General features: G+C 33.3%; 3 protein-coding genes across 4 annotated transcripts; all 3 read right to left on the bottom strand.

The window, feature by feature from the left end:
- Positions 1-19,745: 19,745 nt before the first annotated feature.
- Positions 19,746-20,219, bottom strand: LOC145006669 (uncharacterized). The gene has a single exon (XM_078965743.1). It carries the CDS (start codon positions 20,217-20,219, stop codon positions 19,746-19,748), a length of 474 nt encoding a protein of 157 aa, XP_078821869.1.
- A 338-nt stretch (positions 20,220-20,557) lies between these two features.
- LOC145006668 (uncharacterized) lies at positions 20,558-22,237 on the bottom strand. Its single transcript, XM_078965742.1, has one exon. The coding sequence runs from the start codon at positions 22,235-22,237 to the stop codon at positions 20,558-20,560; it is 1,680 nt and encodes a 559-aa protein (XP_078821868.1).
- Positions 22,238-32,960: 10,723 nt separating this feature from the next.
- RAP74 (transcription initiation factor IIF subunit alpha RAP74) lies at positions 32,961-38,292 on the bottom strand. Of its 2 annotated transcripts, none has more exons than XM_078963467.1 (10): positions 38,163-38,292; positions 37,849-38,034; positions 36,658-36,813; positions 36,417-36,562; positions 35,322-35,701; positions 35,061-35,179; positions 34,826-34,969; positions 34,322-34,546; positions 33,413-33,640; positions 32,961-33,299 (listed from the first exon to the last, which is right to left on the bottom strand). In XM_078963467.1, exons 2-10 carry the CDS (start codon positions 38,017-38,019, stop codon positions 33,210-33,212), a joined length of 1,659 nt encoding a protein of 552 aa, XP_078819593.1. In that variant the 5' UTR covers positions 38,020-38,034; positions 38,163-38,292; the 3' UTR covers positions 32,961-33,209. The 2 variants fall into 2 exon arrangements, with proteins under 2 accessions (XP_078819593.1, XP_078819594.1); XM_078963468.1 differs by having other exon boundaries at positions 37,849-38,062; positions 38,163-38,216.
- Positions 38,293-63,402: the final 25,110 nt, after the last annotated feature.

The raw sequence follows: 63,402 nt of genomic DNA, 5'->3' as shown, positions 1-63,402 counted from the left end.
AGGTGTAAGCTTCGTTCCGAATGCTATAGGACCCTTGACCTTTGAATCTCTCACCATTCTGAATTTCGTGAGCAAGGACTTTGTGTAGGCCTACTGGTTGATGATTATACCCTATTGACTTTGTCTAATATTTAAACCAAAGAAAATTTTAATTAGACCCATTGTGCTCATCTCAAATTTGGTTTCCATCGATTTTCGAAATTCAACAGTTAATCTAGGAGGCAGTGGCAGTCAAGGGTGATGGCTAGTGGCTAACTGTAACGCCTGCGTTTCCATGCTAGGCATTATCATTGATGTAATAGTCTAGGTTAACCCTTGTAACTCTTTTTGAAGTATTAATGATGAAATATTTGAGTATTATGTGAATTATGTGTTTATTTTCTTAATTATTATAATTTAATGAATTAAGAATAAAATAAGCGTCAAATTTAAAGTATGAGATAAGCCCAATATCTTTGCATAAAGATGTAGTGGTCGAAACAAGGATTCCGAAGATATAAAGAATGCTGAAATCCGAGTTATAACGAAGAAGTTATGACCTGTCGAAGTTTCGCGACAAAACCGGCAGCGCTGAATGACGTAAAAAGTGAAATTTACGTTAGAGAAATGTTTAGCCTTAGTGATCTAAATGAAACATGTAGAGTTCGTTAAACCGAGAGCGTGCATAAAAAGAACGCCCAAATCTGACTTCGTATGAGGAAGTTATGATTTTTCGAAGTTTCGACTTAGCAGTATGCAGCCCGAATACTTAATTTAAGATCGAGCGGTTTTTAGCCGAAACAATCTAAACGAGAATCAAAGATCTCGTTAATAGTAGTGAAACGATAAAAAATATAGGCAAAAACGGACATCGGATGAAGAAGTTATGATTTTATAACGGAGTTTTCCTATCCCGGCCTACTAAAAATAAATAATAAAAATAAAGTTAAAATTAGCCGACGGAGTCCAAACGAAAGTTGTAGAGCGTAGTCTCACCTACGCAGGGATATAAAGAACATCGAAGATGGAGTTCGTATAAGGAAGATATGAATTTTTGAAGTTTATTTAATAATTTCATTATTTAATTTAAATTAAAAATATCCGATATTATCCAAAATGGTGGAGTCAGCGATCCTATCCAGGTTACGCCCAGTGTAAATCAAGGATCCATACCCTATAAAAGGGAGTTGAGTGCAGCCAATTCTTTTGTTCATTTTCTCTTTTCTCTCCCCCGTTTTGCCTCGTTTTTTGTGCAAGAATTATCCCGAAGCCCCGGTATCATTCCCGAGACCCGAAGCAAGTCCCGAAGCCCCGAAGATCCCGAGAAGTGAGATTCCCGAGCCGAAGATCTGCCCACGAGGAGCTCGGTTTTTGTGAAGATCTTCCAGATCTACCGAAGAATATTATTTCTACAAGCCGTAGTTTTGTCCGATCATCTTCTGATCAAGTGAGTGCGTAGTTACTTTCTTCTAACGCATAATTATGAAGTATTTTATACGAAATACGTGTTATGTATATATATTTTTGTTATATGTGTGGATGTATATTCACTTTCTTTTAACTCATAGATATGATTTGTTCTCTATGAAATACGTGTTATGTGTATGTGTTTCATCTGTTGTTTGGAATATGTATTGAATGAGAATGCTATACAAGTTTTAAATTATGTGTGTGTATATATATATATATATATATATATATATATATATATATATATATATATATATATATATTATCTCCTAATATGTTGGGTAGAACATGGGTAGATAGTTGATGTGTGATAAACAGATGAGAGGCCTCGATGTTGTTTTTCATTCAGTCATCTAGCGGAGTTTACATGACGACCACAGACTTTTCTAGACAGTCATGTGGAACGCTAGCAGGTTCGCCACCTGTAGGTGTTAATGAACATGGTTGTTCATTCGTTGTACTTCATCCCCCTCATGGTTGACTTAATTTTTAGTGGTTCATTTTAACCATTAACTATATATATATATATATATATATATATATATATATATATATATATATATATATATATATATATATATATATAGAGAGAGAGAGTTAGGTTCAAATGTTTTTGATAACTATTGTGTGCCTGTGTGCACCAATAAGAATTCGGGAAATAATTAATTATTAAATAAATCATTTAAGGGTATTATAGTAATCTTGACATATTTAAATATGGTAGATAATTAATATGTTCTTTATTATTCCTTTAAATATGGGATGTAGTCAAAATCTATTGAAAAAAACCCTAGCCGATCACGTCTACAACGATTTATCCTTCCTCTCGTTTTCCCAGCATTGGTCCCTGCCGTCTCCTCCATCTCCATCGGCCACTGTGTGCTTTTTTAACTCCACACACATTGTCGGACCACCATCATCAGCAGCTGGATTCCACCATCATCCATTCCACTCTTGCTTAACTGCGGTATATATTTAAAGATGGAAAACGGAGACAAAAAAGACACGTGACTGATGAATATATATTCATCTTCTACACTCCTATTTTGATGCTAATTCCTCTCATACACAGTGAGTTTTCATTATTTAGAAAGTCATGGAAATATCTTTTTGTATTTACCCTATATTTTATTTGCATCGATAATGATATTGTTGTAATTTTTTTATTAATTGCAATGATTAATACATATTATTTGTGATGAAAAATAAACAGTTTTTTACTTTGTAACAATTTGTTGCCACTTAGGTTAAGCAATGTTATTGTTGTAGGTAGTGGAATTTACGATTTATTATACACTGGAGTTTATGCCCTAATTCCATTTTAGGCACATTAAATCGTTTTGCATCAAAGATGTATAAATCGTTTCTCTTTCAAGGCACCCACTATTACGACGAAGAAAGAAAATGAGAACTTCTTTTTGAATCTCTTGGATATATAAATTTGTTAAAAGTGTTTTGATTTGAGGATTATATTCTATTAGAATAAATTATAATTCATTAGTGTCTACTACATTCTTACAGTTGCAACCTTATTATTCCTTATTATTCTGAAAGAATTGCAATTAATTATTTGTATGTTTAAGGTGCAGTTGTTAGGATGATGCAGAAATGATGAGGAAACTTATGAAAAAAAGATATATGATACTTCATTCTCAAAGAATGAAGAAAAACAACAATATTCTTTCAGAATTTCAAGATTCAACATCCAAAAACAGCAATATTCTTTCAGAATTCAAGAATTCAAGAAGAAAACATGGCACACGATAGTATTCTAGCGGAATGTTGTTATTTTTTTTAAGAATGTTATTCATTTTTGTTTATATTTTTTTAGAATTTTTATAACTATATTAAAATGTATAAGACTTTTAGTCTGTAAGAATATGTATGAATTTGTATTTAAGTTCGGATGTATAAGAATATATTAGAATGTTTGTTATTTGAACATGTTATTCATGAATTTTGTTTTTCTTCAGTAATATTCTGTTAGAATAAAATTTTAAAATAGTATCATTCAAACAAAAAAATATTCTGATAGAATAAAATCGGTAAAATTTAAAATTGAATTAATTAATAAATTCAGATTTTTTTAAATTAGGATAATTAATCATCCCTAAAAATCCGAAAATTTCTTTTTATAAATGTAGTTAATTGTCCAAAATACCCTTTTGATAAAAATTGTGTGATTATAATATGATACATGCTACCCTATTGTAATATCATAGACCCTCAGATCATGATTGTTGATTCTATTCATCCGATGGTCCAGATCTGTGCATTCTGGCACACAATAGTTACTAAAAACAATATAATCTAACCCTATATATATATATATATATATATATATATATATATATATATATATATATATATATATATATATAGAGAGAGAGAGAGAGAGAGAGATGTAAGTTTTTAATTGAGAAAATAAAAAAGGTTGAGAATGGGGGAATCCACTCATTTATTTTTACCGCAAAAGCCTCCGTCGTACCAGCGAAAATGGGAAAGGAATAGACATATGTTTTCCAACAAAACATGTTTCTTTAAACTATGCTAATCATTACCTTAATATATATACAAAAACATAGTTTTTTTTTTTCATTTTTCTTAATTTTAAAGAAGCTATTTTTATCAAAAAATGATTTTAAATATACCAAAATTCATGATTTTTTATTCTCTACAAATAGATATCAATATTGATATAGTTTTACGATAAAATAACAATTTTATTTATATTTTAATATTTTCAGCTATCGTTATTTATAAATGAATAAAAATGCATCAAATTTTTACTACAGTAAATTCGTTATTTACTTATGAATAAAAAGTATAATTAATTTTTTTTTTTACAATTTAAGTATCATTTATATATGAATATAGCATATAATAAACATATTATATTCATATTTAAATATTAGACGATACATTCACTTGTGAATATTACATAGTATTACATGATATATTACATGTGAATATTACATAGTATATTCACTTGTGAATAAATTCACTTATGAATATTAGATAATATATTCACATATGAATATCATAAGGTGTTTTCACAAATATATATATATATATATATATATATATATATATATATATATATATATATATAATTTTTATAGGTTATTCATATATGAATAACATACAGATTTGCATATTTGTTTTATGTTGTTAAAATCATATATTGATTCAGGTGTGAAAACATATTCATATATGAATATAACGTGGTAATTTAGTTTATGTATTTCATCAAACAGTTGAACTAAATACAAGTTAACTTTTTTAAAAATGTTAAAAACATGATACTTTGACTATTTAAATCTTACAAAATAGTAGATTGAAAGAGAATTATATAATTTAAAAAAACGATTCGATCTTTTTTCTAACCTTAATTTTAAAGTTTTATTTGATGATCGATGTTGAATGAATAATATGAAGTGAATTTTTGTTGATTATCGATGATGTAGATCTAATGATGATGGAAGTATAATTAATCATAGACGTTGAAGATATGCTCGTATTCAAACAGAATTGAAGGTTGGATTAAAAGAACCAAAAAACGAATTTTTGTTGTCAACTGTTGAATGGTGTTGATAAACGTGTTATTAACGAAGATCAATGATTGATTAACACTGGTTGACGTTGATGATAGTTTAATTGAAGAAATTTTGATGATTGTTGAAGGTTTGAGGAGAAATTTGGACGATGAACGATCGATTAGGAATGGATTTGAACTGTTATCTAATTCTCTGCAGTTACGTATTTGAGATTGAAAATTATTATCATATTTACAAGTTTGCCATCGTATCTTTTTATGTTTAGATTAAATGATTGACTGAGAATGACTCCCTCATTCTCAACCTTTTTTTCTCAATTAAACCCTATTCTCTCTCTCTCTCTCTCTCTCTCTCTCTATATATATATATATATATATATATATATATATATATATATATATATATATATATATATATATATATATATATATATATATATATATATGGGAAAAAGTTCAATAGAGAACCATAATTATTGGTTCTACAAGGAACCAATTTTTTTCAAGTTTTAAAGTTTATTCTTTATCGAAAAAAAAATATATATATATATCTAAATTCATAACACAACATTGTGAATGTTAAATATATTTTTCAGATTCATCGTGTGAATTTAGATTCACATTGTGAATTTTCAAAGATTCACATTATGAATTTGACAAAACAAAAATCGAATTTGATATCATTGGAAAAATGATAAAAAGTTATGAATTTCTGTATTTTTAGTTTTTTTTATAAAAAATAAATTATAAAAGTTGAAAAAAAGATTGGTTACTTGGTTCATTGGTTAATTATGATTCTCTATCGACCCCCCCCCCCCCCCCCCCCCCCCGCACGCGCGCGCGCACACACACACACACACACACATATATATATATATATATATATATATATATATATATATATATATATATATATATATCACAAACAAACAACAAAGATTTTGTATTTTCTAATATCTTATTTATTTTTCATCGTGAGTTTAGATGATAATTTCGATTTTTGTTTATAGTTCTTTTAGATGAAAACTTAATAGATAAGTATTTTATTAACTTATATAATAAGTCAAGCGATACATTTCTGACATTTTTTTTTATTAAAACGTGGTTATCAGGTGATTTTTTTATATGGAAAGTTGTTTTGTTTAATCATCAGTGGAATCAAAAAGTTCGTTATGATGCGATAAGATCAAAAATGTGTACGTATAATTAATAAAGTCTATGAAAATAAAACAAAAAACATGTGGGTAGGCATTAAATGACAAATAAAATGTAGTTTAGACTTTGAAAAAATTGTATAAATGATCCTGTGGTTGTAAAAAAAATATAAATTTGGTCCAAAAATATTTGGTATTTCACAGTGGGCTAATTTTATATTTTTTAGTCATTTTAAACGGTTAAATCCATTATATTATCTTTATGTATTTATTCTTTAATTGATTAATTGTTTTTGTTTTTATTTATAAATTAAGAATAAAACATGGCCCATATATTTCAAGTTTTCCATCAATGAAAAACTTTGAGGTAAGTGTCTTGTTTCTTCATAAAGTCACTATAATGCGTAAAAATAGGTCTTCCATCGTCAAAAACCGGCAGGACCACCGCCAATCAACTTCACTGAAGATCTCACGCAAACCCTAACAACATGTTCCACCCACATTATTGGTAGCCACCTACGTCAACATTTTCACGATTTGTCATAATCATTCATATCTACCACTAAGTTGACTATTTTATGCTACAACCACCATCATTAGATGCACAAAGAGGGTTGATCCAAACCCTCATGGGCATTTCCTTCATTCATTGCCTTATACTACCTTGAGTCAACCATTTGCGGACGGAAACTACATCGGTCGACTACTCACACGGTGTACAACAAACACATAAAAAGAAACAACCTATAATTGACCATTCATTATTGGCACCGCCTTTCGATGTCGTCGACGTTAAATCTAGGGTTTTCAGCTCATCATAACCAACCTCGGGATCTATTTTTGGTGGTCCAGGTTTAAAGTTTCGATGGTATAAGGTTGTGTAGGGGTTGGAATGGAGGCATACCAGGGACAGTCCTGATGAATTAAATATTTTCAAAAATCTAGGACGAGCCAGAAAAAAAGATCCTTATCGTTATTATTAGTTTTGTTTTTAAATTATATATATATATATATATATATATATATATATATATATATATATATATATATATATATATATATATGTATGTATGTATGTATGTATATAATAAAAAATCAGGCCTTGTGTAGTTCCCACTTTGCCCCCCTCCCCGCTCGCACCCCCTCAACCCCCTATAAGGCAGACACAAGTGGTGGTGTTGTAGGTAGCACGTTTCGAGCTCCGTCTGAACAACGAATAGAGAAAGATATAAGGGAATGTTTGATCGGTGGTGGTGTTCTTACCTATAAACAATATAAAAGGGAGGTCATCCAATAGTGGTGATGGTAACATGGTGATGGTGGTGATGTTGTCCAAAATATGTTATCTTTCAAATATTTAAAATAAATTAGGAGTGTGTGATTTTTTTGTTTCTTTTAATAATAAAAAAACAATTAAAAGAAATTTAAAAAATAGTTATTTAAGGGTATATTCATCATTTTAGGTTGGGTATTGTAACGTCTGGTTCCCGGTATGTATTTAACTTAAAATTTACTCTATTTTATAAAGCAACTTGATGAGTTGGGAGCCCCAAACTTGTCGAGTAAAGATCATAAGCATCACATATTTTAAGTCACCTACTCGATGAGTTGGGATGCCTCAATTCAACGAGTAGGCTGGCAGATATGAAACCTTAAATTTTGGGGTTTGCACCCTATTTAGGTGTTGGCCTCATTTTCAACCTCCAAGTTCCTAACCCCAAATCACAAAACCCTAAAGCTATTGTGAGTGATTGTGAGCCATTCTAAGTGTTTTTAGTGTGTACTTGAAGTCATTGGAAGAAATAAAAGCTTGAGGACACAAGAAGGAGTTGATAGATCCAAAATCCTTGCCTTATCCACGACATTTTGCTGGTACAAAGCTTGAACCTAGCCTTGTGGTTATTTAGATCTCCATTTTGAAGCTCCTTGCTTGTTTTTGGTCCAAATGATATGATTCTTGGGACTTGAACGTTCCAAGTGGAGAACACTTCAGATCTAGGGTCTTGATGGTTTTCATGGCATAAAGGTGCCAACTTTATGGCTATGGAAGTCCCATGCAACCTTTAGACCATCATTTGGTCTTTTGAAGCTTCTAATGGCCATGTATGAGGATAAAGTTTAAGAATTTACGTGATCATTTAGTCCATAGGGTCCAAATCTATGGCCTCAGGGTCTATCTTCTAGTTTTGGTTGTTTTTGGATCAAGACATTGGCCCTTTTGGGTTAGGGTTAGAGCTTATTTATTCTAGAGTGGGTTTTAATGGGTAAAGTTGGAAACTTTACCCTCCTAGATGTATTTTTAGCCCAAATATGGGATATGGGACTTGGATTTAAAGAATAATGGCTTAATGCATTAAGAAGGGTTAATAGACTGAAGAATTCGACGAGTTGAGCTAAAGTGTCCTGATTCTGTTAAAAAGGAAGAACTCGACGAGTTGAAGGAGGACTAGACGAGTTGATTTGAAAAGGCACGATTCTGAGATTTATGGGAACTCACCGAGTTAAAAGATAACTCTACGAGTTGAGTCAACTCGAAGCATTGACTTTGACTTTGACCATAGTTGACCCTAAAGGGTTATGAGTATGAAATGGTATCTAAGGGGTTGTTTTGGTTCAGGGAGTGATTAGAGCTGATTCCGGGGCAGAGACGTTTCAGCTATCAGTCGACATTGGAGGTGCATTTTCCTCCTGTTTGAATGGGTCGAAGGCACTAATGTCGGCCCGTATTTATGACTATATGTATTCCCGACTAAGGTTCGATGTCGGGAAATGCCCGAAGTATGTTTATATATTTTCCAGATTACGATTCGATGTTGGGCGGTGCCCGATAAATGTTTGTATGCTTGATGTCTTCGTGATTCTTGCATGTGTATGTATTTGTATGTTCCATATTACAGTCCGATGTCGGGCAATGCCCGAGGAATGTTTGCATGCTTTCCGGATTACGGTCCGATGTCGGGAGGTGCCTGAGGAATGTTTATATGTCTATGTTATGTGATTATTTTATGTGTGTTTATTTATGTGTTTATATGTATACCGAGCTTTGCTCGATGCCGAGAGGGACCAAATGCCAAACACTGTCCGATGTCGGGCGGTGCATGATGTCGGGAGGGGCCTAATGAAGGTGAGGGGCCCACAATAAGTTTATATGTGATTATGTGATTATGTGTATGGTATGTGGTAGTTTTAGGAAACCCACTAAACTTAATGCTTATAGTTTTCAATTTTGGTTTCAGGTACTTCTGGTAGCAAAGGGAAGAGCTCGGGATGACTGCATTGCACACACCATAATGTTTTAGCCTGGGATGTTTACTCTGATATATTTGACATATGTTTTTGATATGGATACTCTGATTATGATGTTTGGGATACTTTGACTTATGTTTTTGACGGATGTTTTGATAACTATTGTTTTATTTAATAATTAACAATAAAAATTTTGGTGATGAATTTTGGGATGTTACAGATATGGACCAAAATCATAGAAAAAAAAAATATCAAACATAGACTCCAAAACCATACAATGTATCTAAAACTGGGCCACTAATGATCCACCAAATATTTTTGGACCTAATTCATATTTTTTTCGAAAACAACAAGGACCATTTTTATAATTTTGTCTTAAACTTTTGGGTGTGTCTAAGCTCAAACTGAGGACCTGGTATAAAAGTTTTCAAAAGAAAATCATTTTTATAAAAATGAATTTTAAAAGAGAAAAGGGTGTGATACATGCAATCAGCCGAGCTCAAGTAAGTTCTCCCAAATTACCCATACACGTTTATGTTATGATATGAATTATGAATGTGTGAACTGCATGCTAGATTAGGCTAAGGATCTAGGAAGGATGCCTTGTATGCCTAATGTATGAGCTTATTGAACTGCATGCTAGTACTAATTAGTTAGTGATGTGATAGCCTGATTAGGATATGCTTGGTTTTGTATACTCGAGGCCCGAATTTGCTTGCTTTGTGCTTTTAGGAGTTCTAGTTACCTTTAACTAACTAGTAAATGAATACGCTAAGTTACATAATACAAGGACTAAATAATTTTAGAAGGTTAGGTTTAGCCTTATTTCACAACTCTTGTTTGAGTCCAACCGTTGTAGAGAGAGACCTTTAATTAGAAGAATTATATGGTCTTAGTAATATGTAATGGTATTCACGAGCTAGTTAGGCAGAGGTAGCAAGTACTTCTTATGCAGCTGATGGCAGAGACTGGGTTGGAGATTACTCTAGGGAAAGCCTAAGATGAGACTAGTGCAGAAAGCAATGGTATTGAAAGGGACTTGGTGGAGTCAAGTCAATTCTTGAGTAGAGTACAGATAGATGTGGAAGGTAGTATGTGCCCGTACTACTGGAAGCAGAGGATCCGTACTCGAGTCAAGGATGGCAGAGATAAAACCAAGAAACTTGTAGTGTGTGAGATCTCTTGAGTTATGATGAGTATTCTGATGATTGTTATGGTGTATTTTCAGTATGATGACGCTACGCACCAGACCAGTTGGCAGTTTTGGCGCACGCTCGGGATCAGGCTGGGGATCTAGAGTCGGGCAACTCGATGATAAGATGAAGGAGTTCATCTCATTTGAGATCACACGCAGTATCATTGACCAAACTCCTGTGATCTTCGGTAAGGTCAAGGAGGGCATTTTGGAGATTTTGGATGAGATGTTGGGTGCATTCCGCACTGAGATGGAGGCCAATATGGGGGCGTGTATGTTGACATTCTGGGAGTTTTGAGCTTGTGGGGCTCCAGACTACCATGGTGCTAGGGACCCCATTGTTAGCAGCTGGTGGTTGGCGGATGTCGCCAATGCCTTTCGCACCAGCTGCTGTCCTGAGGGGGACAAGGTCCGACTTGCTTCCTGCCTCCTGAAGGACAGAGCGCGGGATTGGTGGGAGGAGATTGGACATGCTATTAGTGATTTTTCCCTTGATACTATGACTTGGAGCGACTTTACGACCAATTTTAGGGCCGAGTTCGCACCTATGATCGAGGTGTAGCAGTTGCCATGGGAGTTCCAAGACCTCCAACAAACTACTGAGATGGTGGCCAAGATCACCACCATGTTCAGGGAGAGGGCCCTTCTTATTCTACAGTATGTGGCGGATGAGGAGATGAAGAAGGCCTGGTACCATGAGATGCTGAGGAGTGATATCCGACATTTTGTTAGCGGATCCAGCTGCAAGGCGTTGGAGGAGATGATAGCGAGGTCTCGGGAGAGGGAGCTGGATTTGGAGATGGAGAGGAAGAGAAAACTAGATGGGGTTCATAAAAGGAGTTTAGGAAAAAAGCCCAAGGTATTGGATCACAAATCGAGGAGCCAGCAGGGTCGTAGCCGTTGTGGCAAGTGCGGCAAGATGCACGAGGGGATGTGCAGGGCGGGTAGTTTGGGTTGCTTCAAGTGCGACCGAAAGGGTCATGTTAGCAGGGATTGTACTGCTACCACCAACACCACCACAATATTTGATCTAATTTGCTTCAAGTAAAATCAGAGGGGCCACAAGAGGTCCCAGTGCCCGAGTTTAGCAGCAGCAGGACAGGTGGCGACACCCGCTCCTGCTCCATTGAGGATTACGGATGGCCGTCAGGGTCGGACGAAGGTGCCTTTGGCGAAGATCAGGGCCTTCCAGTTGACAACATAGGAGGTACATGCAGCTCCCAATGTTGTGACGGGTATGTATCTTATCTTTATCCCTTGTGGTTCGTGTAAATAGTAGAACGAACCCCATATATGCTTGAGGATGACAGTGGTTACTCCGTTGTTGGAACAGATTCGGGAGGCTCAGGTCGAGGGTATGAAGGAGGAGTACCGGGTCGTAAGACAGTCGGGTGCGAATGGATATTCAAGATGAAGACCGACATGGATGGGAAAATAGACACATACAAGGCACGATTGGTTGCGAAGGGCTTTACTCAAACTCCAGGAGTTGACTATGATGAGACCTCCTCACCAGTAGCAAAGATTAAGTCTATTAGGGTTATGCTAGCCATTGTTGCATTTCATGACTATGAAATATGGCAAATAGATGTCAAAACCACTTTCCTTAATAGGAAATTGACTGAGGATGTTTACATAAGTCAGCCAGAGGGTTTTGTTGATGCTAAGTACCCTAAGAGAGTGTGTAAGCTTGAGAAATCCATTTATGGATTGAAACAAGCATCTCACAGATGGAATATTTGTTTCGATTAGAAAGTCAAAGAGTTTGGATTTTCGAGAAGTGAGGATGAGTCTTGTGTATATGTCAGAGCTAGTGGGAGTATAGTTAGCTTTTTGGTACTGTATATGGATGACATACTACTCATAGAAAATGACATCCTGACGTTGCAGGAGGTGAAATCCTGGCTTGAGAAGTGCTTCGCTATGAAGGACCTTGGAGAAGTTGCCTATATCCTAGGGATAAGGATATTGAAAGACAAGAGTAAGTGACTAATTGGACTTAGTTACTTACTAATCCAGAGCAATGCCAATATGAGTAAAGCTCAAAGTCTGAGTACACAGGCTGAGATAGATGAGATGAGTCGATTACCATATGCTTTCGTTGTTGGCTCGATCATGTATGTTATGACTTGTACTCTCCCTGATGTGGCCTTTGTTTTGAGCATGGTCATCAGATATCAAAGGAATCCTGGCAAGGCTCACGAGACTGCGGTGAAAAACATTCTCAAGTACCTGCAGAGGACTAAGGACTGGGTCCTTACACTTGGTGGGAGTGATGACTTGAGAGTGGTGGGGTATAATGATGCCAACTTTCAAACCGACATATATAATTTCCGCTCTCAGTCGGGATGGTTGTTTACCCTGAATGGAGGAGTAATTTCTTGGAAAAGTTCCAAGTAGGAGACTGTAGCTGATTCAACATGCGAATAAGAGTACATAGCAGCAAGCGAAGCGAAGAATGAGCGATATGGTTGAAGAACTTCATCGGAGACCTTGGAGTTGTACCAGCTATAAAGGAGCATGTGGAGATTTTTTGTGACATCGATAGTGCAGTTTCCTTAGCCAAGAAACCAAGGGATCATGGTAGGTCCAGACACATCGACATGAAATATCGCTTCATAAGACACAAGATAGAAGAAGGACTCCTCGTGGCAAAGAGGATGTCATCAGATAAGAACCCGACAGATCCCCTCACGAAGGGACTGAGTAGAGTTAAGCATTTACAGCATGCGAGGCGCATTGGGCCGAGGGATGATAATAGTTTTAATGATTAGAGAGTTGATTCGAAATGTGTAATAGATAAACTGTAATTGACATTTGATGCTTACATAAAAGGTTTTTTTACTAGTATGGTATTGTCTCATGTCAATTGTTTACTATTGTTTCATTTTGCATGTTTTAACTTCCATAATAATTGGATTATTCAAACCATCCACAGCTGATCATACTTTGTAAGTAGGTATTGAAGCAAAACTATCATGAATTTGGCTTGTAGATTGTCAGAAATGGTTAGACATTGCTATGACATTTATGAGTGCTCATAAGGTCTGAGTATTGGATTTAACCCTCGCTCACTTGTATCACTTCATGGAATTTATCTCGAGTGACCGTGAGACCATAATATCATATAATCTTCAAACCAAGACATATGAGTTGTTGATTATGAGTTGGTCGTACATTCATAGTACGAAAACACATTGGTAACTCGATGTTATAAAAAGTGTTGTTATGTATGGTTCAATGAATAGTTAGTATAAGCATATACTGTCAAAGTTTATCTGTTTCTTTTAGTCCTTGGAGGATTAAAAGCGATATCTTGGCCCCCTTAATGATTTTTTTTGGCTTATGTGTCGGGCCCGATCAGAACTAAATTGATGTGCTCGATTAAGTTCTATGTCAAATGAATCAGAAATCAGGAAACGAACTGTTGGACAATAAGATTGTCTGCGTTCCATGTGTTTGTCCGACTGATATCTTGAGAATAGGGGATTCTATGATCACTTATCTAAAATGGTATATATAAGTTCGACAAAGGCATTTAAGAGCCATAATTGCTAGTCGGATCCTGAAGTTATACTTACAACTATAGTTATTAGACTTATCTAAGTGGGATACTGTTGGATAAGGTGTCTAAGTCCATAACTATATTTGGTATGTACTTGACCCGAGAGTAGCATGGTCTATTTGGGTTGCAATTCACTAGAACAATTTGTAAGGATGGACTTTTGAGAAGAGGTTGTTTATGATTTATTAATATATTATAAGTTCTAATATATTAACATGAAATCATAGTATTTAATTAGTATTGATCAAGAATTATTTTAGAATTAATTTTGTGATCAAAAGAGACTAATTAAATATATGAGGATTGATTGTGTAAATCAATCATTCTTATAAAGTGGGCTAATGATCCATGATTATTTATGGGCCAAACCCATGTGGTGAGCCATGGATACTCCATGGGGGTTAAACCCATGGAGCATGAAGAATGTGGAAATTCATGCAAATTAGGGTTTGCATGGTGTAACCCTAATGTAGTTACACTATATAATAAGCCCTCTATTGCATGAAATCAACTACTAGAGCATAATCAAGAGTGCTAGCCAAAATTAGTGTGTGAAAAATAACCTCTCTCTAGTTCTACCATTTGTTGGTGGTGATTTGTGGTTCCATTTGAGGCATTCACATTATTGGTGCTAGGCTCTTAAAGCTTTAAGGTTTTCAACTACACTAAAAGATATGTCATCTAACTAGAATTTTGTAGTATAGATACTCCATTGTATGCTAGTTAGGATGATGCTTTGGAATTTTGAAAGTTTGCATGTATATTAGAGAATATATAGATCCAAAGCATCTAAGGTTGCATGTATACCATAGGAGTGTTATAATGCTCAAAACCCATCAGTGGTATCAAAGCCTAGGACTGTTTTCCAATATACTTGATGCTCCTTGCTTTCAAATGCTTAAAAAATCGATTTTCTGCTTTCTAGACAGTGGACTCGCCGAGTCACCTCACAAATCTGACTAACTCGTCGAGTTAGTTCATGAACTCGACGAGTTGGTGCTCCAGAGTGCATATTTTCGAGTTTTAAGGCTGAAATTGGACTAGGATCATTATCCTAAACTGTTTTTGAACTTATAAATCTATTTTTGATGTGGTAATGATCATGCTAATCCAATTTAAAAGATAATTGTCAAAGTTTCATGTTTTGTATTAGTTTATATGGTTAAGCTAATTACATGAAATTTGTTTGATTTGAATTGTCTTGTTCATATGAGTTTAATAGTATCTTCTATGCATTATTTGATTATTGTATTAGTTAAATACAGATTTGAATGTTTTTAGTGGACTCCATAACTTGTTCTCAGCTTATGGATGTTATGGAACATGAAAGGTTTTTCTATTAAAGATGTCATTAAACTCATATGTTTAGGACTTGAAGAGTTTTGACAAGTTTCAAAACTTGCCCTCAAGTTTTGGAATTTATAAAGTCTCACTAAATGAAACTTTAATTCCAAACCTTAGAATTTTAAAAGTTAAAATTCAATCCTTATACTATTATAATATTATAAGTTTAATATATATATATATATATATATATATATATATATATATATATATATATGTATGTATGTATAAGACAAGTCGGTTTTACCGTTTGTAGGCCTCATTCATGAAGCCGGTGTATAAGGGGGGTATAACTGTATAAGGTTACTACCTATAAAATGGTGGTTTAATGGGTGTCCACTCTCAACCATCGCTTCCTTGAATGGTGGAGGGTCGTTAGCCGAACGGATATGACAAAAACTATAATTCTCATTAAAAGTATAACGATAATAATAAAGTAACTAAAACTTTTATAAATTCCCAATCTTAGTTACTTTAGGAAAATGTGAAATTGATTCTAATCCATGAAAAATTGAAATTACACTTTGCACCTTACCAAGTCGTTGATGGAGCGTGTGTGGTTAAACGACACATTAACTTGGACCAGTAAGGGTGGCAAAGGGTAGCTTAATGTTTATCATAAGGTCAATGGAGCGTGTGTGGTTAACTGGCACATTGATTAAGGTGATAATTGACATTGAGAGTACAAGTACATTTGCATGGTTATTCACACATTGTTTGTGATACTCGATATCACAGTCACAAACCTGAAGGGTATAATCGAGATTTAAACATGCCATTGAAAAATTCAATGAATCTCAAAGGATCTAGTAGTTTCAAATCCAATTAAAACTTAATTAACAAATTTTGTTTTCTTGATGGAAATAGGTAAATCGTCATTTACATACCTTAAAATATTTTGCAAGTTGGATTATGACATCCCTCTTCCAAATTGTAAAATATTGTGTTGGGTCCTAGCCTTAATATTTCGTTTTGGGTGTTATATTAAGGACTCTTTATCTAATCTAAATTTTGTCTTTATTTCTTTTCAAATGTCTTCCAACACTCTTCTAGCTCAAACCCTACCGACTCCTTCTCTCTCATGAACCTTTGTGGGAGAGTCATCTTTGTTGGGACTAATTTCAATGATTGGATTAGGAACATCAGGATGGTCACTCGCTACGAGGACACGGAATATATCTTCGACAAGGAGCTTAAGGAAATCAATGAGTCTGCTGCTATTCCTTAGGAGATTGCTGATTTTAGGGCACATGAGAAAGATGCCACCAAGGTAGCTTGTATCATACTTGCCACCATGTCTCCTAAACTGCAAAAGTCCTATGAGGACTTCTACCCTTTTGAGATGCACCAGGACCTGATGGAGAGATACCATCAGAGTGCTCTTCAGGAGTGGTATGAAATCATCTACTACATGATTACAACAAAGATGAAGGATGGTGAACTCATGACGGGCCACTTGTAGAAAATGCAAAGGTTTGTGGACTGTCTACTCAAATTGAATGTGAGCTTTGATGAGGAGCTAGCTATATATATTATTCTACACTCCTTACCTTCATGTTATGATTAGCTCCGCATGACTTATCATATGAACAAGGAGGAAGTCACTTTGAGCAAACTTCAAGGCCTTTTGAGGACTGCCTAAAGTGGTCTCACAGGTAAATCTATTGTAACCACTCCTACTGCTAATGCCCCTGTTTTGGCAATTGGGCAAGGTAAGAGGAAGAAAAGGAAGGCTCATAGCAAGAGCCACAAGGTAAAGTTGTACAGTTGAGAGGCCAATAGCGATTATGGATCGGAAGACGAAAACCTTAAGGAAGAAGGTTGTACAGTTGGTGATGGTGCAGTAGCTACACTGCAAGGGGTCAGAGTGGACTTGGGAGCCAGAGAAGGAGATGAGTGAGCACTATCCATAATTATTTTCACTGTATTTTAACACCTTAACCCCTAAGGTGTTGGCCTCATTTCCAACTTCCAAGTCCCTAACCCTAAATCTCTAAACCCTAAAGCTATTGTGAGTGATTTTGAACCATTCTAAGTGTTTTTAGTGTGTACTTGAAGCCATTGGAAGAAGGAAAAGCTTGAGGACACAAGAAGGAGCTTATAGATCCAGAATCCTTACCTCATCCACAACATTTTGCTGGTACAAAGCTTGAACCTTTCCTTGTGGTTATTTATATCTCCATTTTGAATTTCCTTGCTTGTTTTGGTCCAAATTATATGATTCTTGGGTTTTGGACGTCCTATGTGGAGAACACTTCGGATCTAGGGTCTTGATGGGTTTTCATGGCATAAAGGTGTCAACTTTATGGCCATGGAAGTCCTATGCAACCTTTAGACCATTATTTGGTCTTTTGAAGCTTCTAATGGCTATGCACGAGGATAAAGTTTCAAACTTCACGTGATCATTTAGTCCATAGGGTCCAGATCTATGACCTCAGTGTCTCTCTTGTAGTTTTGGTTGTTTTTAGGTCAAGACCTTGGCCTTTTTGGGTTAGGGTTAGAGCTTATTTCTTCTAGAGTGGGTTTGAATGGGTAAAGTTGGAAACTTTACCCTCTTAGATGTATTTTTGGCCCAGATTTGGAATATAGGACTTGGACTTGAAGAATAATGGCTCAGTGCATTAAGAAGGGTTAACAGATTGAATAACTCGACGAGTTCATAGAGGAACTCGACAAGTTGAGCTGAAGTGTCCTGATTTTGTTAAGAAAGGAGGACTCGACAAGTTAATTCGAAAAGGCACGGTTCTGAGATGTATGGGAACTCGCCGCGTTAAAGGATAACTCGACGAGTTGAGTCAACTCGGAGCACTGACTTTGACTTTAACCTTGACTTTGACTTTGACCATAGTTGACCCTAAAGGGTTATGAGTATAAAATGGCATCTAAGGGGTTGTTTTTGTTCAGGGAGTGAGTAGAGCTGATTCTGGGGTAGAGACGTTTCGGCTATCATCCAACATTGGAGGTGAGTTTTCCTCCTATTTGAACGAGTCGAAGGCACCAATGTCGGTCCATATTTATGATTATATGTATTCCGGACTAAGTTCCGATGTCGGGCAGTGCCCGAGGTATGTTTATATATTTTTCGGATTGCGATTCGATGTTGGGCGGTGCCCGATGAATGTTTGTATGCTTGATGTCTTTGTGATCATTGCATTTGTCTGTATTTGTATGTTCCATATTACAGTCCGATGTTGGGCAATGCCCGAGGAATGTTTGCATGCTTTTCGGATTACGTCCCGATGCCGGGTGGTTCCTGAGGAATGTTTATATGTTTATGTTATGTGATTATTTTATGTGTATTTTTTTATATGTTTATATGTATACCGAGCTTCGCTAGATGTCGGGCGAGGCTCGATGCCAGACACTGTCCGATGCCAGACGGGGTCCGATGTCGGGAGGTGCCCGATGAAGGGGAGGGGCCCATGATATGTTTATATGTGATTATGTGATTATGTGTATGGTATGTGGTGGTTTGGGGAAACTCACTAAGCTTCGTGCTTACAATTTTCAGTTTTGGTTTTAGGTACTTCTAGTAGCAAAGGGAAGAACTTGGGATGACTGTATTGCACACACCATGATGTTTTAGCCTGAGATGTTTACTCTGATATATTTTACATATGTTTTTGATACGCATACTCTGATTGTGATGTTTGGGATACTTTGACTTATGTTTTTTACGGATGTTTTGATAACTATGGTTTTATTTAATAATTAAAAATGAAATTTTTGGTCATGAATTTTGGGATGTTACAGGTATGGACCAAAATCACAAAAAAAATGTCAACCATAGGCTCCAAAACCATACAATGTATCTAAAATTGGACCACTAATGCTCCACCAAATACTTTTGGACTTGATTCATATTTTTTCGACAACCACAACGACCATTTTTATAGTTATCTTAAACTTTAGATGGGGTCCAAAAACTTTCCCACTTGCATAGAAGGTCCAAAATCAAGGTATTTCCATGTTTTCGGTCCATGGTAAACTTGAAATGACATTTTTGCCCATTTAATTTCTTTTTAACTTTTTTTTGTTTTATTTTAATACTTTATTAATTTAAAAATAGAAGAAAAATAAAAAGACAACCCCCCCCCCCCCCACCCAGTGGTGAAGCTTGAACAATTAACTGGGGGGGGGGGGGGGGAGGGGGGGAATATTATAAATTGAAATCAACGTTCTTAAAAAAAGAAATTGTTTTGAACAAAAAAACACCAAAAACACCTAGAAAAAGAATTACAACTCAGCCCGACGACCTTTAATGTTTTTAAATTCATCAATTACAGACTTCGAATCAATGTTTTCAGCAATTTCTCTTTCTATGTAAATCACCAAGTTGTTTGCGAGAAAATCATCCGACATCTTATTGCAAAGACTGTTCTTGAATATTTTCATTGCTGAAAATCCCCTCTCTGTTGTTGCGGTAGAAACCGGAAGTGTCAAGATTAATCGAACCACTCTATTAAGCAAATAGTATGTCTCACGTTTCTGAGTTTCCACAAGACGCTTGCATAGGTCAGCAATAGTTGATACACCACTTAGTCTGGGATTCTTTGTGATATCAATATTAAAAATCTCCAATTGATATCGTAATTGAATCCTCTCTTGCTTCGTAAAATCTTCAGGATAATACTTCTCAGCAAGAAGACAAATTTGATCAACGTTAAACACTTTAGAAACTAAACTAGAACTAAGTCTCAACAACTCCATTGCCCGATCATTGAATCTACTATTCAACTCATGTAACTATTTGTCCAATGTGGCTGTAAACAAATCCACTCGATAAAAATGTTCAAAAGTAACATGATTGTCTGTTTTTTGAGGCCGGTATCGAGTAGAAGTATACGGGGAATTCATATCTGGCATATTTATTTGATGTTTTTCACAAAAAAAATTTCCTTGTGCAAGTAAAGATTCCCATACTTTGTTTCTAAAATCATTTAGACCCTCCTTTGTTGCCGAAACTAACTCCATGGCATTAAGAATATCTTGGGATTTCTTTTGTAGAGCTTGAGAAAGTATTTCATTTTTTCCCATTACTTCCTTTATCAGGTGAAGAATAACACTAACTTAAATGATTTCAGATAACAATAAGCTGCATCGGCATCTCCGCGTTGAGAATAAGTAGCAGATACGTCATCAATTATTCCTTGGAGAACAACACGAGTACAAGCAAACATGTTAAGCAAACTACAAACGGAACGAAAATGAGAACCCCAACATGTATCACCAGCTCTTCTTAATGTCCCAACTTGATTCAATCCTTTACATGATTCGATTTCACCTAGTTCCAATAACTGATCAATCTCATTTGCCTTTGCTTTTCGTAACTCATCATGACGCTTACTGGAAGCACAAACTACGTTAATTGTAAAAATTAAGTTTGTGAAAAACTGGTGAACCGGAATAATTTCCCTTGAAGCAGCCACCAAGGCTAGTTGCAATCTGTGAGCAAAGCAGTGAACATAATATGCATAAGGACAATCCTCAAGAACAAGTGCTTGTAATCTGTTCCATTCCTCTCTCATATTACTAGCACCATCATAACCTTGGCCACGGATTTTACTAACATCAAATTGATAGTGTAAAAGTTGTCTCCACATATTTGTTTTCAAGGTTAATGATAAGGTATCCTTAACATGAACCAAATCCAAGAACCTTTCCCGTATGATTCCTTCCACATCAACAAATCTCAAAACTATCGCCATTTGCTCTTTTTTAGACTCATCCTGTGACTCATCAACCATGACACAAAAGTATGAATCCCCCACTTCACTACGAATACGCTTTCGAACTTTATTTGCAGTAATACTAAGAATTTCTTTTTGAATGTCCACAGAAGTATTCTTTGAATTATAAGGAGCTTTCTCTAATATAACGTTTGCAACTTCATCATTATACGATGCTAGAAGTTTTATAAGTTGGAGAAAATTACCACGATTTTTGGAATCAAGAGTTTCATCATGTCCTCGTAAAGCACAAGCTTGGAAGGTTAACCAACGAACTGTGTTAATTGACACTTTTAAGCGTAAACGGTTCTTCAATATTTGCGCTTCATTTTGCTTCACTATGATATTTTCAATGTATGCTGCTTGGTTTATCAAATTTTCAACAAATGCAACATCATTTCTATGTTGTGAGCAACCAATATGTTTCAAGAACGCACAATTTTTCCCGTCATTAACTTTTTTCCAATTGTCAAATCCTTTAACAGTAAATGCATCGTAACCATGACACACACTTGGTTTATCATTATATATATAACAAATAAAACAATAAGAAGCGTGTGTTGTTGGAGAATATTCTAGCCAATTAGGGAAAATGTTGAACCAAGAATATTTGAATCTACGAGGATGTTTTGTTGAACCTTTAGCTTGATACTCCTTAAGATGTATTTGGAAAGGTCCTAAATTAAGATAAGCTCGTCTCACTTGCTCTCTTAAATTAACCGGATAATCCCACATTTGCTTTCGTTTAGCGGGATCTCTTTCTAGATTCTTCAAATCAACTTCATTAGGATTTTCCTTTTCTTGTGGTTGTGGCTCATTCTCTTGTTGTTTATCCATTTCTTGCGGTTGTGGCTCATTCTCTTGTTGATTTTCCGTTTCTTGCGGTTGTAGCTCACTTGTTGAAGCTTTGTGACGTTTACTCTCTTCACTTTCATGATTAGTTTCTTTATCATCTGTCTTTCTTTTGTAAAAATAGTCTAAGGTTTTCATCTTTCCCATTATTATATCTATAAAAATCAAAATGAAAGAATAAATGATTCAATCAAAATCAAAATTAGAACAATAACCAATAACTCATTTAACAATTATCAGTGTGTGAAAATTGAAAAGTAAAACCAAATCAAATTGACAAATTGATAGCCAAATCAAATTGAAAAATTAACAACCAAATCAATTTTATAAAAATAGTCTAAGGTTTTCATCCATCTTTGTTTTCAGTTAATCAGTTTTTTCTATTCCATACTTCCAGTTTGGTGTCCATTGTCTAGAATAAATATACTAGAAGGCAACAGCAACAACAGTGCAAACAGGAGGCAACAACAACAACAATGCAAATAGGAGAAGTTGACAAATTGACAGGAGAAATTCTAGAATCCTACTATCCTAATTCCTACACCAAATCAGATAAACCAAATTGACCTAATTTGGAGTTTGGACCTAGAGATTAAGAGAAAAGAGGAGTAACTCGCAAACAGGCAACAACAGCAACAGTGCAGGCGTGCAGCACAACATTCAATCAAAATTCAGAACAAAGAGAAAGTGAACTGGAAAAGAAAGAACAAGATTCAGTATTTCAATTTCATACCTGATTTTTGGTGCGATAGCGAGAGTAAGAGTGTGAGACCAACAACAGCGATAACAAGCAGTGATTCAGCGACAACAGCGACAACAACGATTCAACCAAATTGGGGAAGAACCAAAGAACCGAACGTGATTTCTGGAGTCTGATTTGGGCGGACTATGCTTGCTTGGAGTCTGATTCGGTAGGGGCCAAAGCCCAAGTTTGAAGATAAAGGGCCTTGTAATTAAATTTTTTGAACTATATTTCTTATTTCTAGCCCAAAAATCAGGGGGAGGGGGGGCACTGCCCCTCCTGGCCCTATACATACTTCGTCACTGCCCCCACCCTAATGTTATCCTCTCCTCTCTCATTCTCTCTCACCCCCCCACACACACACACATAAAAATCCATTTCTAAACTGTGTCTTCTTCCCCCTTCCCCTGTCAGTCAAACAAACACTTCATATATTCATACACATGCCTCAACTCAAAAAAAAAAAAAAAAAAAAAACACCTGCAACTCGAAAAAAAACACCCCTTGTAACTCTCTTGTTTCCACCACCAATCCCTTGTTGAACCACATCTACCGTCATTAATCTTCTTTCTCCAAAACCTAACCCTAAAGGCAGTGATTATTGTTCACAGTTGGTATTCCCTTTTCTATATTTCCTCTTACAAGCGATTGTAGGTGTTGATGTTTTATGTGATCTGGCAGCATGCAAACGAACGAAAATGGGTATAACTCACATCTGCAACTATCATATGGTTCTAAATTGGTAACACCTCTTCCATCTTTCCTCTAGCAATTGATTGCAGGTGGTGGTGTTGTCTGTGATCTGGTGGTCGTATTCCTCTCAACATATTCAATAGGATCAAGACCTAATGCATTTCATCCATCTGAATTGAATCACCAAATTAAAATAATGAAATTTATTCCAACATCATGTCCACTTCGATTCAACCCAATAAACACAAACTAGAACTTCAGATCAAACAAAGGGTATTAAAATTAGCGGTCGAATTTCTGAATTGCTACAGGGATAAGCATACTTTTTTATATGCAGATGCATGATAATGAATTTGATGGTGTGATATCAAATTTTGAACAAAAAAGCTTAATGTTTTCATTGTTTCTGAGCCCGTGACATATTAAGTTTGGTGGGTTTTTTGTTCATATGTAAAAGGAAGAAGATCACAAGTCTGGTGAAAAGAAGATCGCGGGCACAAAGGGAAATATTACATGTATGTGTTTGTGTGTTTAATGATGAACACAAAAGATTTTTGAAGATGAAGACATATTAAGTTAGGTTAAAGAGATAAATAGAGAAAAAAAGACAATTTAGGGAACAATGGGGATAAGATGATTGTCCTAATTCTGTTGTTTAGAAGGGGGTGGATATATATATATATATATATATATATATATATATATATATATATATATATATATATATATATATATATATATATATAGATCCGGTAAGATTTTTTTTTTTGTAGGAAGGTAAGAAGTTTTTTTTCTACATATTTTTTTGATGAACAAAATAAATGAATCACTAGATTATTCATTTGTAAGATGATTCACAAGAAAAAATTCCTAAAAAAACATTTTTATGATTCATTTTTAAGTAAATTAAGAAAAAATTCATTTTTATGATAATTTTAGTAAATATCAACAAAATCATTGTATAAATGAATCATCGAGATTTTTTTTGAGAACTTTTTCTTGTGAATCATTTTACAAATAAATCATCTAATGATTCATTTTGTTTGTTCGTGAAAAAAAATATGTAGAAAAAAAACTTCTTACCTTCCTACCTAAAATTTCCTTATTATTTGATCTTGACTATATATATATATATATATATATATATATATATATATATATATATATATATATATATATATATATATATATATATATATATATATATATATATATATATATATATATATATAGAGAGAGAGAGAGAGAGAGAGAGAGAGTAGGGTGGGGTGGGCCCTTTTTGTTTTTGTTTTGTTTTTATTTTTTTTTTAATTAACAAATTATTAAAAATTAAACAAAAAAGCAGAAAAGAAATTAAAAGGGAAAAAATGTCATTTCAAGTTTACCAATGATCAAAAACACGGAAAAAAAAACATTTATTTTGGACCTTCTATGCAAGTGAGAAAGTTTTTGAACCCCATCCAAAGTTTTTTGAATACCATAAAGATCAATTTTGCAGTTTTGTATTTCATTTGACACTTATGTACTTTGATCTCTTTCATTACAAATTGGTCCTTTTATTTTTCCTACTTTACATATTAGGTCCACCTTCTTTATCCAAAGCACATTTAATTTGTTATATTTTGAAAACAGAAATAGATTTATTAGGGTAATTACATTTTTGCTTTGTTCATATTTAGATAACTTCATTTTTTACATATTTAAATAACAAACTTATTTGAAGTGTTCATATATGATCATTATGACCAGCTACAACTTATCGTAACGATTATATGTGAATACTTCCAATAAGTTCTTTACCTAAATGTGTATAAAAAAATATACCAAAATGTAAACAAAACAAAAATGTAATTACCATGATAATTCAAATTCTCTTCTTTTTTATTTGACTTTCTAATTTTGATTTGGTATAGAATTTAACTGAAATGGTAAATATATTTAAAACCACACAATTTTGATAAATGTCTTATCAAAATACGTTACTTTGAAAAAAAAAAAAAAAAAACTCCAAATTTGACAGGGAAAAAAACACATCGTAATTTTATAGAATTTTATTTTTTAAATGTTAAATATACAAATTAAAATTTATTATAGACTAAAAGTATTAGAAATGAAAACTAATAACATGAAGAAAACATCATCCTTAATGAATTTTGCTACGTGCATCACATAAATTTAAAATACAAAAAATAAAAGTAAATTTATCTATATCGATAACATTGCTTTTGTCTCATATATAGAACTATTTGATAAGTATGCTATCAAAAACGGCTCCCAACATATCGTGACTAATTTAAATGCTCATAAATGGTCATGAAAATTGTTTGGAGAGAATTTAACTGAATCTATTAATATTGAATACAATATGATCGACCGTCTTAATAAAAAAGTAAATTAACTTATCGGTAATTATCTTTTTCATTTTGTTCATATTTGGGTAACTTTTTTTGTTTTGTACACATCCAAGTAATGAACTTGTTGGAAATGTTCATATATAACCATTATGATCGACTGTAACAAATCATAATTGTCGTATGTGAAAACTTTCAACAAGTTCGTTAACTAGATTGGAACCAAAAAAGAAAGTTACTCATATATGAACAAAACAAAATGACAATTAGGGAGTCTTTGTTTTAACTTATATTTCAAGCATTTTAGCTTATCTAACTTATCTTTTAGGCTTATAAAAAATTAGTGTTTGGGTTAGCCTATTAATTTTCATAGGCCAAATGAAAACAATTTTTTTTTTCAAATTATTAGCTTATTTGTCTATATTTACCATTTTACCCTCAATCCTAAATAGTTATTTTTTTCCAACACTACATTATTCTCTCTTTTAATCATTTTACAAAATCTAAACATTATTTATTTTTTTTAATTTATTAGCTAAAAAGTTATAAGCTAATCAAAATATTTTTTTATCTTATAAATTCATAAATTCTTAACTCGTAAGCTTATAAGCTTAAGCAAAAAAAAAAAAAAAAAAAAAAAAAAAAACTCACACAAACATCCTCTTACTTTATTAAATAAATTTCTCATTTGAAAAAGAAAAACGTGTTGGTTTTGGTACTTGGTTGATTCCAGAAACTAAAAATTGCCACGTTTATTGGTGTGTATTTGGTAACTTATATGCTTTGTCCATATCCAATTAAATATGTATTTCAATAAATTTTAATATAATTATGGTTAATTGTATCACGTATTTAATCCTTTTTAAACGAGTAATAAATATTCAACAATTAATATAACGATTTTAAATATTAGTTATTAAGATTATGCAAAAAAAAAAAAAGTAAGTATTCTTACAAAGTTCATGAACCAAATATACCCATATATTTTTGGGTTGTTGAGTTTGAGAATAATAAAGATAAAGCTGATTTAAATTTAGGGTTTTAATTTTTTTTTAACTATTTTTTTCAAAAAGTTTTAAAGTTTGATAAGGAATTGATTTTATGTTTCAAAAGATAATCAATTTATGTTTTTGGTATTGTTAGCTTGTATTTTAGGTTAAATAGGTCGTCATATTTTTAAATTTTACATTTTTTTCAAAGATGTTAAATTTCATTACAAATTTGGTCAGAATTTAAAATTTTGTTAAGAATTTGTTTCAATTATTTTAAAAAATAAAAATCTATGTTTCTACAACTTAAAAAAAAAAAACTATAATGATTTATAAGATTTTTTTTTCTTAACTTTCTTTAAAAAAATTATTTTGCAATATTTTTTTCCAATTATTTGCAATGTCTTATATACATTATCAAACCAATTTTTATAGTTGATTGTGTGACAATTAGATTTGTTGAGATAACAAATATGTTTCAACTCTTTTATTCCATCGTATAAATCAGCAAACTAGTTTGTCTTGCTAATTGTACAGCATCTAAACTTAAAAAAATAATAAATATTATTTAAAATAAGGTAATAATAAAACAACCATTAATCGCATTAAAAAAGAATTGTAAAATCTTTTCTTTATTTCTTTGCAAATCTAAAATCTTCCCACTTTTAAGAAAAAGGTAACGAAAAGAATTCTTCCGATTATATCAGATCGCATTAAATACTTCCACCATTGCCCCACAACTTTAGCAACTATTCACATCTAGACCCTCTGCTTCCATCTTTACAGTTTTAGTCCTCAGCCAGCCCACTCCATAAGCTCAACCCACTTCAACCTTAGCCCAAAAACTTTCCACAGACCAACGAGCAGTAACTCATAACGCCATCATTTGTTGAACATAAACATTCCGAGTTACAATTCTTATAAACCAATATCAACACATTACCATTGTTAATAGGGGTGAGCAGTGGAATAGGGTACCCGCTTTCAGAATCGGAACCGTTTCAGAACTGCCGGTTCCAGAACCGAAACTGCCATAAGCGGTTCCGGTTCCGGTTCTTAAAGTTTTGGAACCGCCTTAACCGGTTCCGGTTCCAAAATCCTAGGAACGCCAGTTCCGGTTCCGGTTCCAGCAAATTTGGCCGGGTATCCGCTTATGCTCACCCCTAATTGTTAAGATTAAATCAAGATGTATCATCTCAATATTCTCAATCAAGCTTAACCTTGAAATGGGTCGTGTTACTTTATTTTTCTGCACAACTAATTGTATTGGAATCTGTTAAAATATTTTTTTGAAGAGATAAAGTGTCTTCCGTCTTTTTTAACGCCTATGAAATAAAATGTGGACTAAAAGTTGTGTTTCATGTCTTTAGTCTTTATAATAAAACTATTTATTTTTTAAAATCTTCATAAAAAAAGACTAATGATAGTGGTAATAGTGTCTGCGGTGATGGTGATCATGGGGGTGACAGATCATGGGGGTGACAATGAAGGTGACAAAGGCATTGTTAGAGAAGGCAAAAGCAGAGGTGATGGAAGAAAAGAAATATTACATTATGGTTACAATTTAGAAAACGTCTTTCAAAATCAAAAAAAATTTTCTTCTGTTTGTCTTCTGAAAAAGATGTCAAAAAGATTTTTTTTTATATCTTTTGTATTCTAAAAAACAAACAACTTTTTTTTTCCAAATATCTTTCCACAAACATACATAAAGGATTAAAATGATTTTTTTTTGCCAAAAAAAAAAAAAAAAAAAAAACTACTACCTTAATAAAAATGTGTGCAACATGTTCCTTTTACCACACTTACATTAGAATCAAACTTTTTCTATCTAACAAGATGATCATGAATCTATATATATATTTGGTTCTCCCATAGAAAAAAAAAAAGTTGAATACGTTTATTGACATTCGTTAATGATTCCATAGTAGGTCGGTTTTAATAGGATAAAATTCTGATAAACTCAAAACCCCACCGATGGGTTTGAGCCTTGAGGCAGGAACTTCTAGTTGTGGAATACTTTATTAAATATCTTCTCAATTATCTTCACGTTAATCCATTTGAAGATTGTTTTCTTTTTTGAATAATATTTATTATCTCAGAAACTATGTAATTATCCAATTTAAAATTATATAAAATTTGTATCAACATTTATAATTTGTTTTTCTTTATAAATAGAACCTAATTTTAACATACTTTGACATCCAATTTCATTTTTATTTCTTTTTCAACTAGCCATTTCAAAAAAAATGATATGATTTTCAAAAAATTTATATGAATCTATCGTGGGTTATTCGTTTTTTGTCATAGATCACTTTATGACTTGATGTCATTATAGGTATAATATCAATATGAGTACATGCAATGAAGATGATTGTGGTCTGTCTAGCCACGAACCACGACCATAAACACAATCCTGGGTGTCCTGTGTTCGTTGTGGCTCGTGCTAATTGTGGCACTTGAGGCTCCAAGCAATCCAAGAAGTTTAAACAAGTTATAAATATACTAGAAGATTCAACTATCATACAATAAAGCAAAATCCAAGATTGATGTTTGATGAATACAGATTCCTTTGGATGAAACCAAGTGACATGGATTCTAAATTGATCCCGTTAAACTTTTGGACTTTGTAAACATCACCACTTTATCTTTGGTTTTATTAAGGAAAGCGATAAGAGAAGTGTTATAAAATAAATCTTAATAATTTGTTCATATGATTTTATTTATTGTCTTTTTGTGTTCATATTTTGTACAAAAGAAATCCCGTCAAGGCAAAAAAAACAAAGGAATATATAAAAAACAGAAAACGAGGTAACGATAGGGAAGAGAATTCTTTGTGAATCTTTGCCTCTACTTATGATCAAAACATTGATATTATTTATATATTATTTATTATTTATTATTTTAGTATTTGTTGCGATTGTCATGGGATGGTCATAAATATTAATTTATGTATGTATGTTATTCAAAATTTAATATAAGTTTGTAAAAACATATTCAAAGACTTAATGAGAAAAGAAAAATAAACAGATCTTATTTATGTTATTTAAATAGAATGATGTAATTGGCCTAATTATAAAAATAGGACATTGATTGAAAAAGCCTTTTAAATAAAAAATTATTCTTTTAATAAATGTTGAAGGAGAAAAAGTTGCAAGAAAGATTGACCCTTTACAATCTTATATAAGTAAACAAACAAAAAATTTAAGTTTTTCTCCGTCAAGGGAACCTCTTATAAACCCCTACCAAAGCACACACATCCAAATCCAAACCCCTCATGATTTTATGATTTTATGCTACTTCACTTCCATATCACCAAGAAAGAAAAGTTTACATATTCCTATTAATGGGTGCAAGTCTTTGTTGCATGAAACCATCACAACCACCTTTTAAGCATAAGGAACCAACATGTTCTACCATAGCAATAGTTAAATCACCCGAAAAAGTAACCGTGAAGACACGTAAAAGAGATGACAAAGAAGAAGAGAAAGTAGAGGATGGAGGGAGTGTCACATTAAAAGAATGGCTTGCGAACTCACCAAATAACAATCTTGATCATCTTGCAATGAACTCTACCATGGTACAAGTTGTGAATACAAGATCGTCGTCATTACAAGTCATGAGTTCACCAGAAGTTAGAAGCACAGAGTTTTTTACGCCAATGATTAGTTTTTCGTTGGAGAATGTGTCTAGTAAACTAGAGAAGGTTGATGAGAGAGATGAAGATGAAAACAAAGACAATGAAGAGTTGAGGTTAATCCCGATATTGAAGAGAAATCCGAGTGATAAGAGAAAGAAGACAGTTGCATTTCAAGATAATGATATTTTCTATTTTTATTCACCCGCAGACACTTTTAGAGGAAACTGATATCAACTATTTTCATTATCCATTGTCATTTCTCATTTTCTTCCAAGAATACAATAATAATAACAATAACAATAACAATAAAGAATTTACAATATACTATAATTATAGAACATGTAGTGTTTATTTTCATATATCTTCGTAATTTATGTTGTCATCATAGATAGTTGGTGCTAAATAAATTCATTTATCGTGTACTTATATAACGTCCGTCATTTTTATTAAATCAATCAATATCTAAGAGCATTTTGGCTCCAATCCTCTTATTGATTTCTAAAACATAGCATGATATAAAAGATCTAGGCTATCTATTAATGATTGCACTACGATCATTCATGATTATGTAATCTAAATGATCGATTTCCTGAAAATTTAACATGATATTTCATTGTTCCCTAACCCCCAAAATGATCTGTCTTCATTTTTGTTCTCATAATTCCCTCACCTTACATTGGGGGATTATCACCATTGCATAACACATGTGCAAAGAAAAAAGTCACATTTAAATCATTGTTTCACTATCAACTACGTCTCAACTATAGCTACCAATTACACAAAACCTGGTTTCATTCAAGAGGAACCTCACAATTGTCTATTTTTTTCGCCATCACATTATTATCTGTACATCCCTACCCTCATCTCACCCCACTTTGTGTAATGCATCATCCATTTTTTTAACAAGATTTTATTAAGAAACTAGCAGAAGCTAGCAAAGAATACATAAAAATCGGATGCGCTGCTACTCTAGGCTCGCTTCTTCCTGCCCCTTATTAAAACGAAACTAACGAGCAGTCAAACAAAAAGAACAAACAAATTTTTGTAATGACTACTAGAAATCCACATTTCTGAAAGGCCCAAATCAACCATAAGACAATAAGAATTACATTAATTATTGTTTCCCCATATTGAACACGAAAGAATATGAACAACATAACCATACCTTAGCCAAAGAATACGTAGGAAGATAACTATTCTATCATCATAAGTCTAACGCCAAATAGAAACCACATCTTCGATACCCCCATTACAAATTGCTATTAAAAGATTGAGATAATTACTCCTCTCTCCTTTGGTTTTTCTTCGTTATCAACCCCTCAAGATTTATATGTCACCCAAAACTTTAAATTTAATAGATAACAAACTATTATCAACCCCTCAAGATTCATGTCATCCAAAACTTTAAATTTAATGGATAACAAATTATTCCAACTAAGGCATAATAGATCTCCTAATCAAAGTTGCAACATCAAGATCGTAAACCCAAATTTCATCGACGATCGATGGAATAAACTAAGAAAGACAATTTAGAAGATCCAAACTATTACATCATCCACTACCTAAGTCAAACACGGCCTCATCCAAATTAGGTCAATCATCTCGATCTCTAGATCATGCCTACAACTCTAAAAATCTCTATATTGTTTCAAACAAAGCATCCATCTACTAGTTCGAGAAGTTCACCACCAGAATCATGTCAATGTATTTCTAACTCAATTGCCATTATTCTAGATTATTTACTTGTAATACTAAGACATTTTTTTCCTTCTTCTATAAGTGGATAACATGATCATTTCATGTATTGTTAATCTCAAATGATCTCTTAGTTCTTGATCTAACATGAATGATAATAGGTAATTGTCATTACTTATGCTCTTTGTGATGCATCGAGGATCTCTCTTCCATGCCAAATACATAGATTTCCTATCTAAAAGATGAACCATGGATGCTAAGATTGCTTCCACCCCACCCCCCTCCAAACAATCTATACTTTGCTCCAGGTGTTACAACCGCTCTCTACTGTCATAGCCTCTCCTTTCCAACTTTCAACTACACATCCAAAACTTGTTTACAATGTTCAAATAGTTATCCAATTTTCTATGATCACCATGCAACATTTCTTTGTATCTGAAGGGCGCCATGTTTCATGCGTAAGGTTTATAATTCACACACACACACACATACAACCACAACAACAAATTTAAGTTGTGAGAAAACTGTAAGAAGAAAACTTATGTGATTCTTACGATTAGGATTATCACGGTACATACACAAGTGAACTAGAGAGGTGTCTTGCTAACAATCATAATATATTGTTTACAATAATATAAGATGTAATAGAAAGACGTTTGGAGTCTAAAATTCCATCCAAGCAAAGCCAAAAGAAAAAAAAAAATTATGCACCCTTAATCCGACAACCACGGATCTACACAACTACAAGTGGACATAATTGCTATTTGAAACCAAACAAGGAAAAGCTTTAAAAGTAGAGGAAATGGCATGCATGCATAATCAGACACCTACAACTCTTTAGGTTATATCATATGTCTGTGTATTCCCCTAGAGTAGAGTAGAGAGAGAGAGTCGTTGACAATTTACAATAGATTTATTGTACACATAGACACAAAACCAAAGTTGTCAGTTGTCAGCACACAAAATTAAAGTCATATCCATAAAGGGAAAGTTGAATTGATATTTCATATTTTCATTTGTCCCTCAACACCACATAGCTCGGACCATTCGTCTTCTGTATCTTGGAAATCCTCCTCAATATTTCAGCAAACGCGCTCTTGTCCTACAACCAAACCAAAAACAACAAGTGTACACACGTTCATCGTTTCATTCATTTTACCAAAAATATATATATATCTATATATGTATTTTTTCAAGTAGAAAACAATACAATACCTCTTTGGAGCGTAGCCTGGATTTAAATTTAGCAACAAGATCCTGTGTGGTAACAGGTGCCTTGTGCAATAAAACTGCTCTAATTTCATCTTCTGTGACCGGCCCAGTATTAGTATTAGTAGATGCTGTTTGTGGGGCCCCCGCTGCTGCTGCTGATGCTTTTGAAGCCGATGCACCTTTTGTGGGTGCACTGCTTTTTGCAGGCTCTTCCTTCACACCTTTCACCTCCTGAAAACATTCAATAAGATTAACTTCTCTTTAAAACATTAACAAAACACTAAATTACACTTTTGGGTATCTCTTGCAATTTTGGTCCCTGTTCCAAATAAGTAAATCAATGGTCTCAAAATGTTCTCTCTTGTAAATTTGGTCCTTGTTTGAGATTTTTGTAACGTTTTTGGTCTCTGTTTCAAGTAAATAAATTACATTTTTGGTCCCTGATCATATACCTAATTTTTCAGTTTTGGTCACAAAAAGTTCTATCTTGCAATTTTGGTCCTTACTTGAGGTTTTTGCAACGTTTTTTGTCCCTATTCCAATCTCCATGTAAAATGACTATTTTTGGCCCGGAGTATGGCAGAATTTTGCAAATGCACTCCAAAAAATATAGTATTTTACTTGGAACAGGGACTAAAAACCACAAATAAGGACATAAATTGCAAGAGAAAACTTTTTGGGATCAGCTATAATCAGGGACCAAAAATGTAATCTACTCAAATGACTTACATATTTTGAACCAAAATTACAAAAATCAGCTATGCTCAGGGACAAAAAAATAGTCATTTTACTTGGAAGAATGACCAAAAAGGCAAAAAACGGCTACAAGAACCAAAAAATAAATTTGCAAAAATCATCTATATACCCAGGGGATTAAAAATGTAAATGAGCTTTGAAAAAAATAAAACTTACAGTTTCTGTTTTCACTTTCTTTGAACCATTTGCAGGCTTAGCCTCGTCATTGCTTTTCCTCTTTCCCTTAGATGACTTGGACGAATTGGGGGTCCCACGAGCAGACCCTGTGGAAACCGTCTTTGAAGGGCTGTTATCAACCGGTTCTTCTTTTGGTAAATTCATACGCTTTGAAGGTGCGTTGTTAGACTTTGGTGCAAGAACAGGGGAACTTTCATCTTCAATCTACTCATTTAAAAAATTAAAATTAAATGTTTTCCATATATATTTTAGAGTCGATTACAATTCGGTCCTTGAATGTAGCTTTTTGCTATTTTCGTCCCAAAATGTTTTCTCTTTCAAAATGATCCTCATTTTAGATTCTTGCAACTTCTTTTTGTCCCAGTTCTAAGTAATACGACTATTTTGGGGAACAAATTGCAAAAACAAGCTACACTCAGGGACCAAAAATGTAATTTACTTCATATTTTATTAATTAATAAATGAAGGAAGGAAGATGCTGACATCATCATCGTCGTCATCATCATCATCTTGTTCTGGTTCCGAATCATTGACACCATTGTTTTTCCCAAGCAGCTTCTTTAACTCCTTCCCAGATTGGCTCAGTCCTCCTTCCTGTTCTTCATTCTCTTCCTCATCATCTTCATCCTGGATATATTATATATATTATTTAACGTTTAAAAAAAAAAAAACAATATTTTCATTTTAACTGTTGCTGAAAAATAAATTAAAAGCAAACCTGTTTGATTTCTGGAGGGGCAGGGATTTCAGGGGCTAATAAGTCTTCACGTTCTTCAGGATCATTACCAACTGCTTCATCATCATCTGTGAAAATCTCCTCATGCTCCCAGTCATCACCTGAAACCACACATATAACAACAAACAAGTTAACAACCTACTTTCATTTCTCATGGAAAATTCAAAGTCAAGTTGTAATGGAATGTGTCATTCCATTCCATACATTATCCAAATATAACAAGAGAGGAAGAAAAAAAATCACCTTTCTCAATATCATCATCATCAAAATCAAGATCACCACCTCTAGGGCCTTCCTCATCATCATCACCTCCTCTTTTATTAAGTCCAAGTCTATTTTTCCTTGCAAACTCTTCATCCTCATCTTCTTCTCCTCTATCTGACACATTTCCTTCATCATCATCTGCATTGTTCTTTTTACGCCCTCTGCCACCACCTCCACCACCACCACCACCTTCCTTGTCATCAGGCCTTTCGACTTCACCAAAAGCAGCCGCCCCGTTGTTTGCAGCTTTCATCATCCATCTTTCATACCCATCTGCAGTTTTCCTTCTGTTTTTTATCTTTTCTTCTGCTTCCTCAAGTGTAAGTTGCTTGTATTGTGCAACTTTGTTGAAGTTGTACCTAAACACCAAATGCAATAATAGCAAGTGTTTCTTGCATATCACTAAGGGCATGTTTTTTTTCATCAAGTGCTGTATGTATAAAAATGGATAAATGATGTCTGTATACACAATATCTGTTTCATTTTTAATCGAATGGAATCTCTAAATGTGAATAAATGACCCTTTTACCCTTCTGTTTAGGCTTAAAATCAGGGTAGTGGAATACTATAGTTCCTAGTATCTTTTTTTTTTTTTTTTTTTTTTATCTATTTGTGCTTTTCGTATAGTATTTGCATTCTTACTTTTATCCTCCATTAAGGGCTCATGTTTCATATGGGATTTGGGTATTGTTGTTTTTGTTTACCCTTCTGTTTAGAGGCAATGCAGAATAGCAAATGATTATTTACTTTATTTGATAGCTGTTACAACTTAAATTGTAAATAACTATTCATTTCTCTCAATATTTTTTCTCAAACTCACATATCTAAAAGAATAAAAAAAGAACAAACATACCATCAATATAAAGAGCAAAAAAGAGGGGGAAAGGGTTTGGTAGAAAGGTAGGGAGGAAAAAATGAAGGTCTTAATGCATAAAGTGACACCAGCCCTGTACTTAACCCGGTAAGAGCTATTGTATGCATTAACTCAAAAAGAAATACCCTTATATATTTATCTGGATCAAGTCATGTATGCATCAAGTTCATTAAGTAAAAAAAGGAAGAGTTTGTGCATACCATGATCCAGCAGGGATTGCAACAAACTCTTTCCCCTGTAACATTAGAAGGTAGTATGTTGCTGTTTGTGCACCCTCAAGAACTCCCTGATAATGAAATTGTCCAGTTTCATCTTCCAAAAGCCATGGTTTATTTTTAAATTTCTCCTACACAACCCAAGCAGCATTTTTGACAATAAAGCCAGGCAGAATACAAGAAAATAGAAGCAATATATGTTTATGCTTAGGAAGTAAATATATACCCATAGGGTATCTGTGATTTGGCGTCCTTGTAATCCTTCTTTCTGGAGAGACCACTTGTTGTCATTTTTCTTTTTAGAGAAACTCGGTAAACCAGTCACAAATCTTCCTATGAAGTAATTCTTTTCGCTGGCTGAGCTCGCACGAACATTGTATTCCTATTTAATCAAGATATGAAGATAAGAACATAATATAAAAGAGAGAACAAGCATTGATGAAGTCATGCAGATGAAAAATATGGATCAAACAGAAATTATCACGAATCACAAACAAATTAGTTTCACTATTAAGTATAAAAGGGTATAGCGCATTTAGATATATGATCAAGGCTCAAATGGCAAGTATCTAGGAGAGATACTTTAACAAATACTTTTCTAACATAACAATTTGGTGTCAATTGAGCCAATAAAATTCATTGTTTTCATCAAATATGGTACCACCGGATCATAGAGGGTCTAAATCAAAGCAAAGCAGTAACAAAATAACCTTAGTAGAGACACATTTTGAACCATCCAAAAGTCGAGCCAAAGCTGACCTAACTTCTAGATGTAAACAGTGAGTACAATTCTGAGTGTCACTAGTAAAACTTCTACTGTAACATTGTAATAAGCCGAGTACAATAATATATACACATTAAACAATTCTAAATCGAGAGTGAAAACTAAATTAAATTGGATAAAAGCACACACAACGACACAAATGACTACGATTTCCCACCACCCCTCTAATGTAACCAACAGGGTCGTGCAAAACCACATTAGGAGCAGTATTAAACAAGGATCAAACTGACTTAACTTGCACCAAATGTTCAGAGACACCCCATCCATGCTGGAAAACACACATAAAGTCATAAACCATTGACTCTAAAGCCACATCTAGAAGATCGCTTTAGCTGGATGATTAGAAGTTATGGGCAAATAGCAACACTATCCCAAAACATACAAGCATATGCCTGTGCATTCATGTTAATACTAAAACCGCGGATCATGTTTCAATGATGTACCAATCCAATTATAAACTTATTATCATGTATTAAATATTTAATCGGAACAATATCAGATTCACACTAATTTGTTTAGTTCGGTATCAAGCGTTTTAAGTAAGTGTTGTTGCAGATAGACATTAAACGATTAGACAGGAAGTAAATGGTTCATAAAGATGCAAGCTCAATTTTAAAGAGCAGAAAAAAGAACCCGAATTAGACGAGTAATGGTAGTGCCACAGTCACGGCACTTGTCCTTCCTCTCAGCCATGGTTTTGCCACAAGTCACACAAAGCGTCATGTGCTTGCAGTTGCTACCGTACAACTCGACCGTCGATCTACAGCCATCGCACGACGGCTTTAGCATCAAATCAAACGACATAACTCTCCTAAACCCCTGCAAAATCACGTTCCTCGATCACACACTGCGAAATTCTAGGTTTAGCAAATCACCTACAGAGAGTTGACTAATTAAATGCAAGCGAATACGAATTCGCAGGCATAGCGTATGATTATAGATTAGACCTTATAGATCGATAACTTTGTAAATCGAATGCAAAATTCGCTCGTTAGGGTATATGTTCTTTGGGGGGATTTGGAAATGAAAACGTTGACAAGAAGTGCAGCGCATCGGCATTTATACGGGTAATGAATTTTTTCGGGTCGGGTTTCGCAGGCATAGCGTATGATTAAAAGCCTTTGACAAAAATGATAGGTTTTTATTTTCTTGAGTAAATTACACAAATGGTCCCTATAGTTTGGAGTAATTTGTATATTTGGTCCCTAACTAATTTTTTTAACTCAGAAGGTCCCTACTGTTTAGGGGTGTGCATGGGTCGGTTTGGGTCGGTTTTGGACTCAAACCCAACCCAACCCATAAATGGTCGGTTTCTGGTTTTTAGAACCCAATAGGATCGGTTTCTGGTCGGTTCGGTTTCTTGGGTTCTGAGGTCGGTTTGGGTGGTTTTTCGGTTTCTTGGGTTCAACCCATACACTCACGGGTTCTGGGTTTAAGGTTTTAACCCATTTTCCATAAATGAAGCAACAAGTTAGATACTTCAAAAAATAACAAATTTAAGTTAAGTACTTCAAAACACATGAGTCTTACACAAATAGTCAATTACAAGTTACAACTAAAGCCCGAAATAGTCTATTACAACTAAAACACAATCAATTATGGGTGGTTTCTCGGGTTGGATGGGTTGGTTTCTTGGGGCGGTTTGTCGGTTTTAAGTATGAGTCGGTTTCTTGGGTTGGATGGGTCGGTTTCCGGTTAGAAACCGAACCCGAACCCGATTTTTCGGTTTCTAAAAATATCAAACCCAAACCGTCGGTTTTGCTTCGGTTTCGGTTTTGTCGGTTTTAGTCGGTTTCTCGGTTTTTTGGTTTGGGTTTGCTCACCCCTACTACTGTTTGTTTTTGTTACACGCTTGGTCCCTACTATTTATTTTTGTTACACGTTTGATCCCTATCTTACATAAAAATATTATTATTTAAATAGGAAAAAAATTGTGAGATACGTACGGTAAGGTGATGAGGTGGGATTGGGGTGTGCTTATTTAAATAAATCAAAAAATCAAGGGAAAAATAGTCTTTTTAAGTAAATCAACAAATGTAGGATTTGATTTAGTAATAAGGCGGATATGTGAATACATCAACATAGATGAGACAGAGACACGAACCGGTTGTCGGAGATGCTAATCGATCATCAAAACTCGGTCGTCGGATCTATTCTCTGTTGAAGAACTAAATCGATTGATTGTAGGCGGTGGAGTTAACGAATGAATCATCTTTGTCGATGATATAGAGATTAACGATTGTGGATCAGAAATCTTCATTGATCGGCGACAAATGAAGCGGTGGTCGATGGAGGGTGGTGGGAGGCGGTAGATGGAGGGTGGAGGAAGGTGGTCAATGGAACAGGAAGATATGTGCAGACGATGTGAAAGATGTGAGAGAGTGTGATATTAATTTAGGGATTTTAGATTAATTTGTAATTTATATTTTATTGGTTTTTGATTGGATATTTTTTATACCAAATTTACCCACAGGTTTCATTGATAAAAACCTAAAATGCCATTAAACTCATTTATATTTACAAATATGCCACTTTTAATCTAAACCATCAAATTTTTTGATCTAACGCTCCACTTTTAGTTCTCGGGTTCTCGGGAAACTTTGAGTTCTCAAATGATCATTCCCCTCTCTCTCTCTCTCTATGTGTGTGTGTGTGTGTATATAGGATAGTTGACTTGAGAGTAAAAAAATTTATAGATCTTTAGATTCAACCTTAGCAACATATTTATCATTTGTCGCTCTAATGCTCTAGCGTACCGACATCAATGGAGCATGCCTAATCATAGATGATTATACATATATCTCTGTTCACATATTGAGTAATCATATATGATTATGACAGTTGGTAGCAGAAGAGGTTGTGATGGCAGTGGTGGTGGTGGTATAAGTGACGAATGTGATAGTAGTGGGGTCGGATGGTGTCAAAGATGGTAGTAGTGGCGGGGGGTGGTGTGACATCCCCAATTTCACGGCCAGAAAAGACCGATTTGTTTATGTTTTGTTTTATAAAATCAGAGTAATCTTTTGATTAAAAGAGTTGCGGAATTTGTTCCCAAAATAAAAGATGATAAAATTTATCAAAACATTTCTCAAAGAGAATGTATTTTCATTAAATAATAAAACCTTGGGATGTCATGTTCGATACAGACCAAAAGCATAAACAATATAAAATAAATCTTACAGCAGTTATTTATGACTACTGATCTATAATCCAAAATCTCTCGTCAAGTCCACCAACTTATACTCTTGTGCCATCACCTGTAATGTAAAGAAAACTGAGTGGGTCAGGCTTGGGAGCCTGGTGAGCATATAGGGTTTTCAACCCACAATAATATAATTATTATATGTAATCAGCAAACAATCAACCCAATTACCCATCCCCATTATCTCCTTAAGGTTTTACCCTAAGAACCAACTATCCTTCATTCATTTATGCGTAAGGAATTTGGCACGAATTCCATTGCTGCCAAAGCTTATTTATCAAGTACTAAATCCATAGTTATCTGGCGCTAACTCCATAGTCACCAAGGTTCACTTAACAAGCGCTAACTCCATAGTCGCCAAGGTTTACTCAACAAGCGCTAACTCCATAGTCGCCAAAGTTTACTCAACGTGCGCTAACTCCATAGTCGCCAAGGTTTACTCAAATATGCACGAAGTCACATCGTCACCAAGGTTTATACAATAGGCGCTAACTCCATAGTCACCAACTATCCTGTCTACCTATGTTCTACCCAACAATTTTGTAGATATAAATACTTACACAGTTTAAATCATTTAACACCTGTATAAAACTCCAATTTCCATGCTCATCTCAAATAGACAAATAACATATAAACACATAGCACGTATCTCATAGCAAATATGTCATATTTATGTGTTAGAAGAAAGTAACTACACACTTACACATATAAACAACAATAAACTTGATACACTCAAACCATACTTATATTATTATCGTGTTTATGAAAGGTAGTATACACTCACTTGATCAGAAGATGATTGGACAGCACTACGACTTGCAGAAGTAGTATTCTTCGGTAGATTTGGAAGATCTCCACAAAAATCGAACTTCTCGCGGGCAGAGCTTCGGCTCGGGAACCGCACTTCTCGGGATCTCGGGACTTGCTTTGGGGCTCGAGAATAATATCGGGGCTTTGGGGTATTTCTAGCACGCAAATCGAGGCAAAACGGGAGAGAGAATAGAGAAAATGAACAAAAGAACCGGCTGCCCTCGCATCCTTTTTATAGGAGGCTGGAGCCTCGGAGTACGCGGGGCGTACAGGCGTACGCGTCCGAATTCGTCACTGCATGCGTCATCCGAAGAACTCGAGTGCGAAGGTCGTCATGCTTCGCTGTACGCGGGGCGTACTTCGGATCGAACTGCTGACTACTCTTCGGATAATGCCGGAGTTTAATAATTAATTTTAATTATTAATGATTTAATAAACTTCGAAAATTCATCTCCTTCATACGAACTCCGTTTTCGACGTTCTTTATATCCACGCGAAGGTGAGACTACGCTGTACAACTTTTGTTTAGATTCCGTCGGCTAATTTTGACTTTTATTTTTATTATTTATTTTTAATAGGTCGGGATAGAAAATCTCGTTATAAATTCATAACTTCTTCGTCCGACGTCCGTTCTTGCCTAACTTTTCGTCGTTTTGCTACTAACAACGAGATCTTCGATTCTCGTTTAGATCGCTAAGGCTAAATATCACTCTAACGTAAATTCACTTTTTACGTCATTCAGCGTTGTGCCGTTTCTGTCGCGAAACTTTAACAAGTCGTAACTTCTTCGTTATAACTCGGATTTTGGCGTTCTTTATATGCACGAAAACCTTGTAACATATACTACAACTTAGTTAGGATTATTCATCCTAAATAATCTTCTATCAAAAAGTCATTTTTGACGCTTATTGTCTCTAAATTGACTAGCCCGAATCTACGGGCGTTACAGGTGGTGGTGGTTGTGGTGATGGCAATGGTGGCGGAGGAGAAAGGAACGAGCGACGCTATATAATCATTTATGATTATAACATGGTTGCCGCACCGGTACCCCGGAGAGTTAGTGTGGCAGATGTGAAGTATGTGGTTGAGGTTGAATCTCAAGATCTATATTTTATTTTTCATCTCAACGGAACCTACCTCTCTCTCTCTCTCTCTCTCTCTCTCTATATATATATATATATATATATATATATATATATATATATATATATATATATAATGTAATTGGAATTTTAACACATCAACAACCTGTGAAGGTGTTATTGGACTTTCTTGTAAAAGGAGAAAAATGATTTATAAATGTGTAAATTACAAAATGTATCCTCATGGTATCAATAAGTGCAATTTATGGTCATTTTTTATGGCATAGTTGGTCCAAATAACGAAAATATTGTGCAAATTTTGTCATTTGAAAAGACTATATTTTGCCCTCTTGGTTTTTTTATTTACTTAAATATTTTTATAATTAAAAGAAAAAAACTATTAACCTACCCCACCCATTCCGTTGTGTAACACCCAGAATCCAGAAGACCCGGAAAGGAAAGAAAACCATAAGTCAAAGTAGTCAACTCGTCGAGTCCAAGGGAGAACTCTACGAGTCAGAGTGGGATCCGTGTGCAAGGTTAAGTGACCGAATCGACGAGTCGGAGAGTAGACTCGGCGAGTTTGGTCTGGGTTAGGAATCCCTGATTCCGGGACTTGGTACCCTATTTAAAGGTCTTATTCTCTTCCCTATGGTTCATTTAAAGCCTCTCTCGTCCAGAACCCAAAACCCTAGCCACCTAACTCCATTGATTGAGCTAGTTCTTGCCTTGAGAATGAATTGAAGCTTGGAGAAGGAACAAGGACCTTGGTGGTGCAAGAAGAAGCTATAGATCCAGAGTTGGGGTATCATTTCGAACAATTTAGATGTAAAAAGCTTATACCTTGATTGTTAATCATGTAGCCCCCTTTCTAGCATAGATTTGGTCACATTTGGACCATTTCCTAGGTCAATCCGAGTATTAAGCCTTTGGGGATGGATTGGACACAGAACTGGACACTCTTGAGCTTTAGAAGCTCAAAAGTTGTTGGCTTTATCCAGCTAAGGTCCCATTTCATGACCAAGGCCTTCCTTGTAGTCTGGATTAAGTGTTCTAGCCTCATAACACCTTGCATGCATGTAAAGTTAGCAACTTTACGTGCAATGCTAGCATAAGGAGTTCGGATCTATGAGTTGGAGGTATTGGGATGGACTGGAATCGACAGAATAGAGATGTCATAAGATGGACTCGACGAGTCGGGTTGCAAACCCAAACCCTTTTGTTTATGAGTCTGATTAGTGAGTGGGGTTAGAGAAGGAATCAGCAAGTCTGTGTTCGTAATGGACATGAAGATCATGGTACTCAACGAGTTCAAGGAGGAACTCGGCGAGTCAAAGGCAATCTCCTTAGCTTATGAAGATGGACTCGACGAGTTGTAGAACAACTTGATGAGTTGGTTGAAGATGGTCTCGAATGTTTAGTTGAAGGAGAACCCATCGAGTTGTTGTTAGACTCGACGAGTAGAGTCGAGGTTGTTTTGGGGTTTGAGGAGCACGGACTCGACGAGTTGGTGGAACAACTCAGTGAGTCGAGTCAACTAGAAGTTGAGTATGACCGTTGACTTTGACCTTGAGAAGGACCTTGACCAGAGTTGACCTAGTTGACTTCTGAAGGACAGTTAAGCTAACTGATATTATTGGTATTGGTGGTTCAGGGAGCTAGAGGAGCAGCGGTTCAGAGAGTTGTTGGATAGCAGCCATAGGGTTATCAGTAGCTTCAGCAGTTTGAGGTGAGTCTCCTCACTATTTTTATGGGTCTATGGCCTCAATGTTGGCCCATTTAGTTTATGTATGATAGGAAGACCCGGGGATTATCCCTAGGTGTTACGCACGAAAGACCAGGAGACGGCTCCTGGCACACAATATGTTATTATGACTGGCAGGAAGACCCGGGGGTTAGCCCTAGGCAATATGTATGAAAGACCAGGAGGTGACTCCTGGCGCACTGTATGCTATTATGTACAAAAGACCAGGAGGTGGCTCTTCGCGCACTATATGCTATTATGTATGAAAGACTGGGAGGTGTCTTCTGGCACACTATATGTTGAGTTACCTAGTATAGTAGTATGTATAGTTGCCTTGGTGATGCTTGTATGGAAGACCAGGGGGTGGCCCTTGGCACTTGTTTGTAAGACCGATGGAGTGGCCCTAGGCTTGACCAGGAAGACCACGTGCGGCCCGTGGCATAACCGCAAGACTATGTTTAGCACATAGTACCTTAGCAAGACTATGTTTGGCATATAGCACCTTACTTGATTATGGATATGTATGGCTCTTGGTTATGTATGGTATGTGGTATCTAGGGAACTCACTAAGCTTCGTGCTTACGGCTTTCAGTTTTGGTTTCAGGTACCTTGTTTTCAAAGAAAGGAGCCGACTCGATCGCAGCGCATCACATTATGATTTCCGCTCATGAGATATTTGGGGATTACACTTTGTTATGGTTTTGTGATAATATGTTTTGACTATTGACACTTTGGTTTGACATGAGATATTACTATGAATGTTTCTATAGTGTTGGTTTTATATAATAACTCAATTGAAACGAAATTTTTGTTCTTGAATTTTGGGATGTTACACGTTCTCTTTCAATATTACAACACCATCCTCTCTCTCTCTCTCTATCTCTCTCTCTCTCTCTCTCTCTCTCTCTATATATATATATATATATATATATATATATATATATATATATATATATATATATATATCTTCTTGTTCTTGTTGTCACCACCAGAAATATCTCGTTGGAGTACTACCGTCATCAGACTACCACCTTTACGCAATCTGTTCGTCTCCACCTTCACTGGAGCTTCCTTCAAGTCGCCGGAACTTAGGTTGGCTAGGGTTTTCTGGTTTGAGGGCTACTATAACATCATTCTACTCTAACATCCTTCACTAGTGTCATCCTATGTCCACCCTTCGTCGGAGATGCTCATCGATTCTAAAGAAGACAAAATATGTGAGCGAGAGCGGCATCAGATTCGTCAGATCTGTACAAGAGGCAATAATGATTTCAAAAAACCCTAAACCAACTAACCTAGCGCCATTATCAACCTAGGTTTTAACCTAATATGAAAAAGTAGAGTTATGATCAACACCAACACCACCGTTCGACACCGCCGAATACATCGCGTTTTGGGTTTTGAGATCTGTACTAGAATCGTCAGGTGGCGGCTCTAGCAGTAGCGGAGGCTTTGTCCCACTGTGAAACCCTAGCTCAGATCTGAAGAAAGACCTAGCGTTCTTGTCGATTTTCAGAAGACGAATTTGTTTGGTAGTAGCGACGCTCCACCCGGCGAGGCAATTATAGTCGGCGACTGTAAGCGAAGATCGACGACAGTGGATGAAGATTGACGGTAGTGGATAGAGATCGACGATAGTCGGGGAGATCGACGATATTTGGCAGGGATCGGCTATAGTGGGCGAAGATTAGTGGTCGTCGATGGTGGTGGGTGACGACGATGAGTGTGTTTTTTGGTGTAATTAACTGAAAATGAATTTGGTGATAGATGATGGTGTTTAGAGAGATATAAGGGGAATTGGTGTTATTTTATCTTTTTTTGTTTTGTATTTTATTTTAATTAAATGAAATAAAAGAAATGAAAAAACAAAAAAATAAGGGAAAATCCATCATTTTAAGCTATGTCTAAATTTTGAGGGACTCAATTTTGGACCGATCATGCGTCAAAAAGCCTCAAAATACACTTTTTGATAACATGAACAAAATATCTTCTCTACTAATAAAACAGTACTAGAAACGCCACCTGGCATTCCCTTAGCCACTCACCCTTGCATTTTCCCGCTCAAAAATTATAAGTGAAGTTCCCACTTCGCCCTTCTATTCTCAAAAATAAAACTGTACACATCAGGAAACATAAATCGTCAATCAGTAAATATATAAATCAGGAAATTTCAAATTTAATTCGGTGGAATATTGAAGATCAAATCAATCCCAATAAATCAGGTAATCAATTTAAATTCCATTTTATATCAATCCCAAAAAATCAGGAAATCAGTTTAGGAAGAGATGATATATTTCAATACAATTTCAGAAGTCAATACGATTTTAAGGGTCACGTATTCATCATCAGGTCAGCAAAACTACATTGCTCTTTACCTTTTAGATGTTCTATTTCATCTACATTCTTAATCGATTTCATCACTTTTCCCTCTATTTTTTTACCTGTTATGTATAAGAGTTTGATACATTGGTATTTCTTTATGTATATTCTGGTACATATAGTCACGATCTGTGTATGTCGATTTTTGGTTTTCTTAATATGTGTATCTTATATAACTGTATGTGATACATTAGAGTCATAGGACCATTCAATTTCTTTTACACCTATTTGCTTCCTCCAATGATTTGGTCCATCTAAATACTTAATCGTAATTAGGGTATTTGGATGGTTAGACCAATAATTCTTCCATAATGATTTTTCTTACATGACACGTTTTCTGAAAACTTGAAAATACTTTTATCAGTTGGTGGTTTCTTTTAACATCATATTCATATAAACTACAAACCTGTTGAAAAAGTAACTCAAATTATCAATTCATGTGATTTATCAAACCCGTTTAAATAATAAACAAAAAAATTACAAATTTCATTTTAAACTTCCTGTTACACTATATCCTATGTTTAGGAATCTACTCTCAAAGTACAATACTATATTTTGGAATTGATCATCTTTTAGTTTATTTTTCTAAATATATGTTTTATTGTCTATATGTACGTATATGTTTATATCTGTTTTTGAAAAGTATGTTTGCAAGTGATACAATTAAATATATAAATCAATCAGTGCTTTACGATTTTCCTGTTTATATCCTAATTTTTTTGTTAAATATACAGGTTTTTTCTGTTTAGTTTTCGATTTTTAGTTTTTTTCTCATTATATACCCTTAAGGGTATATCAGTAAATATGTAATTTTCTCATTGTTTTCTTGGTAACATCTACACTTAAATGATAAACAAAAGAATTGATTATTTCGTCTGATTTATCAAACCGTTTATATAATAAACAAAAAAGTATCAATTTCTTTTTGAAGTTCCTGTTACACTATATCCCATTTTTAGTAATTTATTCTCAAAGAACAATGCTATAATCTGTCATTTATCATCTTTTAGTTTAATTTTCTAAATATATGTGTGGTTGTCTATGTGTGTGTATCTCTTTAAAAATTCTGCAATTTCATCATTTTATGACCCCCATTTGCGAAGTTGAGTATTTATTTCCAAAAATGCGAAACTCCAGGGACAATATTTGAAAATTTCTGTTTTCTTCCCCAATTCGCATTCTACTGTGAAATACTTCGCATCTTCATTCTTACACCCTTCGCATCCCTTCGCATTAATCACCTTCGCATTTTAACCTAATTAATCAAATGCGAACCACAAAATTTTCATTCCAGATGCGAACACAGTTTAGTTCTTGAACTCTAAACTTGCGAAATCAAAAATTCATATGTTGAACCCATATGCGAATATTAACCCAATTGACTTCAAATTGATTCACAGATGCAAACACTCGATTGTTTTACTTTCGCAAAATGAGCATCAACAACTCCACAATCGAGTTTTTAAATTCTTGCAAACAACAATTTCACAGTCCTTGATTTCGCGTTTTTCTTCACGAATCATCCCTCAATCATCAATCCAATTGCGAATCAAAACTCATATGTTCTTGCTTTATCGATTCATCGACTACACTCATACAAATGCGAACAATACTCAATTTCAAAATCGATTGAAACTTATAGCAAAGCTAAATCCAACTTCGCATTCAAAGCACACAAGTGTTATTGATTGCATTCATGAAATACTAACAAGATAATATATTATAATACAAATATACATATTTTAGGTGGTGAAATCGTAACAGCCTAACAATTTGGTATGCAACTTTATTAAATCAATAAAAAAAGTTATGCAAATTGGAAAAATAAATAAAAATATATCTTTTGTTGTTTTAATTAAGGAAATAAATATTTTATATGAATACTCACCTGGAAAAACGCATATTATAATTGTCTAATTTAATCGTAACAGCCTACCAATGTACTTTCTTCTTGACTGTTTGATTGTTTTTTTCTGTGTGCTGATTATAATAGTCTAATTTAATGTAATTTTTTTTTTTAAACTTGCAAGGTACAATGGAACATATTACTCCTATAAAGGAAATTGACTCAATCAAGGATGATTTCACAATTAAAGTTCGGATTATACGTCTTTGGACTCAAAAATCAAGATTTGATGCGAACGACACATACTCGATAGAAATGATTTTGATGGATGAGGAGGTATAAGATGGATGTATTCAATTATTATTTTTATAAAAAATTATTCATACTCATAAGCAATTATATTATTCATACTCATAAGCAATTATATTTAAATATTTATTATTTCATTTATTTTAGGGAAGGAAAATTCATGCATCATGTGTGAAGAAATGGTTTCCTAAATTCAAGCGCTATTTAAAAGAGGATAGTTCAATTTACGTCAAGAAACCTAACGTCGCACCAAATACTTCAAAATTTAAGTTTGCTCATCCGGAATCAAAACTAAATTTTTATCACGATACAATTGTAAAAGATTGTGAAAACTTTTCTGGATCTGCACATGGCTTTCATTTTGTTGACTTCAATACTATCGTTTCTAACAACATCCTGGAGTCAAACTCTTTTGGTTGGTTTATTTAATATTAACTTTTGCTATATAACATCCTAAATTCTTTCTTCGTATTACAATTTGATATTTTATATTAAATTATATTTCCTTGCTTTTGTAGATATTATTGGACACATTTTTGAGTATGGGCATATGGATACCTCAGAACAAGATAAATCAAAACACAAGATGCTCTTGCATCTTCAAGATATAGAGTATTCACCATTATTACAAACAAGTAATATAGCTTCATTTATACTATTTACAATATTTGTTTATTATTTCAGGGATACTAAGTTTAAGATAACTTTGTGGGGTCATAATGAATACTACATGCATGATTTTCTTGCTAACAATAACAGGCTTGCTCCAGTTGTTATTGTTCAATTTGCCAGGGTGAAGTTTATTAATGGTTTGTAACTATTTTTAACAAGCATAATCTAATATATATATATATATATATATATATATATATATATATATATATATATATATATATATATATATATATATTATTGAATAATCAAATTTATTTTGGCAGGTCGTCCTTTTTCATCCACCTACTTTGATGTTAGTAGGGTTTTCATAAACAATGATATCGATGAAATTACAATCTACAAAAACAAGTATTTTCATTTAGAATTTCCTATGTATTATCAGATTTATTTATTTCATACTATAATAAATTTAAATCATTTCTTTGTTGTAAATGAACAGATTGGTTTCTGAAAATGGACAACAACTGTCATCAAGTGGAATTAAAATGATTGCATCAAAACAAGACACAGAACATGATGACTTTCTGAAAAATCATTTGTTTTCTAACATTGAAGACTTGTTTGAACCTTTGGAGGTACTTTACATTATTTTTAAAATTGTTAGTTTAATGCACTTATGTTTTTAAATTTTAAATGTTTTTTCATATTTAGAGTATATTGTTATAACTAAACTAAAATACACTTTCGCAAAATAACATTTATTAACAATGAGCATTATTTTAATATCCAGGAAAAGACAGTCATTATTGTTGGTACTGTTAAGGGAATACGTCAAAATATACGTTGGTATTACCTTGCTTGTAGTAACTGCAAAAAGTCAGCAAAAGAAAAAGAGTCTTCAACTGATAAGGTTGATGGTTCTCATGAAGTGGCCGAAATCGTTACTTATGAATGTGCTAATCTTAAATGCAAAAATATCAAAATTTCGGTTATTCTAAGGTATTAGATATTAATTTTATATAATAATAATATATGTTTATCATAATTGTCTAATATAATATAATTTTATACTTTATTTAGATTTAAAATCCCACTTCGGGTTCAAGACAACGCAGGAACATTGACTTTAACTTTATTTGACCAAGAAGCAAAGAAGTTGTTCAAATACACAGCTAAAGAGTTGTATGATAAAAACAAGAAGGTATTATTTTATATTTTAACTTGGCATCAGTTTGGATTTTTTTCAAAAGGTGTTTACAATTGTGTTGGCCTAAAACTTGGCATTATATATTTTACATACAAATTTTCTAATGATATTTATTTACATTTTAGCTTGGCAACAATTTGGAATTGTATCCAATGGAGTTGAAAGTTGTGTTGGACAGAAAGTTGGCAATTAAGATTGATATCACACGTTACAATGTCGATAATAAAAGTAATCTTTATGGGATATCAAGATTAACCGAGAATGCAGACATAATTGATGAATTGGAAAAAAATAATCTTACTCCACAGGTTTTTTTCAACAATTATATTTTGTTTTTTTAACACATTGACCCAACAATATCTGACTCAATATCATTTGTTTTCATCTTGTGATGCAGCCTGCTAATTCTGATTCATTCTTGATTGATTCTTCAGATGTTGGTTCTCATGACACCAAAGTTCTCAAGGTTTTAGTTTTTAAAATATATTTCTCAAATATTTTGTTTTAATTTATAACAACTAACTAAATATTTTTTTTGGATTCTTTTTCACAGACCGGTGAAAATTTAACTCCATGTGCTAGGGACAAGTCAACTGCAACAAGGCCTATAAAATTCATTTCTACACCAATTGAGTTGAAAAGAAACCTTGCTACATGCATAGATATTGATGAAATGGAGAATTTGTCTACTTCTAAATATCCTAGACTGTCACCACCAGATGAACAACCAACTCCTCTTTTGGTACCCAAGAAAGAAAAGTAAATGCATTTTACTTCGACAAACAATCTTACTTCGTGTTTAATTTTGATTTCGCATCATAGACTCCTAAGCCGTTTACGTTTTTATCTTTCTTGGTTTTGAATGTTTTTTTTGGGATTTCATGGTTGTCATTTTTGTTTCTTGAAAGTACATTCGGACCATTGGGTTTTTTTGTAGTCCTATAATTTGGTTTGCCATGTTATTTTGTTTTTCCTACAACTTATTTTAAACTACATTGCTTTATTCCCACAAAATCTTGAAGAATTACATTCATATGTGTAATTATGCAGTTACTTATATGTTTCATTTTACATATCAATTTATTTGACATACCACTTTATTTTACCTAAATGTACTTCTGTATTTACACTATCTCTGTAATTAACTAACTTATTTACCCCTAATCAACTTAAACACATAATAACACGTGAACTGCATTTGACTCCAATATTGAACAAATCACATTTCACAGTCCTTCTTGACTTCGCATTTTTCTTCACGAATCGTCCCTCAATCAATAACCCAATTAACCCAATTGCTAATCGAAAATCAAAACTTATCTGTTTTCATATGCGAACCCAACTGATTGGCTTTTCAAAATCAAATTCGCAACTCCAAATCGTTCGATTATTCGCCCCAATTCCAAAATCAAATAACAGATCCTTCGTATGATTCATTTAATAACCAAGTCTTCTTTTACTTCAAAATGACCGTATTGCCCCTAACTTGATAAGTATTTCATATATCGCAATTAACAATTAAGACAAATCAATCAATCAATCAATTTGTATAAGAAAAATGCGAAATTCTTAGCTTTCTTCCCCAATTCGCATTCTACTGTAAAATTCACATTCTTCATCCACCCTCTTTCTTCGCATGTTCCAGTCATTTTTTTTTTTAGTTCATTCGCATTTGAGTTGTTTGTCTCACCAAATACGAAATGAATATTAACCATAATCACCTTCGTATCTTTAACCCCAATCCATACAACCTCATATGCGAAACCCAATTTTGATTTGTATTACCAAGTGCGAACATTTTTGCTTTTACACGTGAACTGCATTTGACTACAATATTGAACAAATCACATTTCACTGGCAAGAATGACTTCGCATTTTTCTTCACGAATCGTCCCTCAATCAATAACCCAATTAACCCAATTGCTAATCGAAAATCAAAACTTATTTGTTTTCATATGCGAACCCAACTGATTGGCTTTTCAAAATCAAATTCGCAACTCCAAATCGTTCGATTATTCGCCCCAATTCCAAAATCAAATAACAGATCCTTCGTATGATTCATTTAATAACCAAGGCTTCTTTTACTTCAAAATGACCGTTATGTTGCTGAGAAATATTGATCAGAAAAACGGCTTGTGTAATGGAACAAGACTCCAGGTGATTTCATTGGGCAAACGTGTTATTGAGGCACGTATCATATCTGGAACTAATATTGGAAACCACACTTTTATTCCAAGAATGTCTCTAACTCCATCAGAAAAGAAAATTCCATTCAAATTTCGAAGAAGACAGTTTCCATTGGCTGTATGTTTTGCAATGACCATTAATAAGAGTCAGGGACAGTCATTATCCAAGGTTGGTTTGTTTCTCAAACATCCCGTGTTTTCACATGGCCAATTGTATGTTGCTTTATCTAGAGTCCAAAGTAGGGACGGATTAAAATTGTTAATTTTAGATAAGGATGGTAGTCTCACAAATAAAACTTCCAATGTCGTTTATAAGGAAGTTTTTGGGAATTTATAAACAATGCTTTTCTACCATCTTTTATTTACTTTTCTACCATCTTTTATTTACTTTTCTTGTATCGTACTTCATCTATCATATTAATTAATTAATTTTTACAACTTTATTGTATTTGACTTATTCATATTAATGCTAATATCACTATTCTTCATTTTTTCTAAACTTTCATATCTTTTTTTTGTTACAAATTAAAAACTATAATTATATTTCAATTTATCACCCGTGGATTTCCACGGGTTTAAACCTAGTAATCTTAATAAAAGACTCTTTTAAGTTCCACGTGTCACCCTTTTAAACCCATGTTTTTCCACGTGACAATTTCTCCAGCGTTGCTCAATTGTTTTCCTGCTCTTTTTCTCATTAATGAAATTGACAATTATATCCCTATAAATCAACATTTCAATTTTGAATAGTTTATCTTATACCAAAATACCTGCAATAAATATGGAAACGAAAAACGTTTTCCACCAAAATTTGTAATCAATTAAACAATTAACCGACGTCGGCCTGTATCTTTCTTCCTCCTAAATCTCAGAGGCTCAGAGCATCTCTCATATCCAATAAACATAAGTTGGTTTCTTTCCGCAAGCATGCTTGCCATGGTTGCTTCTCGCAAAGCCGATGTATATATCACTACATGTTTGACAAGAACAATTGAAATGTTTTCCTTGCCCAACCCTTACGTAAGCAACCATCTAATCAATATTTATGTGATATGCGATTATTTGGAATATACACGTAAGGTATTCGACGAAATAGGTGACAAAACTATTTTGTTTTGGATGACTTATTTCCTATCAATCTGTGTTTTGTGTCTTTTCAATTTAGAAATTTCGAAACCAAAAAAGGATTTTGGATTTAATCTTGTGACAGTCGTCTGAAATCATGTCTTTTTGTAGGGTTGTGATAAATTGATGTAGTGATCCCTTTTTTCTGATGGTTTTTCAATCACAATCCAATTTGGATGTCTATATTTATGCATGATGATGATTGTTTAATCATTCCAATTTAATTCAAGAATGGAATCACAATCCTCATACTTATTCTTAATGTTCGTTGTGATTAATTTCATGTCGATGTTTCGTTTTTTTCCCAAATTGCATATTTTGTGTCAATTTGACTGTTAAATGAGCATACTAATGACTGTTTAATTATACCTATAATTCGTTAATGAATAACAAACTTCCTATTGATGACTGTTTGAGAAATTTGGTTTGTTTATTTGCTGTTAATTTGATGAAATTAAGATTGGAAGTGATAATTAAAGGCCCATTTGATCAAGTCCATTATTAGATAAAAGTTCTCTTTATAAGAGAGAATAAAAGCCAGAAATATGATCCATCCTTTCCTTTAATTACTTTAGGTTTATTTTTTCAAGTCATTTTATTAGGTTATTGACTTGCTTATTTTTGAATAATTAAAGCTGCAAATGTTCTATTTTTTTGTTAATATATTTTTAGAAACAATTTAATTGAAAAATAATCAACTCATCATTTAGCATGATAAGAGCTCTCAGTTATGTTGCACCTGCTATTGGGAGTTATTGTACAAAGATAACTGAATGATTATTTTCTTTGATTATAAAGGAACTAAATCGGTGCCTTTATTTAAAGTGTAATATTTTTCATTTTTTGCATTAAAAGGGTGATTTTTGTAACTTTATGTTTTTACAGAGTAAATTCTGTAATTTTCTTCACTTACAAGATAACTTATCTCATTATTTTTTTTTCAATGTGCATGACATGTATTTGTCTTATTTTGAGGATGATTTAGTCTCTGAGATGCAATTTGTTCATTATATCAATATGGTTTAACCCCTTTATTCTAATTTATTTATTATACCAATGTACTATCAAATATATATTGAACATACATTGTTACATTTTATAATAATGGAAATTTTTATGAAGTAAATTACTATTTTACCCCTTCCAATTTTTCCATTATGATTTGATTTTTTTGTTAATAACAGTAATGCACTTTATGTTTCGCATTTGATAGGGGTAAAATGGTCATTTTTATGAAACCAATGTTTTAGTGGTAAAAATAGGCCAAGAACCAATATAATTTGTTTTTTCCTAATAAAAACAATGCACTTTTAGCTAAATATATGGTATTTTTTATTTTTAATTCCATGATGTAGTTGCTTGCTTCATTTTGAGGATGATTTAACCTTTGTGCAGTTTGTTCTCATTATGGTTTAAGCCTTTCATTCTAATTTATTTCTATTTTTCCCATGAAACTACTTTTTTTGTATAAACATAATATGATTAGTAAAAAGGCATTCTACTATATAAATTTTAAGATAAATTAAAATCAGGGTGCTATTAAATGAAAGTAGGCCGCGATTCGAAAACAATGAAAAGTAATATGCCATAATATAGGCATTGTAGTATAGACACTTTAAGAAATTAAACGCAATTAATTTGCAATAAAAGGGTAATTATGTAAATTTAAGTAAAATATAACAACATAAATGCAAAATATTTATTATTATGCGATTATACTTTTTTGCACATTATGTAGTTAGATGTACTTTTTAAATAAGGCATTGTACTTTAGAAATTTTAATTTATATGAAAAGTAGGATGCTATTAAATGAAAAGTAGGCTTCTATTATACGAAATAAATGGAATGATGCTATAACTTTACATTAAAATTAAGTAGGATGCAATTAAACGAAAGTGGGTTGCTATAAATGAAAAGTATGTCTCATTAATGTCTTATTAGGAAAAAATGGGCTAATTATCTTAAATTTGAAATTATAGGGCCATTTATGTAAAATTATATAGTATGTCATCGTGAGTTCCAAAATTAGTCAATTTATACCAACATACTTTTTATTTACAACAAACATACACATAATATGACATAAATAGGAAGTATGATGCTATTAAACGAAAAATAATATAAGTTTACATTGCTTTAATTTAGGCTGCTATTAAACGAAAAACATATCTGTAGAAACGTACTCAAAATTAAAGAAAAATCTGAGAGTTTCAAAATTAGTCAAAGTTTTGGGTTTTTTTTTTTTCAAAGTACAATGTCTAATAAGGGAAAATTAGAAGAACATTAAAAAAACAATTTTTCTATGTTTAAACATATGTTTAAATACAACAACATATGACTTTTTGTATCTGATTTAATTTATGCTACTTTTAGGTTGATTAGCGATACTTTATAATTACCTCTTTTACTATTTGCTTGATTATTTGCATAGTGTGTCCAACTTATGAACTTATGTATTTTTCAAAGTAACAAGTACAAATATCTTAGTTTCACATTATTCTTATTTATAAATTGTACTTTTTAAGTATAATTTCATAATGGTAGTTTCAATTTACAAATAACTTCTTAACCTTAAAATGTACAATGTTATTTTTGGTTTGTTAATGAAACTACATGGCTATTTTTTGTTTTGCCTATGAAAGTGTAATGTAATTTCTGTTTTGCCCATAGAACTATTTTTTTTACACACATAGAAAGTAAATGACCATTTTACCTCTTTCATTTTTTTCAATAAAATTAGTACTAATTTTGGCTAATATAACAACGTAAATTATATTGTTGTCCTTTTTTTTAACTAAAAGAATTTTACAACTAATAGCAATGTACTTTGAAAATACATTGTTGTAATTTATAAAACTTCACATTATTTTTCTTAAAATCAAAGTTACATCATATTTTTTGTTGATAAAATATTTTAATTTCTGTCCATATAATGATTATAAAAATAACAACCGTGGTTTCCATGAGTTATAATCTAGTTTACCTTATAAAATCCAATCTTAAAAAATACCTCAAACATTGGAAAAAGGTGAAACTAAAACATCATTGAGGTTAAATCTAGGGGTGAGCAAACCTTTTTTTTTTCAAACCGAACCGGTTCGGTTCCGATTCGTGAATAGTAAAACCGGTTCAACCTTAAACCGGTTCCGTCATAGAAAAACTCAAACCTATATAAACCGGTTACACCGGTTCAAACGGTTCTAAACCGGTTTGATCGGTTTAGCTACCGGTTCTAAACTGATTCATGGTTATTAAACCGGTTCTAAAGCGGTTTCAATGTCTAAAATCTCGAACGGGTATAAACTGGCGGTTCGGTTCTTGAATCGCTTTGGTTCATAGTGGACCGATTCATGGTGAACCGGTTTACCGGTTAAGTGACCGGTTTGGATCCTAACCATGTTTTTTTTGTGCAAGCCTAATTAAATCAATTCGAAGAGGTATGGAGAAACCCATTAGGGATCTCAATGTAAAACTACTTTTAAGTATAATTAACTAGTTTTTTACAATCGTTAAGGTACTTGTTGATACTGGTTTAAATTGAAATGATAAAGCAACAATCGGGTCAATAACATTCTTCTTATTTGTTCACACTTGTAGTCATCCACATGGTCAATTAGGTTCATAATAGATTCAAAACGATTACAAGTAACATCCAACCATTTAAATACTGAATTTTTAGTGTTATGAGACCTGATTCTATGGAACATCCAACCATTTAAATACTGAATTGCTAGTGTTATGAAACCTCATTCTATGGGGTTGTTTGATAGTTTCTGATTGAGTATGATCTGACTAAATCAGAGCCCATACTCAGCCAGAAGCTATGACTACGTTGCCTCTGATTGAAACAATGTTGTTTGATTACATATCTGATTATTTTTGTTGAATGCTAAACATAACTATTTTACCCTTCTATTTTGTTATGCGCTTGATAAAAAGATTAGTTTGAAAAAAACAAAAGTTAGGAACTATCTTGTATTGGACAAATAATATTGATTTGATTTATGAATAATCAAACAAACAAAAACATCAAAAGAAAGTATCATTAAACGTAATATATATATATATATATATATATATATATATATATATATATATATATATATATATATATATATATATATATCATAATCTATACATGTTGACTTTCTAATAACTACAATCATCCAAATAACATAAATAAAACATATAAAATCAAGGTTCTAAAAAATCATCTTTCATTCATTCCTCGATTTGGTTTTTGTTGACACAACAATACTCACATAGTTCTCCTCCAATTGTGAACTCATCACACTTATCCCACCTGATAGTGATAGTAGCATTGCTGAAAGAAAAGAAGAAGAAAAAAAAAGAATCAACATTCAGTATCTCTAATATCAAGATTTTTTCCAGAATTCATATCATCTATATGTATCTGATTTCAACATTTTTTCCAGAATTCATATCATCTATATGTATCAACATTCAATTTCATCCATATGTATCTAATTTCATGTATATGTATCTAATTTCAGCCACATACGAGGAAAATAAACAACAAGAAGAAAACATTTAAGCATTTATTTTAAAAAAATAAAAAAGAAAAGAAAAGAAATAGTGTTGGAGGAGTACCGTCACCAGAGATGGAGTGACAGGAAACAAGTGGTCGGTGCGGGCAAAAGAGTGGTGGAGGAAAGCGATGGTTGGCAATGCTGTTGTGGTTGACGGTGCAGATGTGCTCGACGACGCTGCTATCTGCGATTTTAATGGACGTCGGCAATGGAAGTCGCCAGAGTTCTGGAGGAAGAAAGCTTGACCGAGTGGAGGAGAAAGAAAATGGTGGTATGTTTTTTAGTAGTGGGAATGAAAAAGAAGAGGGTGAATTAGGGCATAAAGGGGAAAGTGGGTTTATTTCACCGGTCAACGTTTTTTTTTTACTTATTCGGTAAGAGGCTATTGACCCAATAAGAATCCCATTTTTTGCCAAAACAAACAGCCTTACAAGACTGAGTAAGACATTACCTCTTACTAGACTGAGAAGGAGACCAAACAAACAAGCCCTAAATGATTCTTTGCAAAACATGATTGACAGACCTTCTATGGGATACTCTTACTCACATGAATAAAGTTACATCGTTATGCAATAAATATTACCTTATTGATATGAATATGGAAGTTTATTAGGTTATCAAAGTATTGGTAACATTGTGCGCATTATGCCAACATGGCCAACGTAGTCAGCATGAACACCACCCCAAGGTGGCGCGGTCGGCATCGTTGTGGTTAGTTGTGGTTGGAACCATGACTGTTGACGCTTCTCTCTCTCTCAAGACCACCCTAATGGTGGTGGTGGACGGGCGTTGTGATGAGGTGGCTACCCTTTAGCACCTTCACCGACTTTAGCACTTCCTATAGCCTTATATCCCTCTAGGATAGTCAAAACGTTTTTTTTTTCAATAATGAAAAATCTTCATTATTTTTGTGTTGAAGTATTTATAGGAATAATCGATTTACTAAGTCAAAGAACTTAAGGATTGGAATGCGTGGTTGCAACATCAAATTATGCCTTAATTTGTATTTTGTTCCTTTTTTGCTAGTTTCTAGCTAAACTTTTATTTTTCTAAGTATATGACTACTATCTAAAAAAAAGTGGTTTGATTATTTAAATATAGAGTTGTTTACAAAGAAAAAGTACTTGACTTGCGACTCTCTATCCTTCCTTCCGAATTTTCAAGCACTAATTTGATGACTCTTGATTTTCAAGTTGATATATTTATAATAAATAGATGTCAAGTTCCAAAATACACATGATGTTAGTTCCCTTTCAGTGAAGCTTTTTGAAACAAATATGCATGTGACTTATCCATCAGTGTTTTTTCTTATCAAGGTAATGTTCATTTTTCTTGTTGCTATGAAAAATGTAGAGAACGTTTTGTAAAATGACATGTTAAAAATAAGTTGGACAATAACTTTGAAGATCAAATTTCAAATAATTGGTTGATCATTTTGAAGAACAATGTATTTTTACAATTCACTATATCAACAAATGAAGACTTGACTGATTTAATTGTAATTTTTGTTGATATTATGTTTTTAGGTTATACGACTTTAAGTACTATAAGATAGCTATGTACAAATAACATTTTGAGGTTATTTTGAATTTCAAGTGTTTTTGTAATCCATATCCAAATTCCCATGCTTCATATTGCATCCCGGAAGTATAGTTTATATTTTTCTTTGTACTAAATAAGTCATTGTTTATTTTTATGTTCCATGAGAAGTGTCGTGCAACCAATCATGACAACTCATGCATACACAAGCAAAAAGTGTGGCTCTGGATTGTCGTAAGGTGTAAGATCTATATCTAAACTAGGTTATAATCCGTGAAAACCACGATCGGTATGATTAAAAAATTTATATAGACAAAAAAAATTAACAATTAAAAATTTTATCATGGAAAAAAATATCATAAATGACTATTAGATAAAAATAAATGTTGTTTTATTAGTTTTTTTAAAGCATTATCGTCATAAAATTTAAATCGTATTTTAGAAATTAAGATCCAATTACAAAAAAAAAAAATGAAAATTGAAAAATCCTTATAAATAGTTCCTATTTTTGAATAGTTATGTTATAAATACTTACCATTTTCAAATATTTATGTTACAAAAAAAAAGGATATTTGAAAGATTTTTACCAATTACCAAGAAGAAAAAAAACTAACAATTAAGAATTCTTTAAAATTTGTCATCGTATCAATTAGTCTATCTAGAAAAAGGGCATGTGATATTTAAAGGTTTTGTTTATTAAATGAAGTAGATAGATATATCTCACTACAAATTTTATTTGGACATTATTTATTCGTCTTTTAGTATCTTATACAAATTTCTAACAACTTTCATTTTGATTTTATGATGCAACATATTTTGAAAGAAAGGAATATCTTAGGGACGTGGACTGTGGACACAAGTGGTACATGACAGTCGGCAGCTCATACCTTATGATGTTGGACCAAAATTTATTCATTTTATATTCTTTTAGAAGAAGTTTTAGGTCTAAATTAATAATCAACTATCTTTTTCTAATAACATATTAATATAAACTTAGATAATCAACTGTCATTATTTTATTTTATGAAACTCATTAATTTATCATACTATCAAAGATTCAAAGGTGATATTTATGTATTATTATTAAATTGATAATATATGAGCATGCGCATGTTTTAATATAATAAAACGAAATTTTTCATAAAAACATTGGAGGCTGATGTGTCTATGTTTGCTGGAAAAATAACACCTTTAACCAGAAAAGTCGCAATAAGGATAGGACTTCAAAAGCGTAGTGAAATTAGAAAATTAACACTTAGAAATTCTTATGTCGACAGAAACCAATACATATGACTATAATTTTCGAGCACGTGCATTTGCTCCAAAAAAACAGAAGAGATACATGTCAGTTACAAATAGTATTTTGAAAATAACTGGCCTAGATTCTCGATTTTGTTCTTGTTTTTTTGAATATATCGACTTCATGTTTTTTGAAAATGTTTTTGAAGACCTTTGACATTTCTAGTTTTCGATATACTCCATAACAAACAGTAAAATATTATACTCGAAATCAGTTTTTTTTTTTTTTTTTTTTTTTTTTAACTTATAAAAAACTATGTGAAAAAAAACATCATCTTATATAAATGGAGATTACTTAAAAAAAACATAGATATTCTGAAATCATTAACATCGAAAATATTGTACTTTAATATAATACATTCGAAAATATACATTTTTAAAAATCATGATTTTCAAAAATCATAGTTGTACCTTGATATTATCATAATAGATGATTAGACTATGGGGTATATTAGGCAATGTTTTAAAACCCGGGTTTTTAGTTGACCCGGTGTGATGACCGGTTCACGGTTCAACCGTCGGATCAACCCGGTTTATGGTTTTTTTTTCTATTTTTATATATTTTTACTTTCATGCATAATGCATAAATATATAAAACCAATAATCTAATGTCCACAAGGTTTAAACATTAAAAAATATTGAAGAAACCGCAAACGGCTCGTTGTTTTGGCTTTCGCTACTTGTATCAAACTATCCAAACCCTATTAAAACGGGTCAACCCGGTTTTAACCGGTTCGATCTGGTTTGTATTTTTACAAAAAACCGATCTCAATTGACCCGCCTTCTATCCCGGGTCACGGTTCAACCGGCCGGGTCGACCCGGGTTTTAAAACATTGATATTAGGCATGATGCCTTTTCGTGGCCAGATGACAACCTAGCCAAAGTCATGCACATCATCTTCAATGCCACGATTATGGTTTCTCGTGGTAAATCCCACATATTGCAACAACCAATGATATGGATCGTGGGGTAAATACATCTCTCTGGTAAGCACCACAATGGTGGCTCATTAAGTACACCCAAAACTATGTGGAAGGAGATTGTGGTATAAGACCGTCTGGTATGCATACCACGAAATGGGTCGTGGTCTAGGTGGTCACGACCGTGGTTAGTGCACACCATCTCGGACCTTATTGGTTCTTAGTGGTCGTTGTTCTTTGTGGTGGGGAGAATGGAAAAGCACGTCAATCAGATTTCTTCTTCTCATTTCTTCTCTCTCTACAATATATATATATATATATATATATATATATATATATATATATATATATATATATATATATATATATATACACTAGATTATAACCCGTGGAAACCACGGATAAGAAATGGAAAAAAAAAATTACAAATAAATCATACGGTTACTTCCAATTTGATATTCATAAAGAAATCCACCTGAGATACAAAATGAAATGACAATATAACATCATTGGTCCATACCAACTGCATAAACGTTGATAATCAAATCAAATATTTTTTAGTTACAAAACCAACTACCATCAAGTTAGTCCACACCTCTAACTTGACTTCAAATATAATAATACATTTACATAAAAACTTTAAATTAACCATTTTAACTTCAAATACAGTTACAGTAAGAGCTTGGACATCATGATAAGAAGCTAAAATAAACCATGTAGAAGTTTATCATTCATTTCTCCAAGTCCAACTACATCAAAAGTTCAAACATTTTAGTATAATTTGTAAAAGTAAAGTACTCGCCTCAAAAAGAATTTAACCAAAAATATAAAAAATGACCAGGAAGCATAATAAAAAAATTATAAAGATAGAACATGAAGCACAATCATACCACTTTATTGAAATTAGAAGCCATACCCTTGCAGGAAAATTAGCTCCGAATCCAACACCACTCTTCCTGCTAGTTTCGGTTCATGTAAGTCTGAATAGTGAATCTGTTTAAAATTTATTTGATCTACAGTTTAGTATAACAAATTCTTGCACACAAATTTTCTATTTTCAATCCTCTCTTAACGCACCCAAATACAACCTTATTTTGATATTATATAACATTTTTGGTACTTGGATGTTCAATTTTCACATCTTATCTGTTATTTTTTTTAAATGACCATTTTGCCCTCATCTTCTTTTCTTTCTTTTGATGTTCAAGAATCATAATTAAACCCTTCAATCAAAAACAATAACTCTTTATTGTCCAGAAAAATTAAAACAAACTAAAACCAAAATTATAGATTAAGAGTAGTCAGTCCAAACATCAATTTTCGTCCGCAGTAGCACATAAACATTGCTAAACCCTGAACACAACTACCTACC

This window comes from Lactuca saligna, chromosome 7 (genome assembly GCF_052625555.1).
Source record: "Lactuca saligna cultivar CGN05327 chromosome 7, ASM5262555v1, whole genome shotgun sequence".
NCBI lineage: Eukaryota > Viridiplantae > Streptophyta > Magnoliopsida > Asterales > Asteraceae > Lactuca > Lactuca saligna.
This window is presented reverse-complemented; position numbering and strand designations above follow the sequence as displayed.

Bases quoted from the DNA above. Each gene is read 5' to 3' on its own strand.
- LOC145006669 (XM_078965743.1), bottom strand. From the start codon at position 20,219: ATGGAGTTGTTGAGACTTAGTTCTAGTTTAGTTTCTAAAGTGTTTAAC.
- LOC145006668 (XM_078965742.1), bottom strand. From the start codon at position 22,237: ATGGGAAAGATGAAAACCTTAGACTATTTTTACAAAAGAAAGACAGAT.
- RAP74 (XM_078963467.1), bottom strand. From the start codon at position 38,019: ATGTCGTTTGATTTGATGCTAAAGCCGTCGTGCGATGGCTGTAGATCG. The intron at 36,814-37,848 runs GTTCTTTTTTCT...TTGATTAAATAG, and splicing joins CCATTACTCGTCTAATTCGG to GAATACAATGTTCGTGCGAG. The intron at 35,702-36,416 runs GTATGCACAAAC...TTTGGTGTTTAG, and splicing joins GCAATCCCTGCTGGATCATG to GTACAACTTCAACAAAGTTG.